We start from the raw sequence: 72,089 nt of genomic DNA, 5'->3' as shown, positions 1-72,089 counted from the left end.
CCTCTGTTGGTCAGGTAGCTGTGATCTTTCCATTGCTTTTACAGTGCTCCTTATTCAGTAAAGCAAATTAATTTTTCACACATCTAAATATTCTAAGAGTCTCACCACCAACAAGAAAGGTTAAAGTATCAATAGATACTTGGATTAAGGGTGAAATAGAGAAAAGTGAAAGCTATTTGCTTTTTAAAAATGAATAAATCCTTACTTCAATCCTTTTCCCAAAGCTAAGTGCTTAAGAGAAACATACGTGTCTTTCAGAGCTATGGACTGAAACCAGTTTCCAAGTTGGAAGGATAAGAGCTGCAAAATTCAAAAAAATGCTTTCATTTACTTATGGATAATAAGAGTCTGTAAGAAAATCTAAAACGTAATTAATCAATTATAAAAATTCAAATAGAAATACACTGTAAGAGCACGAATTATAAGTAATGTACCCATTTGTTGCTCTTTCCAGATTACTATTTTAGGTGGCTCTTGGATTACTGAAACGTTTTCCTTTTTAGTGAGAAAAACAGTGAGAAAAGCATCAAGATAGCAAATCAGAAGATCTGAATTCAAATCCCTGTTATTTCCCATCCATCTGGCAGACGGCAAGTCTCTTGACCTTCCTGAGCCTTAGTTAATATACCGATAAAATCAGAATTTTATGAGGAAGATAGAGATCATGAACCTAATGAAAATGTTATCAGTGTTTTAAAACAGCAACAAAAGTATCTGACTCAGGAAGTCTGGGCCTTGATCACAAACAAGAGTGCCTGGCACAGAGATGGAGTGAAATATATGTTCATTTGAACGTTCATCAATGCATGAATAAACAGATGAATGTATAGTAGATAAAAGACTGTGACATTTATTTCCCAGCCTGAGCAGAAAAAATAATAATAATAATAGAAGCAGGAACATCACCCTCATTTGAGATAGTGATTATACTATTTAAGTTGTCAGTTTCTCTAATGCATAAGATGCACATTGCTCAATATATGGCAAACTACAAAGGTAGAGATTCTGAATCCAGGGGCAGAGAGTGGAGATGCTCAGGCTCAGCCTAAGTATAGCTTTTGGAGCTTGAATCCTACCTCTGCACCTCAACCGCTGTGTGATATTAAGCAAGTCACTTAAATACTCTGTGCCTCAGTTTTGTCACACGTCAAATAGGAAAGATAACAGTTTTATTACAGTGTATTAAGCATCAAAAGAGATAGCTGAAGTATAGCACTTGGTACTCCCGAAAATAAACACATGTCTGGGGTAACTTCATCAGGGAGAACTGATAGAAAATACACCAAGGTGGCAACATTGCTATAATTATTTCCACCTACAACATTATCAAAATTATCGAAGTTTCTCATTCTTAGGCAAAGTTATTTGGCTTGGTTTTAGGGGACCAACATGGTCCCAGCAACATTCCACAGTTTCAGCTAGAACTTGCAAAATACATGCATTTTTAAATAGGAGGTCAGATGCTAGACAAATTATGGAAATAGTAGCAACACCAAGTCTGTGCATATACTGATCTCTTGTAAAGATCGTGTTAATGTCACTTAGGTATAACTCTGAGAGCTACTTACTAGTCTTCTCTGCCACGTAAGTATTTTAAGTTAAAAAAACAAGTCTTTCCATTATCCAAGGCATTGTCTCATTTAATTTCTAAAGCTCCAAGGCTATCACTACTGACCTTAATTTCTAAGATCTGAACTTTAGTTCTGGTTGTGACACTTATTAGTTAGACAAATTTATTATGTCACTTAAAGTCTCTGAGTTTCTGTTTCCTCACGGAGTTAATGAGATTCTCAGATTAATATAATATCTGTGGAACAAATTACAAAAAGCAAACCAAGCCAGTGCTGTCTCCCAAGGTCAGTGGATGATGTTGTTTTCGTGCCCATTCCATTTTCAGAGGAGAGAAAACTAAGTATTTTTACATTTTAATTTAATTGAAAGAAATGTTGCCGGTGACGGTATGTTATCTTAAAGAAAAAAGGGTGTTTTATCTTAGAGGTTATTGGGCAAATTTAGTGGAAGGCACACAGTGAGAAAGCAAAATTATCTGCAAAACGCCACAAAAAAAGATTTTGGCGCAATTTTGGCAACCCAAGAAGGAGGAAGAGTGAGGTTACATGAAACCAAGAAGAGAGGATTGGAGGTAAAGTCCTAGAGAAAAATGTTGAGAAGGAAAGGCCTGAGAGAAGATGGCAAAGGGGAAATTCCTAGCATATTATTGGCTAGGGAATTTTGAAGAAGAGGAATGCCGAATACTCAATTTGAAGTTGTTTGATCTGCTCGTGAAATAATCATCCTCTGTTTATCCTCAGCACTTCGGTAGAAAGATACCGCGTATAACTGTCTTGCACTGGTGTTGCTTCAGGGTCAGGGAATAAAGTTCCCTTGTGTGATGGATTGCACACACTTGAACTTACAAAATGGGATTTAGTCTTTCCTTCAGTCTTAATTTAGTTGATCCACTTGAAATAATTTACCTTAAGGCTGCAACTTGTGAATGTGATTATTCATCAGGGAAATTCTCCCATAGCAACAGATTGCCAACAGGTCATGTCACCGATGTTTGCATTCTAAACTACACGTACGAAACATATTCATAGAGGAAGCATGTGACAGACAAGGAGCCACTTAACAGAGACACCATGGACCTGGGGTTGAAGAATAGAACACAAAACCAAAATTGAGTTGAGCTCAATGGTGTGGCCAAGATATCCTAAAACATTGACGCTGTACATATCCCCATGGTGCCCCATCACACACAGCATTACTTCTAGGAGTCCCTAAATTCTGGCTTCCGTTTTCCGTGATGTATTCTTGCCTCTGAAATTAACGTCTTTAAAAAATACTTTTTAGCAACTAAATGCTCATTTTTAAGCAAAATTGTTCCCCCGTGTTGTATCCATTGTGACATGTCCTTGTAAGCTTTTGGATCCTTTGAAAGAAAGAGAAATAGGAGTAAAAGACTATGCCTGTTATGAAGGAGGAGTTTTGGAGTCGTTTATCAGAACTTAGAAAATATATTTGCTTGACGTTAAGTTTAGATCTTCTCAGAAGTATTTCATGAAAAGATGTGCTGAAAATTATATGTAAAGTAAGCAGCCAAATTTCATAATATGAAATCTCTGAAATATAAACAGACCATTAAAAAATGAACATATCATTTATTAGGCACATGCTTCCCAGCAGAGCTGAAATAAATATTTATCTCTATAATGCAGGAAATATTTTCCCAGAAATGGGTTATATTCTGTGTTTCATCAGCTCAACAAATGCCTGATGATCTCTTTTAACTTCTCTGTGTTGAATGTCAACCAAATACATCAGGTCAAAAGTCAACCACACACTCTTCAATCTTTATGGAGACCTTGTTGCTAAGGATTCTCAGAAGAAAGGGGTAAAAGAAGTGGTCAACAGCAATTACGCTGAAGAACGTTCATTCCTGACCTCCGTATACAGTGAGGAGAGAGGCAAAGATCCCTTTAGTAATTCAACCTGTACCTGTTTAGTGCCTATCTCCAGGGAACTCAGGTACCACGAAACTTTGTTTGACCCATTCCATAAGCAGAGCATGGATCTGGTCTCCACACTTGCAAAAATAGAGAACTAAGATGTAGCACAAGTAAATAGTCTTCCCCAAGGCAAAAATCTGTAATGGTATTGAAAGTTGGGCCCAGGCTTCTTAAATGTCGAGTCACCGCTATCGTTTAGCATAGTTTCTTTTAAAAATATTCAGTTTAGTCATCTTTTTTTCCTAGAGAGCATAAAGCAATTTAAAAGAGATCATGTATTTGAGCTGACTACAAAGAATAAAGATGCCTTGTCAAAAAGGAAGAAGAAGTGCATAAAGTATTAATTTCCCTTTCACACTGCCAAAAGCATTAAAGAATCTCTCAGTTATAAAATGTAAACTTTCTTCCTCTATATGGATTTGGCAAGTTACCAAACTCTATTGACTCTTCCTTTATAATACATTGGCTATCTTTTCATCTCACTTTCTATTCTTTCAAGATCTCATCCACTCTGATGGCTTTAATTACAACCTATATGTGGATGACTCTCTAATCTGTACCTCTGGCTGAGATTTTGTTGGGGCCATCAGATACCTCCCCTTGAATATTCCAGAAGGATGTTGAACTCAACATACCCAAAATTTAATTTATCATCTTTTCTCTGAAATTTGCATTTCTTTTCTCAGTAAATGGCATCACATCCAATTGTTCAAACCAGGAACCTGGGAATTTCCCTGACCCCTTCCTCTCCCTGACCCTCCATTTCCAAGCAATCAGTAAGTCTTGTTACTTCCACATTCTTTTTTTAATCCATTTGCTTCACTTGATACTCACCCTTGCTTCCAAAGCCCTGATTTACCTAATTGAACTATTTGATCTTTCAGCCTCCCTTGCTGCTAGCATAATTCTAGCCAATGAGATGTAAATGGATTTCACCCCATAAGTTTTCCAGGATGGTTCTTTGAAAAGATGACTAACTAGCTGTCCCGTTGTCTCGGCCCTTGGTCTGCAATTTTTCCCTTCATCCTGCGTAGAATGTAGGTACAATGTTTGAAGTTACAGCAGCCCTTTTGTGGCCATGAGGAGAAAAGCCACATGTAAAATATAGTGAAGGCAGAAAATAGAAGTCTTGGTGCCTGATGACAACATAGTACTACTGTGTTAGGACTCTCTGCCTTCAGATTTCTTATTATTTGAAAAAACAAACCAATAAACCACAAAATCCATCTCTTATCTCACTGAGCAAGTTACTTGCTGCGTTTCTATTACATGAAGCCAAGAAGGCCTACCTCTGACACACCTCTCATATTCTGATTTTCAGATCCAGCAGCAACATTCCCTTTTTTTTTTTTTTTTGGCCACACCCACATTGCTTACGGGATCTTAGTTCCCTGACCAGGGATTGAACCCATGTTCCCTGCGGTGGAAGCGCTGTCTTAACCACTGGACCGTCAGGGAAGTCCCAACATTCCCTTTCTTAAAATCCTTCATGCGCTTCCACTGCCCTTGGTATCTTTTTCAAACTCCTAAGCAGCACCTACAATGTCCTTCAGATCTACTCCTTACCTTCAGCTGAGCCTTATCTGCCCCATCAAGTTCCAAACGCTAGCCTCAATGAACTACTTTCAGTTCCCCACACATATCATTCTATCTCTCAACCAAGACTTTGCATATGGTACTCCTTCTATGCAGAATGTCTTCCTTTTATAACTTCTCAACTTTATTTGGCTAATTCCAATAGTTTTCCAAAACCTGCTTAGGAAACATCCCCTAAAGGAAACCTTTCCTAATCCGCCAAGCCTAAATCAGGTTCCTCTCATCTAGGTCTCCATGACAACTGGATGCCCGGTATTTATCCCTATCAGAATGGGAAAAAGATTTAAAAAGTAATGGCAACTGTTTTTAAACTTCTCTCTCTTCCCCAAAAGACAATAAATTCCTTAAGAAAAAGACTGTCTTAAGGACTATTGTAACTCCAGGTATTGTACTGCAGTATCTGATAAATCATTCATAGTTGTTGAATGAGTAGATGAATGAATGCATTTACATCACACATATCTATCATTCAAACTCAAACCCCTCTTATTATGTGCCCATGTAATTATTCATTCTAATTCATCCACTATTATTCAAGAAATTGCTGTGTATAATTAAACACAGAACAAAAATAATGAAAGTCAGGAGCTTGCCTTGAGCCACATTTTAACCAGAAGAAGGTATTGATCCCTGAGTACGTAAATGGGGATACCCGTGCTCTTTAGTGTAATTAAGCTTATACTTAGATGTATTTAAATAATAGAATTTAGTAATTTATATATATTAATATCTTTTCTTTTCTCTGGTTATTTTTTTTTTATTGATTGCTTTGATTGAAAAAGCCTCACATAAAGACACTCTTTAGGTGCACTGAATCAGTACATACTGACCTGGAAACAATCTTAAGATTGATGACTTACTGAATCTATAAGAACTGATTTCCAAAGTGGAGACAAAACCAAATTTTTCTAATTGATGATTTCCAGACTTACAAACACTTCTTGAGAATTAAAACATTCCAAGAGTTTGGAATGTAATGTTGATGTTATTTTTTTTTTACAGTTTTATGAAGGTATAAATTATATACCATACAATTAACCAATTGTAAGTGAAGAGTTGGAATTTTTAGTGTATTTATATAGTTGTGCAGCCATCACTGTAAAACAAATTTATAACACAGCTATCACTTCCCGGAGTTCCACTGTGCCCATATGAAATCAATTCCTGCTTCCGCCCCCAGCCTCAGGCAACTACTCATCTGCTTTCTATCTTGAGAGTCTTGCCTATCCTAGAAATTTCATATAAAAGGAATAATATAATACTTAGTCATTTTTGTCTGGTTTCCTCTACTTTGAATAATTTGGAGAGAAGCCATCATCTATATTGTTCCATGTATCAGTAGTTTGTTCCTTATAGTATCGATCCATTGTATGGACACACTGCTTGATGGACAAAATCCATCCACTGCTTGATGGACATTTGTGTTGTTTCCAGTTTTTGACTATTATGAATAATACTGTTATGAAAATTCATGTACAAGAATTTGTGTGGACATATGTTGTAATTTCTCTTGGATAGCTCTCAAAGAGTTGAATTGATGGCTTATATTTCAAGTTTATATTTAACCTTTAAAGAAGCTGCCAAACTGTTTTCCAAAGTGACTGTTTACATCCTTACCAATAAAGAATGAGGGAGCCAGTGTATCACATCCTAGCCAACACTTAGTACTGTCACTTTTAAAAAAATTATTATGGCTAATCTGTGTATAATGGTATCTCATTGGAATTTAATGAGTAATGGCATTGGGCTTCTTTCCATACATATATTAGCTATTCGTTGTCTTTGTAGAAATGTCTGTTCAGTTATTTAGCTCATGTTTTTTTATTCAATCGGTTGCATTTTATTACTCAGTTTTTTACAAGTCCTTTATGGAATATATGATTTGAAAATATTTTCTTCCAATCTGTGACTTGTCTATTTATTCTTAATGAGGTGTATGTGTGCTTAAGCACAAATGTTTTAAATTTGGAAGTAGTATAATTTATCAGTTTCTTTTATGGACCGTGGTTTTGGTGTAATATCTAAGAAATTTTTGCCTAACTCAAGGTCACAAAGTTCTTCTTCTATGTTTTCTTCTGTAAGTTTTATAGTTTTGTCTCTTATATTTCAGTTTTTTATCCATTTTGAGTTAATTTTTGAGTATGGTGTGAGATGTGGTTCTAAGTTCATTTCTTTTCATGTGGCAGTTCAATTTTCCATGTGGCATCATTTGTTAAAAAGTCTATCATTTTCCCCACTGAATTGCGTTGGTACCTTTGCCAACAATCAGTGTGAGGATTTATTTCCATTCGATTTTTTTAAAATGTGTTTTTATAAATATGAGGTTTAAAATGTAAAAATAAAATAATTTTGAGTGTTAGCATGTTGCTTTCTAAATATGTGTCATTTTAAAAGCCATTCTATTAATTTCCATTTTTTACAAACTGCATGCAATTAAATTAACTTATGAGAGAGAACTTTAATCGAATAAGATGCTTACATGTGAATGGACAAAGATAAAACCAAGTCCAGAGTTGAGTTATATCACCTTGCTAGGAAATCCCTTCAGGAGATGAGGTTGTCATTTTGCTGTTATCCTGTTTTAACTAGTAGAACACTTCAGCCTTGGGATATGCTTGTTTCATATTCTGTTCGTCATTTCCCTCCAGATATCACCTAAGCTGGATGAATAATAATTAAAATGCACAAGAACAGATGTTATTCGGTCTCTGTCAGGCACTGAATAAATGTCTGATGTGTCATTCCTTCCCATTAACTGTGGATGAATATCACAAGAATGGTATCTTAGTTTCCTAGGGCTGCCATAACAAAATACCACAAATTCGGTGGCTTAAAATAACAGAAACTTCTTATCTCACAGTTCTGAAGGCCAGAAGTATGAAATCGAGGTGTTGGCAGGGGAGGGTGATTCCTTGCTTCTTCTAGTTTCTGGTTGCTCCAGGTGTGCCTTAGCTAAAGGCTGCATAACCTCGACCTCAGCCTCTGTCCTCGCATGGCCTTCTCATTTTGGGTGTCTCTTATAAGGACACTTGTCATTGGATTTAAGGACCACCCAGATAACCCAGATAATTCATCTTGAGATCCTTAGCTTAATTACATGTGCAAAGACCCTTTAGCCGAATAAGATCACATATACAGGTTCCGGGCATTGGAATATGGACGTATCTTTTATGGGGCCACCATTCAACCTATGAAAAAATGGGTAGAAGACTGGGGAAGGAGGCAGAATATCACTTGTTATTCACTTCAGTGGCATGTCATTTTTGGACAAGCACAAATCTCAAACCTGGGATTTCAATGCCTTGGGAAGTGGAAGATGAAAAATTCAGGAAAATGTGGAATCACAGAGACAATTTCATAAACGAGCCACTAATTCTTATCTTTTTAGATTTACTTCTTTTTTTGAGGGTTTTTTTTAAACATCTTTATTGGAGTATAATTGCTTTACAGTGTTGTGTTAGTTTCTGCTGTATAACAAAGTGAATCAGCTATACATATACGTATGTCCCTGTATCTCCTCCCTCTTGCGTCTCCCTCCCACCCTCCCTATCCCACCCCTCTAGGTGGTCACAAAGCACTGAGCTGATCTCCTTGTGCTTTGCGGCTGCTTCCCACTAGCTATCTGTTTTACATTAACCTCTTCTAATTTTATACCAGCTGAAAACTTGATTGGCTTATTGTTTATGTCAGAATTATGTTTTAAAGAGAAAGCATAGTTGACTTGTATTTCAACGTCTGACTTAATTTTCTAGATAACTCTTAGTTAAGTCTTTAAAGTTTCAGTAGAAATCTTTCTAGTGGGTGTTAGATATTTTTCACACACTAAAAAGGATACATTTAACATCATTTGACAACTTCCTTTCATTTACTCAATCTTCTCTTCCCTTTTAAAATTTATGTCATTCATTTATTCCATATTTACTGGGTTAACAAGGAACTTGTACAAAGTTTTTAAACAATAGCAACAGGCTCACAACTTTCAACATTTCACAGACCAGGTTCCATTAATACTTTCTTTACAACATTTTTTTCTTCATCGACAAATTTCATAGTAGATTATGCTAGATTCCACTGTCTCATTTACCACACCATTCGATTTTAACTGCACTCTGGTTTAAACACTGTTTAGAACCCTTAAGAAGAAATACAGTATATTCTTAGATGCTGAGAGTAAGTAAGCAGGAGAGATAGGGGTCAATAAAGGTAAGTGATATTATTAGTTTTCATATTATTGTGACTGTTCAATAATGACTTTCCCAGTGGTTATGAGACTCCTTGTCACTCCTTTCCTCTCATCTTGATGAAATCTCTTCACTGAGTGATCTCTTTCATTCATAAGGTGGTATTTATAAATTATTGACCGCTAAATCCCATGGCGTATTCTCAACCTTCATCTTATGCTTCCATGCATTAATTGGAACCAATTATACATTTAGACTTTCTTGTTCTTTGGCTTCCATAACATTTTGCTCCCTCTGTGATCTGTTTGCTAGCCCTTCTTTTGCCTTTTGGCCCCTGAATATAGACTCTCTTGGTATTCATACTCTTGAACTTCTTTTCTCACTCAAAATTCCACTTTTATCTCTAATCTCCATACTTATGACTCTCAGATTGAAATCTCCAATTCTAGATTTCCCCCTAGAATCAAGACCCGCATTCCAAAATGCCTGCCTGTAATCTCCATCCTGTTATTTCCCTGACCCTTAAAGTCACCCAGCCTCATTATTTTCCCTTCAAAATTATTTTTTTCCACAACCAGGGTTTCTTAGTGGCAATAGTGTTTTTCCTGTCACCCAGATTGAAACTGAAAAGTGTTTTTTAAGATCACATTTCTTGGTAAATCCTAGCTAAAAGTAGAGCAGTCCTCTCTAGTCTATGAAAGTCCTCTACTTTGAATATCCACCTATTTAAAAGCGCCCATATTTATCAGTGAGGGAAAAAGGGAACTATATTTCCAAGCCAGATAAGAAAAAAATTAATCCTGGAGATCATAGTCTCCATGAGAAAGGAAAGCACTATATGATTACAATATATGTTTTTTTTTTTTAATTTCTGTTTAGCTGTTGCTCTCAACATTCAGTGACTTACCAAGCCATATACATTTGTCTTCTTCAAGATCAAAAGGACTGGGAACACAGATTGAGCTCTAAAGATGTTTATCACAGAGTTATAATATTAGAAATTTTAAATTCCCAACACTAGAGCATTGATTGACTAAATCATGTTTTACATATAGAACATGTGATACATAATCTGCACTAATTTAAATTTTGTTGTAACAGTCTATTCATTAATATAGAAAGATATTATATGCATCATTGAGTTTAAAAAAAATGTTGGAAAGAACAGGCATAGGACATCCAAGGAAAAATTACTAAAGACTGTTGCTTCAAACTGTTACCAGTGGATTTCTGCTTATAAATGTAGAGAATGTACGTTCATTGTGTGCCAGGCAATGCTTCAAAAAGAAATGGAAGAACTAGAATAGATTTAGAATAGTCTAAATAGCTTCAAGAACACCTATTTTCAAAGAATCATAGAATTCAGAAAGTACATTAAATATCAAGTCCAAACTCACTTTCTATGCCTTGTGGCAATTGAAGTTGAGTGATTTGCTCTATGTCATACAGTTAGTTATGACAAATGTGGAATTTGAGGCCTGTAACACCATCCTATTAATTCCCACCATTTTCCGATCACTGTTAACATGACAAATGCATCCACTTTTGACATTTTAAGCATGTGTGGAAATGAATGCACCTTTGAAGCTGGAGAATATTCACCTTTATGGAATCCAAAGAGCATTTTAAAGCAGGAATTTTTAGACATAATTTGTATTTGAATTTCTTTTGTCCCCTTTTCAATGGGGGACTATTAGTCAGGGTTCTCCAGAGAAACAGAACCAACAGGATATATCTCTTTCTCTATCACTATCTCTATCTCTATCTATCTGTATATATCTATTTCAGAAAGAGAAAGATTTATTATAAGGAACTGGCTTACATAATTATGGAGGATGAGAAGTCCCACAGTCTGCAAGCTGAAGGCCCAGGAAAGCTAGTGGCATAGCTTCAGTCCAATCCCAAAGACCTTGAGAATCAGGGGAGACAATGGTGTAAATCCCAGTCCCAGTACAAAGGCCTGAGAACGAGGATAGATGATGCTGTAAGTTCTGGTCCAAGTGCAGGAAAAAGCCAGTCCCAGTTCAAGTGCTCAGGCAGAGAGCAAGTTCTTTCTCTCTCTGTCTTTTTGTTGTACTCAGGCCCTCAGAGGATTGGATGAGGCCCATTCACTGTGGGGAGGCCAACCTGCTTCACTCAGTTTACCAGTCCAAATGCTAATCTCATCTGGAAACATCCTCACAGACGTGCCCAGAAATAATGTATAGCCAAGTATCTGGCACCCACGATCCAGTCAAGTTGACTAGTAAAATCAACCATCACAGTGACCTTGGCAAAACTGCTTGACTTTTCTGAGCCTCAGGTACTTTGCCTGCAAAATGAGGGCATTACTATCTATTCCACGGGCTATTTTAAGGTTTAAATAAGATAAACAAGTTAAGAGACCTATCCTTGCACATAATGACTGTTCAGTCAATACCAGTTCCTTTCCCTCCCTTTCCCTGTATTGCTTATGAAAAGATCAGTTTAGTTATACTACAAGCCTGTTGTTATGGGTTGAATTGAGTCTCCCCAGGCAAAAATAATTACATGTTGAATTTCTAACCCCCAGTACCTCATAATGTAACTCTGTTTAGACACAGGGTTATTAAACAGGTAATCAAGTTAAAATGAGATCATTAAGGTGAGTCCTAATCCATTGTAAATGGTATGTCTATAAAAAGGGAAACATTTGGACACAGAGACACACACACAGGGAGAACTCTACTTGCAGACTGGAGTTATGCTTTCACAAGGCGAGGCACTCAGAGGCTATGAGATGGGCCTGGAACAAATCCTTTCCTGGTGTCTTCAGAAGAGGCGTGGCCTTGCCAATACCTTGAGCTCAGATTTCTAGCCTCCAGAATAGTGAGACAACAAATTTTTGTTGTTTAAGCCACTTAGTTTGTGACACTTTGTTAGAGTAGCCATAAGAAACAAATCTACCTGTATTTCTTAGATTGACCATAATTTGAAATGACATCTCTTAGGGATAATTCCTTATTAGTTCTTATCAGAATATGTAAGGTTCTTTTCCAATTTCAAAGAAACTAGGTCCAAAACCCCTTGTGGCCCAACTCTTAGTTAACATGCCTCTCCAAGAACGGAGAAGGTAAGAAATCTCCCTGCTCTATGACCTGGTTCTAGTTTTTCAGAATCTTACTAAGTCTAGGCTACTCATACAGGTCATGGGGTTGATGGAACAGATAGGTAAGCTGACAGATAGATGGATAGATGATAGATAGATAGATAGGTAGATAGATAGACAGATAACAGATAAATGTAGAAAGAGAGAGAAGGAGATCTCTATTTCTATCTCTGTATATATGGCTATATTTGTAGTTACATCATCTGTATCTATATCTGGTCTGCTTTTTAACAAATGTGATACCACAAGGTTTTTTCTCCCCATTTTATCAAAAACTTGCTGAAAACACCATTTTAATAAAATTGTCATGCCGTACTCTCATGCGTTTGTACTTAACGATGACTTGCCAACCATTAACATATCATTAAGCAACTGATGTCCTTTCGCCTTTTGGTCACATCTTTTAAATAAAGCTTTGCCCACATTTCAGAATATTTTTTTCAGACAGTGTACCAGAAGGCCAATTACTAGGGCAAAGGCCATAAACATTTTTAATATTCTTGATACTTTTTGCGAAATTGCTTTGCAGTGAAGTGGTGTTCCTTCCTTTGGGGTTCAATCCCAAGACAATTCTTTGTAGCAAGAGAAGAAAGAAATAAGGTCATGAAGATCAGTTGGGAGTACTAGTGTTCAACTGCTACCAGCAGCCAGTAATGAATATTTCCTTGTGAAACAGCTCAGTGCCATGCATAACGATTACATAATATGTAGGTAATTCAAGAAATCTCTGGCTCCATCTTTCTGGAACCCCAACATTTAAGTGCAATTTGGGTATTAAATTATCCATTCATGCACTGAGTGGAAGGTATCTCTGTCCCCTCTATTCTCTGAGATGTTTCTGCTGACCCGCACACTTGAGTGTTTAGTTCAGAGATAACTTTCAATAAACTGTTGTCACTTGAAAATAAACAGTCTGGACAATGTATGGTTCATTTGGAACACTGAGAAAATAAACAACCTAGGATATGCTTCCTTCCTGTTTTTACAGCCCTTTTTGGAATGTGTGTTCCAGATATTTCTCCTTCTTCCCCAAAGAAGAAGGTTTTATTTAAAATAAAGCTGTTTATTTGGCACTTCTGGGCGGCCCTTTTTTGAAGAGCCACAGCAATGGGTGGCTTCGGAGCCCATCTTCGAAGGAATCAGTTCATCCTTCTGTTGCTCTTTCTTTTGCAAATTCAGAGTCTGGGTCTGGACATTGATAGTCGTCCTACGACTGAAGTCTGTGCCACACACATAGTTTCACCAGGACCCAAAGGTGAGGAAAGAAAAATGAGACGCTCTTATCTAGTAAGTAAGCTCTCTTACTTCATCTCTCAACCCCACTCTAGCCCCCAATGACTTTCTCTACTCCCTTCCTTAGAGTTCTCTCACTTTCCTTCTATTTTAGAAAAATCAATGTCTTGTTACTTATTTTAAGATCTCCCTTGGTGTTAGGTAAGAGAACCTGGGGAGGCGCTGGAAGGCTGGGGCAGGGCTGTGATGGAATTCACCCAGGGCAGGGGGAAGTTCCATCTTCCATGCTGCTCCAGGGGAGATACACAAGCAAGACATCAACCTTCCGGAATCCTTTCCTTAAGAGCATCCCTGTTCATGGGCTGTTTTTACTCCAACTGCTTCCTCAGACTGATTTTGGTAAAGCTACTAGACCAAAGCTCAGTAAAGTAAAAATGAATTCTTTCATGTATTTCATAAATTAAGGGGCTTCTGAAGAGGAAAATATTCATCAAGGATTGGAGGTAGCATAGAAATGAACATTTCTTTATTTGAAAGTGGAGTTTTAGGGCCAAGTGCCTTCAGCTGAAGGATGATAGAATATTGCAAACGTTGTTTTTCAAGTAGAGCCAAGGTCCAAATGCGCTTCCAGCAACTGGTTGGTAAAAAAATGCTGTTGTTTTCCCGGTTTCAGCTCTGACCCTTTTGTTCTGAAAGTGGTCACTGCAGCACAAATTGGTGCTCCCTCATTAGTAATTCATGCTATGTTTCTCCAGGCTAGATGGTGGAAGAATTGCATCTGCTTAAAATTTTAAGTAGAAAAAAAGGGTCTTTAAAAAAAAAAAGAAAAACATTGCCCCGTGCTTGTCAGTTATTTAAATTTGTATTGCTTAAAGTGCATTTTTCTTAATCAGTGAATTAATTTCCTCCTAAGATTGCAATCCAAGTTTTAACCTTTGATACCATAAAATAAATGCAGGGAAGAACGATGAGGCCTTGGGGCTTCCAAATAATTTCTTGGGTGAATAAATGAATAATGCGAGGGTAAATGTTCAGAAAACAAAGTTTCAATTAGAAATAAAGTACTTACTTAAAACCGTTACTGGACTTTTCATAGAATAGAGGAAACTTTGTATTATTCCTGGGGTTTCATGGGAAATGCTAAAAATTAAAATTAAAACTTTGTCCCTTCAAATGGGAGAACCCATTTTAGAATAGAACTGTTAAGCAGTTTTCCTTGCAGAGAAACTGCAACTTTCAAACTGGAAGAAGAATGGACAAAGAATTGTTAAAATAATGTCCAAAATATCGTCCAATTCAACAATTCTATTCATTCCAACTCAGCCAGCATATATTGAATACCTGTTAAGTGCTAAGCACTATTTTAGGCACAAGCGATGCATTAAATAATATATATTAGTGTCATGAGCAATGGGGACGTAAATAATTTAGGAGGGAGAGCAGAGGGCAATTAATATTTGCTGGATACCAGCTGGGGTCCACCATGAGTCTTCCAACCCTCATTTTTTAACATAACACAAAACTTCTCCCTTCCCTTTAGAAACTCTAAGGTTTCAAATAATGGAAACCTCTTTAACTCTCTGCCTGAGCCTGTGTAGAAATTATGAGATGATTACAAGCAAAAATGTGACAGAATGAAGAAGCAAGTGCTCCTGGGGAAGAAAGACTTGGGAAGAAGCCCTCTAGAACTCCGGGTTTCAGAGCTAAGTTATGGACTTGGTATGATTTCTTCTTCCCCTAGAACCTGGGGACTTGGCATCAAATGGGTTCTCAGTGGCTTTTTTATTAAAAAGATTCCAAGATTCTGGAACGTACTGAATACCAGCTAAGTCCCAGGCATCATGTGGGATTCTAAAGGTTTCAAGCTAAGGAAGAACTTGTCTTAGAACTTGCACCTACATTGAAAGCTGGTGTTAGAGTGCAAACCCTTGGGGTCATTTAACTCATTTTTAATTTGCAAATTGCCTGTATGTGTACCACATGCATAACATCAGAAACCTATTCATCACTGCCCTTCCTCTGCTCTATGTCCTGTGCTAGACATTGTGGATACACCAAAACACAAGGCATGTTTTTTTGGTCTTCTCTCAAGATATAAACTGCCGTCTACTTCATCCTGCCGTGAACACGGTGACAGTCCTCCCCACCCGTGAATAAGGCAGATTTGTATATTTATCTCTACAAATGACAAAAAAAAAAAAAAAAAGCTTGATGGCTAAGCAAACATTTTAAAGAACTGGATTATTGCTTTTGTTTAATATATTTTTTTAAGAGCAAGCTGGTCTGTATTTTTCTCCCTGGCTAATCGTCTCAATACCATAGTCATCAGCACTGTGCACAGACACTTCCAGATACTCTGAGAAACAAACAATAAAAGGAGTTTTCCCTAAATTCATTTGGGAGACTTGGAATTTAATAAAAATATATAGAGTTGCAAATGGAAAACCATTAATGCTACTCTGTCATATAATATATTGTGTAAGTCAGACACACCATTTTTTATTGCACTACTTCCCAAGCTTGACTTAGTGGGAAAAAAAGACATTGGATTGAATCCGCTTGATCTCCAGGATGGTATTACATCTGTTCATGCTTCAGTTTCTTTATTTGCAAAATGAGCTTCATCACAGACCTCTTTTAAGAATAACATCGGATAATCAAAGTGAACTTTAAGCTGTGTAGACATTATGAATAGATACTTAACAGATTCTATTTATCTTTCCTCTCCTTCCTATTTGTCTAAGTCTGTTGAGTAGTCATTTTGAGAATGAGTATTGCTCTAGTTATAAAAAATTATTCGTTGAAAGCCATTTTTATTTTTCTTTCTATGCCTTAAACTTATTATTTTATGCTGCTTAGTAAGAAAATGTTCCCTTCTTTTTTCCCCCACGTTGGTGGTTTCCTTAAACAATTTGTGTGAAATTCTGACCTCTAGTGGTTTTACTTGAAAGCTGCAATGACAAGAAATTTTAACAAGAACTGTTAAAAAGAAATGTAAAACCAGTAAGAAATATTTGGGTGATGCTTCACAGTTTCCAAGGAACTTTCAAATACATTATCTTGTTTAAGTTTCACAATTTTTCAACGTGGTAGCAATTACTTTAACCTTAAAGATAAGGAAACAGTCTCTATGAGGCCAAGTGGAGGTCCCAAGGTCTTCCACATAGATGTTGCACAGTCATGCAATTTGAACTTGACCCCTGGCCTTCTGGCTCTGTGTCCACTGTCATTCCATGACATCTACTAGAGTCTATTAGAATCATGTTTGAAAATACAGCCCACTGACCCCTGTTTGATAAATGGGTAGGACTCTGCCTTAGAACATGGAATTTATGCAAGCGCACAGCCCAACATTGTACTGGACCCTAAAACATGCTGAAAGTGATGACGTGCCTCCTCTTTGATAATGAACTCCATCACTTCATTCGTTTGTTTGGAAATTAATGATAATTCACCCTATTGCTTATTTTGGGTTTTGATTTAGGAGGTTTTTCTTTCAATGAAATTTGGGTGTATGTCTATGTATGTGGTCTTGAAGCTCCTTTGCGATCCATCTGGCTTCTCCCAACTTCTCCCACCTCAAACTACTTGTCCACTTGTAGTTTGCTTCAGGCATCCTTGCTTTGTCTCCCATTCCTGACCCAGGATTTTTGCACTTGATGTTCCCTCTGTCTGACCCAAACTTGCCCCAGTTCTTCCCAAGGAGAGTTCCTTCTTCTCATTCTGGTTTTAGCTCAAATGCCATTTGCACAGTGGGGCCCTGCCTGACGACCCCCTTCACTCTCTGTCATAGTTCCCAAGACATTTTGTTGTTATTTTCACAGACTTACTACTAAATGAAAATCCCTTGTGTTTTTATATATCTACAGTCAGTCCTAGAATACAAGCTTCATGAAAGCAGGGACCCTGTTCATCTTGCTGAGTGTGTTTTCCTGCTGTCTAGAAGAGTTCCTGACACAGAGATTGCTCAATAAATACTTTTGATGAAGTAAACAAACCCAAATTTTCCAAGATCCCCTGACCTTTCCTTGAAAATACTTTCCAAGGATGTCTTGCAGTTCCCCAAAATGTGTTGCAATGCTTCCAAGAAAACAACTGGTCTTGGGAGACACTGTCATTGTACCACTTCAGTGGTCAAAGAACTTTCCCACCAGCGGCCACTGGTTTTCTGTAAGCACAGCCGTACCACCACTTCCCTGGTGCCCCTGTCTCAACCTGGCCTGGCCACTAACTCAGTGCCACTTCACTCAGTAAGGAAGGCTTTCCTTTGCTTCTGAGGGCACTGCAACTCCTACAAGTAACCATCTTGACTCCACGCAACTGGCCTGTGATGAACTCATGGGGCCAAGAAAGGCTCTCTCCCCTTCAGCATGACTCTAATGACAACCTCAATCATGGTGGTGGCAGCAGTAATACTAACACACATTGAATAGATGCCATTGACCCGGTACTGCGTGAGTGCTATCCAGCCATTTTTAAGTTGAACTATCTCAATAGTCTTTGAGAAAGAAGACATTTTAATTCTCATCTGACAGATGAGGAAACCGAGGTTCAGAACTATTAAGTCACTAGCCTAAGGCCACACAGCTGGAAGGTGGCGGGTTGGAACCTGATTCAATTCTAGTTGGACTTCATGCTCCATTCAGAATGCTAAACCGTCTAATCAGCTGGAGGGACCCCTAAGCAGTGTTGACTGCATCACAGGATTGTACAGGGCAGGACGAAACAGCTACTTTAGTTTTTGCTTAAAGCTCCTATTGGTCCCTATGGCCCACATCTGAGTGCCAGACGCTACGAGGTACATGTGGCTTTGCCAGGACATAAACCTCTGTCTTATGGGACAGTTTCTTTCCCAGAAAACCCCTTACCTCTAGGAAATGGACTTCAATCTGGCCAGTATTTTTGCTGAACATGGCTCTGGATCCCAGCAATTGACACACTTGAGTTATTTCCCAGAAGTGTTCCCAAGCCTCCAAACAGATGGCTAGTATGCCCAGCAATATCTGGGTCACTTTCACACTCCAATGAGAAGTCTCACTATGTATAAAGTAACTTCAGAGCTTATTTGGTTTAACATCAGTTATCTTTACATTTGTGAAAACTGAAGCCCAGAGAGGTAAAATCCCGTGTTCTAGTTCACACAGCTGTTCATTGGCGGCAGGGCTAAAACTCCTCTTCCAGGTTCCCAAGCCAGTCATTGTTCCATCCCGCCGTGTTCTACCATTGTCCTCGGGTTTTATCATTCTCATTAGGCATGAAATGATACTTCCTTAGGTTTTATAAATTAACATTAGAAAAGGAGGTCAATGTATAAACATGGTACAGAACGGTTTTAGCTGGGTCACCTTGGTACAAATTAAGTTGCTGATTTCTTTCTGGTGACTTTATCAGAGAGGTTAAGCAAGTAGGTATTTTCCCAAAACCTTTTTTTTTTTTTTTTTTTTTTTGCGGTACGCGGGCCTCTCACTGTTGTGGCCTCTCCGGCTGCGGAGCACAGGCTCTGGACGCGCAGGCTCAGCGGCCATGGCTCACGGGCCCAGCCGCTCCGCGGCATGTGGGATCTTCCCAGACCGGGGCACGAACCCGTGTCCCCTGCATCGGCAGGCGGACTCTCAACCACTGCGCCACCAGGGAAGCCCCCCCCAAAACCTTTTTTTTAAATTGTATTAATTCACCGGATTCTTTCATTAAGAGTTTTAATATGTATGTTATGCATAAGGTCAGACCAAAATTTTAAGAGACTTGGCTTTTTCAACTTTATATTCCAATGGATGGATGTTCTGAACCCATTTTTCTCCTCTTTTTCCCTTTGAATAAGATGCCAAGAAAACATTTCAAGGTTAGGTCAGGAGGGGAGGAATAAAAGTCCAGGCAATCCAAGTGTGGGCAAAGATGAGTGAGGATGTAACAACCAAAAAAAAAAAAAAAAAATTAGCTTGTTTCATTTAAGAAAGTTGTATCCTTTACCTATACCATTTCTCCCCCCAACTCACTTACATAATAATTTGGCTATATATCAGTCGTTACGAGGGACTGTAGTAATAGGTGCTTGCATGTTGGTAAAGATCATGGGCTTTGGAGACAGAATATATGGTTTTGAATTTGAGCTCTGCCACTTACCTACCGATGTGATCTTAAGTCTCAGTGTCCTCATTTTTTAAATGGAGACAATTTTATGGCCAATCTCAAAAGCTTAACTTGAAAATTAAGACACGTGTAGCGTAGAGCTCAGCTATCGTTGTTTTTCATTAGCTTCCATTGCTGTTACTAGTCACCATAAGTCTTCTCTCCCACATCCCTAAACAAAGGCTCATAGGTTGAAACCTTGGTTCTACAAACAGAAATCTACCAGGGAAATGCACCACCTTCTGCTCCTTGCTGCCATTTCCTACCTATTTTAGTCTCACTGCAAGGTCAACTTTTACTCATCAGACGCTCACAAACTTGAGACCACCCTTTCTCTTCACTAATGGTGCTTTCTTTCTGTAGTTCTCCAGCTGAGCCTGGGGCTTCTTATCAATTAAATAGAATAATAATAGTGTAAATACACTCAGTAGGATTAAATGAATTAAGACAGAAAAAACCAAGCCTCAGTCCTTTTATCTGTAACATGGGTTAGTAATGGTATGACTACTTCATAGGATTGTGAGGAGGAAAACTCAGCCAAGCCGCATAAAGCATTTAGCACCATCTCTGACACATCGTTAAGGACTCTTTAAATATTAGAAAACCACGGATTAGCAAAACCCAAGGGAGAATGAGAATTATTTTTCCATGTTTCCTTCTTCTTCTTTTTTTCCTTTAAGGAATATTTTCCTTTAGCCACTGTCTGTACCCTAGGTAGGCAGTTCTGTTGGTCTTAGGTCATTAGCCGTATGTGTAGGCCATATACAACCTAGGTGTCTCTTTTTATTTGTGTTTATGAAATACTACTTCTGGAAACTTTCTAATTCTGTTAGAAACAGTTTTATTTGTCCTCTCCACATCTTTTCAGGGTTCCAACTGATAACCAGTCTGTCGGGTTTCACACTGCTATAGGATCTGCTATAGGATCTGCTATAGGATCTGCTATATGATCTGCAATATTCTATAATTTTCCAAAATTCTTTCAGTTATATTTTACAGCTTCCTCTGCTCTTTGATAAAAGAATTATAAATATATGCAGTTACAATCTGACACTCAGAGACTCAAGTCAAGTAGCATCTGAATAATTTAATTGTTTTCAAATTGTTTATCGTGACTGTTCTTGCTTTGAAAACTCTGGAAGCATCCTATCAGGTCTCTTGACAATACTTGTATCTGTGAAATCGATCATATAAATACGAGTCTTTAAAATTTACAAAGGGTTTATCCATTATTTCGCTTTAGCTCCACTGACGTAGTATAGGAATCATTATCCCTATTTAAAGAGAAGGAAACTAAAGCACAGTACTCTTGTTTGTGACCCCTCTGAAGGCCATTTATGTAACATATCACCCAGGGATGGGTGTATGTGTAAGACATTACAATACTGGTTGCAGTCAAAAATGCTTTACATGGTGTTGTTCTGCCTGGCCTGAGATAAACAAATATTTAGAAAAAGATTTTGATATTCAGAGCCAGTAGCTATGACAATGTCATCTCTCTCTCATCAGACCACATGCTGAGTGACCAAATGACAGGACAACCAAAAGGAAGAGGCCCGTATGTCCAATGGGAAGTTGGCAGCAGGTGTGACAATGTGCTCCAGACCAAAATGAAAGTCCCCAAAGAGACTGGGAGACTTCGATATACCACAAGGGAGCGTCTCTGGAACTGTTTTATCAGTGTTGCCCTAGCACTTGCAGAGCAAGGCTGGACAATGCCACCAATGATCTTGGGGAAAAGCCAGTACTAGCCCATAGGCACAGACCAAATACACTGAAATAAGGCTCACCTAGAGTGTACAAAGGCAAGGGCTATGACCTGCCTTCCTAGATTAGAGTACTCCTAAGGGGACATTATATTTTTATTAAAACGGGCAATTTTTGATTAACATATACGTAGGTATCTATATCTATATTGAGAAATAAAATATTGCCTGTCATATCAGTAAACAAAGGATGTCACAGTTATCAGCGATTACAGATTGCAGCCACCTCCAAAGGCCAGCTGGTGAGCCCTGAGGGAACACAGGAAGGAAAGAATACCTGCCATTCAGCAATCATCAGACTGCAGCCACTCCCATCGGTGAGCCCTGAGGAAACTCAAGTGTGAAAACACAGGATACTGGCCCCAGAGAGCTGAGGTGCATATCAAAGGAATGATTTCTGTGAGCCCAGACTCTTGCATCTTCCCATACATAGAAAAGCACTAAATTCCTAAACTTGAGATATCTAGTTTTCTTTCATAAATAGTAATCTTTTGTTCCAACTACCTGCCCTTTGTTGCAAAACTCCTCTATATCCTAGCTCCCCCTTCGCCTCCCGGGAACAGTTTTCTCAGGGTTACCTGAGATGCTGCCTCCAGGGCTTGAAGTCCTCAGTTTGTCTGCCAAATAAAACCTAACTCTCAACTTTTAGGTTGTACATATTTTTTAATCAACAATATCTGTATCTATATCTATATCTATCATCTCCTGTTGATCAAGGAAAGCAATACCACGTTGGTATTATTTTAATGTTGCCCAACAATACTAACATGGAACTTTTTCCTGCTTCCTCTTTCTGATTGACTAACATTTTAACTCTGAACAAATGAGCGTATGCAAAACTAAAACCTCCAGCATTCACAGCTCCCAAGGTGTTCCTGTGCCTTCCTAAAAAGTTTTATTACTGGGAACTGAAACTACCAAAATGCATCATTCCACTGCCTGTCCTCCTATATCCCTCTCTGTCTTACCTTTTGGAATGAGGTTAGGGCGCAGTACTCTGCCATGTCAAAAAACATCACTCATGTAACAAAGTTACTGACTCAACTTTCTTGTCAGTAGAGACCTCGTCTTGGAGCAGGGGTGTCCAGGGGAAGAGGAACTAAGTTTCGTTCTACCTCCTTTTAGCTAAGTAGGATGGATCTTTTAATAAGGTAGAAGACAGAATTATTTTCCCTATCCCAGCTCCAGTGGCTTCTATGTAAATATTCATATGCTTCCTTATGCTTTGTTAACCTAATCTTCATTGTACCTTGGGTTTTCTTTTTTCTTCTTTCTCTCTTTTTTTTTTTCCAGGTTTCATAGCTGTTCTGTAGAAGTTGTATTTATCAGGTCTGAGCAGCCAAATGATCGTTTAAACCAGAGTAGCCAATGGAAGTTTTTGAGTAGGAGAATGATGTAATTAAATTTGTTTTTCAGGCAGATAAATCTCTTGGAAGGGGTGATGATAGACTGAAGGATGTGAGAAGCTCTTGGTGGAACATGAATTAAAAACAAGGGATGCATTAAGGCTGTCGGGAGAGGGTGTATTAGAGAGATTTCAGAAGCAAAATGGCAGATTATAATGAGTTCCAAACTGTGTTTGAGCCACCTATGAACGTCCAGATGGAAAAGTCCAATAGGCAGTTGAAAATAGACACATCCTAAATACTTTTTAGGCATTTTTCCTTAATAAAAACTAATCACATGACCTGTAGCCTCGACTCTTAGTTTTTATATTTTGTCTTATTTAGTGATAACAGGGAGGACTGCCTTTCTCACAGATAGTTGGGATATACATGGACCAGGATATTCGTTTATATAATAGCAGTTACGACTTACGCTTAATAACAACACTACTCTTTTTCTTTAAATTTGTTTCTGCCCCGCTTTGTACTGAAAGAAAATTTAGACAGAATATTATATGTCACATCTATAGAGTATTGTAAACATTTCAATGCCAGAAGCACAAATCTCTGGAAGCAAAAATATATATCGGCCAGGGCGTGGGAGACCCGCACAGCCAAGGTGTGAGCTAAAAGCTGCATCGCTTCCCCTTGGCCTCTTCTTCTTATCCCTCTAATTTCTTTTTCTTTTTCTTTCTTTCTTTCTTTCTTTTTTTTTTAGGGGGGTTTCTCTTTATTTTATTGATTTTTTAATTGAAGTATAGTTCATTTACAATGTTGTGTTAGTTTCAGGTATACATATATATGCATATATATGTGTGTATATATATCCAAGATATACATCTATATTTTTTTCATATTCTTTTCCCTTATAGGTTATTACAAAATATGTATCCCTCTAATTTCTAGTGGCTAGAAGCTCTGGGGGCCGATTGGGTGATACTGTCATAATGTCATATGTGCTGAGCGATCACTGCATTCCAGGCACCGTTCGGCCCTTCACAGGTATCATCACATTTACTCCTCCCCACGGCACCCTGGGGAAGATGTTTCACTCTTCTGAGTTACTAATGAGGAAACTGAGGCTGAAAGAATTGAAGTAGTTGCAAAATCTCACAGCCAGTGAGCGCCTGATCCCAGATGCCCTGTTCTTAACCACTGCATTGCATCGCAGCAACACAGCACTCAGTCCTAGATGGATGGGATCCCTCCTCTTTGCATTTGTTTCTGCTCACTTGGCTGTGAATGCTTTGAATAATGAATGATATGTTCAGGCAGAAGAAAACCTGCCCCACAAAACTTAATGTTGTATTTTTCATTAAGGATAATGTTAGTTGTGTTTTATTTTTTGTTTTTTTCCTCCCTGTTACTCGGACATGCAGTGACTGCAAAAGACTTGCAGGTTCCAAGTAGGAATTCTTTTTAAACAAAATAAGCCTGAAAACAAAGAGTGGGTGCTTTGTAATTCAAGTAGGAAGGATTGCAGGATTCTTGAAATTCTCACTTTTCTTTGCTAGGTTACACAGGAGTGAGGTGAAGGGGGAATGAAGTTTATGGGTCCCTGGAATGGATGGGGCACAGTAAAGGGATTGGCTGACAACATGCCATGCATATTAACAGCCCAGCTAGGGCCATATTAAGCACCCGATAAACATTAGATGTTATCATTATTGACGTTGATATTATTATTATTGTGATAAATTAGTCACAATATACATATCTCCTTACATTTTGTATTTCCTTGCATTTGTTTAGCATATTAATATTGAAAAAGCACTTCCATTTTATTTTCTTATTTGATATGTAATCTTGTCATCTGAGGAGACAGCAGTAGAGATGAGTAAAAGCCTAGTCTCCTTACCCCTACATCATTGATCTTTCCAAAGGCTCACCTTGTTAGAAGCCAACAAAACAGGCAGTAACTTCCCTTTCAGAACATTCATGACATTTACAAGACCTTGCTTGGTGCCTCCTTCCCACCAAACTTTTCGGCTTAGGTCATGTCTTGTCCAAGCTAATGTTGTATCCCTAGGGTCCAGCACAGAACTTGGTAGCTGGTAGAAATTCAGTAAATATTTGTCCAAGGAATGAATGAGTGAGCACATTGTGAAGTTTGAACAGCTCTTGAGAACAAAGTGTAGAATGTCTGCCCTTATCACAAGGAACTTACATTCTGAAGTTAAGTAACAATGCATTTTTAAATAATACTTCAAGGCAGCAATTAGAAAGTAGTAACAAGGAGCCAGATGGTGAATTACCAAGGAAATAATTCTACCAGTAAATTCAGATAATTTAGAATTTAATTTGAGACACGACTCATTGGTACGATTTATAAAAGGAGGAAAGGGCCACAGTTCTTTTATATTATTTATGATTTATTTTTTAAATCATAAAAGTAATTCAGGCTTGTCGTAACACATAGCATGTATAAATGTGTACAAAATAAGGATATATAAAGAAAAAGCTAATGATCTCTCTTTTCACTGTGACGCTGCCCTTTACAGATCCAAATCTCTCCTGTAACCATCATTAATAGCTTGTTATTAACACTTTTCTCTATATTTGTTCTGTTCATTTGTTCTTTCTTCTAAATGGGATCATATGCATATGACTCTCTAAGAGGCATTCTTTACATAATAGAACCTGGAGCTCACTCCTTATTCAGAGATCTTTCTCATTATTTTTAGTAGTTGCACAATATTCCTCATATTTTCATCAGTCTCAGGATGATAAACTTTCAGATTGTTTATGTTTTTGGTTTTTTTTTGTCACTACAAGCAAACATTCTCATGTATACATTTGTTCTTACAGTTAAATCCCATAAAATAGGTTTGCTAAGGTAAAGTAGAGTATGTGGGTTTTTTATTTTAATGATGATTGACAGATTATTTTGTAGAAATGTTGTAGCAGTTTATGTTGCCAAAAGCAATGACTGAGTGCTTTCTGTAGCTATGGCAACTTCAGATGCCATTAATCTTTTATAATTATTACTAAATATGATGGAAAAATATGACATTGACATTTACACATATATCTTTTTGTGACTAATAGTGAGTCTGGGCATCTTATCCATCATTTACTGTTTATATTTTTAGATTACCTTTTAATTTCATTTGTTGTCTTTTCTAGCAAAGCAGTTTGCAAAAACTTTTTGTACATTAAAAATATTAATCATTTTTTTTAAGTCAGTGTTTGACTTTTTCCTTGTCTCTCATATTTTTGTTGATAAACTTTATATATTTATGTGGCATCTTTCGTCATATAAAGACCTTTAATTTCTCATATGGTCATATATGTCTTTTATTTTATAAGTTTTTCCCCTGAGGAGATGAATTTCAAACAGAGAGAAAACCACGTGCCTTTCAATGGGAGCAGACATTGAAAGACATTTTAATGAACAATGAATAGACAAGTCGGGCAGGAATAGAAAGTTATGCAGGTCAATGTCAGAAAATAATGCCAGAAAGTTCCATTGATACCAGTCTGTGAAAGCCCAAACACTAGACTAATTAGTTTGGACTTGGCCTAGAAACACAGAGGAACTGCTGAAATGTTTTGAATGGGGCAGTTTTATAATGAAAATGTGATTTTATACAGATTAGTTTGCAAGGTGGTTTGAAAAAGTGAAGTTCAGATCCAAAGAAACCAGGATTTCAACAACTATGTATACAACAGACACGATTCTAGGCCCTTGGAACCACCAGTGAATAAAAACACCATGAAGACCATTTAGGGCTCACCTGCAAGGAACACGGGTTAGTGTATAAGGACAGGAAGAGGTAAAACAATGGCAGTAGAGATGGAAGGAAAAAGAAAGGATGGACGTGAGAAAAAATAAGAATCAAGGTGGGAGTTAGGAAGGAGGAAAGGGTCAAAGCCAGTTTGGGTGTTGAGCCTGGGGGATTGGAGCCTGGGGCATTGGAGCCTGGGGGATTGGAGCCTGGGAGATTGGAGCATGGCAGTGATACTGGAAGATGGGTAAATCAGAAGAGGAAACAAAAATATGAAATGGAGGGAACAGTAGAGACAGATATTGGTGTACAGATCTTACTCAACTTACAATGCAGTTGCATCCTGATAAACGCTTCCTAAGTGGAAAATATCATAGTTGAAAGTGCATTTAATACACCTAACCTAGGGAACACCGTAGCTTAGCCTAGCCTGCCTTAGACGTGCTCAGAACACTTACATTAGCCTACAGTTGGGCAAAATTATCTTTTTAAAAATAAAGTGTTGGATATCTCATGTAATTTATTAACTACTGTACTGAAAGTGAAAAACAGAACGGTTGTCTGGGTACAGATGGTTGTCATATTGGTTGTTTACCCTCGTGATTGCATGACTGACTGGGAACTGCAGCTCACTGCCACCGCCCAGCATCAAGAGAAAGTATCATATTGCAGATCGCTAGCCTAGGAAAAGAGCAAAACTCCAAAGTTGAAGTACAGTTTCTACTGAATGCATATCACTTTTGCATCACTGTAAAGTCAAAAAATTGGTACGTCAGACCATCATAAATCAGGGACTGTCTGTACTTGCCTGGGCTGCCTTACTAGATTATAAGCCTTTCCCATAGACTCCCCCCCAGCAAGCTGAAGTCAATTCATTAATCAGCCATTATTAAGACTGACATTTCAATCAATTAGTAATTAATTTGACTGTATTTTCATTAACCTCACATTCATCCATCTTGTTTTTAAGAATGTTATTCCTTTTACTTTGAAACCTTTATTGAGAAAGCACCTATTGCATCTGAGACCCTGTGCCAAGTACTAGGGATACAAAGAAAACAATATATCATCGCCAACGCGTCCCATCATCTATGACACAATGTGGTGGATGCTATGAAATCTGAGGGGAATTACCTTCAGAGAATGAGATTAATCCAGACTGCTAAAGAGGGAGATGGGGGCAGATGCTGAGAAGACTCTTGGGTAGAGGAGGTGACACATTAGCTGGACCTACAGGGTGCATGGAATTGGACAAAAGATAAAAATCCACATGAATTTTATTGACGAGAACGTTTTAGTATCAACCTGCCCTAATATATTGACAAATTTGTATTTTAGGTTATTTTCTTCTGCACTTACCTTGAGATATAGTTTATTCTGGTGGAGCCCAATGAAAGGGATCTCGTTTACTTCTTCTGGAGAAAGAATAGAGGAGAGTTTTAGGTGTGAGCAGGCAGAGTTAGATGTTTTCTCCTTTATGTTCCCATAACTGCTACTCTTCCAGCATCTATCACAGTAATTATGTTTACTTGCCCATTGTCTCCTGAAGTTTTGATCTCCTCATGAGAAGATCCTGATCAGTGTCTAGTAGTTATAATAGTAAGGAAACTTGTGTTTGCAAGTGAAAGAAACAAAACCAAATCCAACTTAAACTGGTTAATCATACAAACAAACAAAAGAGAGAAGAGGAATTTATAGACTCATGTAACAGGGAGGGTTTCAGGCAGAGCTATATCCAGGCTCAAGTGATGTGTTCAGAATCAAAAACACCTTGGTTCTCTTTTCCCCTATAATGACTTCATTTTAAAGAAGGGTCTTATTTTGTGGTGCTAAAATAGATTCAGATACTTCAGTAATAGTCTATCCTCTCTGCAACCCCTGCAGAAAGAGCAAGTCTCTGTCTTGAAATTCATAACTGTCTGAGTTATTGAGGAGACTTATCTACCAATTGAAATTTGTTGGCTCTCATTGGGCCACATATCCACTGCTGAACCAGTTACTGTGGAGAAGGTTCAAACTACGTGGATTGAGAATAAGCTAGTATTGTTTCCTATGGCAAGCTGTGGGGCCGTTACCAGAAGCACAGGTAGAAGCACAGGTAGGTGAAAGTTACAGATTTTGTGGATTAATGAGTCCCCTCAGTGCAAGGGACTCTTCTATAAATTTTGCCATCCATAGTATTATTTAATATTACAGTAACTCCATGAGACACCTGTAACTATCTTAATTTTCCAGGGTAGAAAATTGAAGCAGAGGGGATAATTATTTAGGATAAGATTAAAGAGCTGTTAAGTGGAGATTTAGGATTTGCACCTAGATCTCTGTGACTATGATTCCGTCTGCTAGGGCTGCCATAACAAAATATCACAAACTGGGGGGCTTAAACAACAGAAGTTTATTGTGTTACAGTTCTGGAGACTGGAAGTCCAAGGTCAAAGAGTTGGCAGATTTGGTCTCTCTTAGCCAAGACCTCTCTCCTTGGCTTGCAGTTGGCTGTCTTCTCACTGTGTCCTTACATGGCCTTTTCAGGGATGTGTGCACGCATCCCTCATGTTCCTTTGTGTGTCCAAACTTCCTCTTCACGTAAGGACACCGGTCAGATTGGATTAAAACTGCCCTAAAAGCCACAATTTAACTTAACCACCTATTTAAAGGCCTTATCTCCAAATATAGTTCCATTCTGAAGTGCTGGGGTAGGGCTTCAACATATGGATTTTGGGGAGAATATACAATTCAGCCCATAACAGACTATAAAACTCCAGTTCACTGCACCAAGCTTCTGGAGGAAACTTGAATGACAGTCCTGTCACTCATTCAGTTTGAATAGACTTAATGGTTCTGAAGGCTGAGCCCCTTGAAAATTTCACCTTGGTTAAAAACTGTCACCTTCCATGTAAGATTCTCCCTGGGACAGCTTTCCTCCTTAAAGACATGAAGTTTGCTATGGACTAAGATGAACGTGGTTCTTTGGTAAACATATCCCTACTGTGAACAGGAATAAACAGTGTTTTGCGAACACGTTAAATGTGGAAAAGGTACGAAAAGCGTTAACTGTTTAGAATGGTCTTATTTCACGCACATTCATCATAACCAGGTGAGGTAATGTTAGGAAAGAATCTCAGAAAAATCTCTTAGAGGACCTATGTGCTACCACCGTATTTTTACTAATCATGGAGAAACATACTGTTGTTTATTTATTTATTTATTTTTGCGGTACGTGGGCCTCTCATTGTTGTGGCCTCTCCCATTGCGGAGCACAGGCTCTTGGCGCGCAGGCTCAGCGGCCATGGCTCATGGGCCCAGCCGCTCCGCGGCATGTGGGATCTTCCCGGACCGGGGCACGAACCCGTGTCCCCTGCATCGGCAGGCAGACTCTCAACCACTGCACCACCAGGGAAGCCTTACTGTTGTTTATTGTTCTTAAGCAAGGTTGACCAAGGTCAGGGTCTCCCCTATCAACAGATAAGCTACCTCACGGCCATGAAGATGCCAAACACAATGTTTACAAGCAATTTTTCACTTAGAAATCATGCTTGCTTGCTCAATTTTTATGTTTTCATTAAAAGAAATATGAAGAAAATTGCCCCTCAGAGTCTCAAAGAAAGAAAGATGCTGTGATAAAATGTCACTATGCATCTGTAGTCTCTCGACACTGTGTACCCAGTGCTATCTTTGGGGGATCAGTAAGCCATACCTGGTTTTAAATTAAAGATAATCTTCTCCTTAAAAAAATTTAAAATATATATCTAAATATAATATTTTCCTATTGGCTCCCAATAACCAAGTGATGGGTGCCAATTCTAGGGTACAGGACTATTTAGACAGTTAAAGAATCCCACTTTCAGGCAATGAACAGGAGCTGTACAAGTAAGACTAGACAGGGAATAAAGGAAGTGAGAAACCTTATTAGTGATGTTTTCCTCTTCCCGCAATTACCATCCCAAAGCTATTAAAATGAATCAAAGTACCATGTGTCTCAGAGTAAGGAAACAACCCTCAATATGGGAGACTAAACATGTAGGTACTCTAGTCATTTCCAATTACAGATAAAACAGAAACTTTGGAAGGTTAAATATTACCCCTAAGTTCACAAAGCTGGAAAGTGATATAATTAGGACTTGAACTCAGGATATGTAAGAGTGGAACCTGTGGGCTTCATCAATATATCACCCCAGCTTCCCAGGAACTGCTGTCTTCTGTGAAAGACCAGTGGAAATTTGTCTTCTTCCAATCACTCTGGTCATGGCAGTTTCTTACTAGTCCTTTCAGAAGAGAAAATGAAATTATTTGTCATGATTTGTCTTCAAAGAACTTCGGTTTACTCCTCTGAATGTCTTCTCCTCTTCCTAAGTGCTTGCCTGTTTTTCATTAGATTATATGCAGCACAGCAGTATGGGCTCCAGATAAATGAAATCACAAAACACAAATCCCCGCAGCCCACTAAAAAGTAGGATCGATATAATGATATTTCGTTTACATGGGAGAATGTTCTTACCTTTTAGAGACATTTGCTGAAGTCTTTGAGAAATATTGGTTATAATTTACTTTAAAAAAATCGGTAAAAATAAAGAGATGAAGCAATGACAACTTGTTAATTGTTAAAGATACCTCAGTATCTTTAATGGGTGTATATTTACTTAGCTATCTTTGCGTGAAAATCTTCATAGTAATGAGTAAAAAAAATGCCTAGTCAAATAAAAAAGTAAGTAATGATTTTAAAATAAGGATTGAGATAGATTCAAAAGAGATGACCTTTCATCGTAATCATCATCATCATTTTTGTACCTCCATTCTGTTCTCATTAAAACAAGAATAGATGAGTTAAACACCAGACACTGTGCTGAACACCTCTCACGCATTGTCTCCTTTAGTCCCTGACAATCCCTTGACGTAAGGAATTTTTCCTCCATTTTACGGATGAAACTGAGACTCAGAGAAATGAAATGACTTTCTCCAGAGCTCTTTTCTCCAGTGCAGTGCACTCCTTTTCCCTTAGGGTGAGCCTTGTGAGTGTGACTGAGTTGAAGGGATCCAGGGCATATGGGCAGGTAGGTAGAGGCACAGAGGGACTGGTAAGCTGGGTGAATAGAGGAAAGGCAAACAATAGCAGGTCCCAGTAAGGCCTTAAAAGTTTTCTTTTTCTTTTTTAAAACAAATTTGTATTGGAGTAGAGTTGATTTACAATGTTGTGTTACTTTCAGGTGTACAGCAAAGTGAATCAGTTATACATATATATCCTCTCTTTTTTAAGATTCTTTTCCCATATAGGCCATTACAGAGAATTGAGTAGAGTTCCCTGTGCTCTACAGTAGGTCCTTATTAGTTATCTATTTTATATACAGTAGCGTGTACCTGTCAATCCCATCTCCCAATTTATCCCTCCCCCTCTTCTCCCCCGGTAACCATAAGTTTGTTTTCTACATCTGTGACTCTATTGCTGTTTTGTAAATAAGTTCATTTGTACCATTTTCTTTTAGATTTCACATATAAGCGCTATCATAAGATATTTGTCTTTGTCTGACTTACTTCACTCAGTATAACAATTTCTAGGTCCATCCATCTTGCTGCAAATAGCATTATTTTGTTCTTTTTTATGTTTCTGGGGAATAATGAGGTCGTGATTGCGGAAGGAAAAGTACTGGGATGTGGTCCACTTTATGACCTTACTAGTGTATCTCATATATATGAGAGGTCCAGACGATAATTGATACAACTATGAAAATTTCCAAAAATGAAGATGCAATCAGCATACGTGGGAAAAGGGCGTAAGTAGGGTTGGGGAGGACATATTTTAGGTAGGAACCTGGCCTCACTGATAAAGCACACCATAACACCTGTATCACTCAGTTCCAAGGCTGACCAGGAGAAGGATTGTTAACAACTTGCCCCCAGTCCATAGATTATTCTGGCAGTGGGAAAAGTCCAGCTTCCAGTGAATTTTTTTTAGCATTTCCAAAACCAATTCACTAAGTTTTCATAATTACTTCCTTTGAGCAGGGATAATGACCTAGGTTCGGCTATTTCATTTCAAACTAGAATTTCCTTTTAAAAGAGTTTTTGCTTTTTGGGGAAAAAAAATTGTACCTAAGAAAAATTGGTCAGCTGTGTGCTCTGCTGGAATTCTGCTGGAGAGATTATCACAACAAGCTGGTGGCCTGGCAGGGGCTGAAACAAATAATTTTGTAAAACTGAAATTAGTTCATCACAGTTTATAGTTTTTCATTTAATTTTAAAATGGAAGTGGCTATTTTTAAAAGAAGGAAAGTAAGTCTAAATTGCCCTACTAATCCAATGAAATATCGCCAAGAGGGTAACAGACAACTGAGCTCCATGTGGGAGATCCTTTCCAAAGCCTGCTTCTACGCCTCTCTTCTGTTCTCATTAAAACAAGTCCCAAAGATCAAATGAAACTGGGACCCAAGCTGAAGGCAAGGGTACACGTTGTTTACTTCATTGCTGCCAGCAGCCCTCTCACCACCAGGCTGGGATTCAGGCACACAGGTCAGAAGAAGAAGAATCCTGCTTTCACCCTCCCAGGTCTCCATCAGGAACCACCAGGGAGCAGCAGATGACTAAGTCACTCACCTGGCTACCTCCAGTTAGATACTTGCTTGAAAATGAATGGGAAAGCTCCTAAGAAGGGGGAGAGAAGAAATAATAATGGCACCAATAATTCACATTAGTGTGGTTTTATGATTCACCAAACCACGTACATGCCTGCATTTGATTTTGCCCTTTGGTGAGCAGGGCACGCATCTTTGGTCCCGTTGTGCAGAACAGCAATCCCCAAACCCAGAAATGTTAAAACAGAAATTTGTTCCCAATCATACACCTTGTTCAGAACAAAAGCTTTGAAGGCATTTTCCCTGGTTTGAATTCTGGCTTTATTACTTACGAGCTGTGTGACCTTGGGAAGCTATTGAACCTCTCTTTGACCTCATTTTCTCATCTGTAAAATGGAGCTAAGGGGCTTCCCTGGTGGCGCAGTGGTTGAGGGTCCGCCTGCCGATGCAGGGGACACGGGTTCGTGCCCCGGTCCGGGAAGATCCCACATGCCGCGGAGCAGCTGGGCCCGTGAGCCATGGCCGCTGAGCCTGCGCTTCCGGAGCCTGTGCTCCGCAACGGGAGAGGCCACAGCAGTGAGAGGCCCGCGTACCGCAAAAAAAAAAACAAAAACAAAAACAAAAAACTCTCTGAAAAAAGTATTATTTTGTCCATTGTACAAACGGGTGAAATAAGGCCCAAGGTCAAGGACCTCCCAAGGTCCCTCAGCTCATGAGTGGCAAAGCCAGGTCTGACTTATACTAAATTACCGCAAGGATACAGTCCCTATGAATTAAGTCACTGAGACCTTGAGCTGGTTTCATCCTCCCCACTATCCATCTTATTTAAAAAGGAACAAGACTCACTTTCTGTATCTCCACTTTTCTCCCTGAAAAATGTGGCACAGTGCCAAGTTCTGTAAAATCCACAGTCTGCTGAGAGTCACAGAATCCTAGACTAGAAGGAACAATTACCTGCTAGTAGGGATCTGGAGAGGCAGAGACACACATATTGTTGAATCCTAGTTGTATCACTCACAAGCTCTATGACAACAGGGTAACAACTTAACCTCGGTGGGTCTCAGTTTTTCCATTCAGAAAATGGAGCAGTCATTGTTTCCACCTCCTAGAATTGCTGTGATGATCACATTAGCACAGTGCTGGCACCCAGGATAACTGCTTGATAAACATGTACTAATAACTTTAGCTAGAGAAACACCATCTAGTTCATCCAGTTCACCCCACTGGTTTGATCACACAAATCATCTGTGCATCTTTTTTGAAATCCTTCCCCAGAAGGAGATACTAGAGCTTCGAGTGTGAAGGGTTCCAATGCCTGACCAATCTCACAACCTGGAAATCTAACTGCTCCATTTAAAATATTATTTCATTTAAAATATTAACATTCTAAAAAAAATAAAAAATTAACATTCATTCTCCAAAAAAAGTAGAGAATGACTTGTTATGCTTTTTCTGGATAAATGAACAAACATCTCAACATTCTCTCTCCCAAGCTAATCTAATCTAATCCCAGGAATTTCATTTTTGTCTTACGAAGTCTGTTATCTACCACTTTCCACTGGTGATGACAAAGATGCCTTCCTGTCCTGAGATTGCTGTGGTGATAAGGCAGGTAGCTCGTCTTGATAATATTGTGTGTTGTGCTCTTTATTTTCAAAGCACATTCACATGGTTATCTTTTTTTTTTTTTTTTTTTTTTGCGGTACGCGGGCCTCTCACTGCCGTGGCCTCTCCCGTTGCGGAGCACAGGCTCCGGACGCGCAGGCTCAGCGGCCATGGCTCACGGGCCCAGCTGCTCCACGGCATGTGGGATCTTCCCGGACCGGGGCATGAACCCGTGTCCCCTGCATCGGCAGGCGGACTCTCAACCGCTGCGCCACCAGGGAAGCCCCACATGTTTATCTTGTTGATCGTAATACAACTGGGAGAGTTAGGGAGGGTGGGGGTTATCTCTACATTAAGGATGAGGAAACTGAAGTATAAAGGAAAGAACAACGATAGCCACCATGGCTAACCAGTTATATTCCAGGTCTTTTTTTGTTAATTTTTATTTTATATTGGAATATAGTTGATTAACAATGTTGTGTAAGTCTCAGGTGTACAGCAACGTTCCAGGTCTTTCACACATAATATCTTATTTAAACTTCTCAAGAGCCTTCTTTAGTAGGTGTTATTAGCTCAGTTTAGAGGAAAGGAAAATGAGGCTCATAAAGGGAGGTGACATAGCCGACTTTCTCCAGACACTGAACGGTAGAGCTGAGAAGCTCCAGATCTACCTCACTCCAAAGCCAGTAAGCTCAGTCACTGACTTTTGAAAATTTGCTTAACCCATCAGTGACTAAAATGGCATTAAAATCCAGGATTCCTGATTCACAGTTTGGGACACCTTTCATCAAACCACTAATTCAGTTCTTCCTGACTGGGTACGTTGCTAAAGCTAGACCCACCTATGACTAGAATAGCCACTGCTCACACAGAACTGCCTTGCAGCAGTTCCCCATTCCTAGCTAGTCTTCTGCTCTTATCTTCCAGGTCCATGCCTATGATTTGGGGGTTCTCAAGCATGCAGTCAGAGGGTTATAAATTTATATATATGGTTACATATCTATCTATTATATATGTATACAATGTATATATATTTACATAATATATAAATATATATTTGTATTATATATTTATACATATTGTGCATAGATATTCATGTACATGGATATATATATATATATATATATATATATACACGCACAGGCTTCCAGAATTTGCCAGATTCTCCAGCAAGAATAAAGATTTGCCAGGCCAAACAAACTTCTCAGGGATTTGCCAATAAGTGTAATTCTTTAAATACAGATTTGGATGTGTGTTGGTTCGCAATTTTGGGAATTTCCTCGGTGAAATCTGAAACTGACCCCATACACAGAGGGCAAGGGGAGGTGAAGAAAGAGACAGGCCACTCCAGATTGGTAGGTGAGAGGTTTAATAAGCAAGGGGAGTTACAAGGCTCGTCTTGAGTGGCCTTAAGACTAGTCGATCTCTGCACTCACCCACCAGAATCTTAAAGGTTTATATAGATGCCTTAACTGGGTTCGGGCATGTATTCAGTCCAGGTGGTCTCAAGGCTGCATCCTTGAAATGGCTTGGGCTATGGGAACTGGGTGGAACATACATTCCAAGGACAGGGGAGAGGGTAAGGAGCCGCTGATTGCCAGGGTCTAGCTTGCTGGTCAACCAATGGTCACATCCTCTTGATTACCTCTTCTAACAACACGGAAGAAGTGAAAGAAAAGTGTTAACTCTTTCCCTGAGTGTCCCGTTCACATGGGCCTATAGACGTAATCAAATCGAAGTTGTAAGGCCAGCACTGAGCTGAGGGATGGATTCTAACCATGTTCAGCTTTTCCTGGGGCGTCTGTGCTTATGTTACTATTTGAGCTGCTCCACTCATTCATTTTCCATTTCTAAAGGAGATGAGGGTGAAAAAGGAGATCCAGGAGAGGAGGGAAAGCATGGCAAAGTGGGACGCATGGGGCCGAAAGGTAGGTAACATGATATGACTGACACTTTGCTCTCTCTCTACTGGACTTGCCTTGGAAGTTACAGCTTTCATAACACCCTCCGCTCCAGAGATTCATGAGATGTGTTTCCTAGATGAATTTACTTGCCACCAGAGAGTTCCTATGAGATTGCCTGTCGACAAGACTCGAACACATTTCTCAAGCTTCATCCTTAGGGCTGGTGGGAGAGGAACACCCTGGGAGCCCTGGAGAATTGCAGTCTCTGGGAATATCTAAGAAACTCTGAGTTTTAGAAACACAGCCATGTTCACCGCTGTGTCTCCCCTCAGATGCCGTGCTGAGCACCTCTGGCTGGCTGGCTTAGTGTGTGAGGGGGAAGAAAAGCAAGAGCAGAAACAGCTGTCTGATCCATTGATTTACTCACTTTTCTCCAAGATCTCTTGGCAAATGGTGGGGTATATACGGGAAGAACAGGAGAAAAGAAAATGAGAATATAACACACAGGCTCTTAGGGAATGGTTTTACTCACAAGCCGAGACTCAGTCTCGCCAGAATACAGCTTCTGGATTGTGACGTGTCAGCGCGTGTCTTCCAAGCACTAGAACTATTCCTTGCCACCTGCTGCAAGGTGGTGGCCCTAGACCACTGATTTTAAAATCTTCAGTAAGCTAAAGAGAGAAAAAGACTCATAGGATTTTGAGACTTCAATTTGAGAAATGCTGATTTAAACTCTTCTTATTGTATAAATATGTACAATCAACTGCAAAATTATTCTCACAACTAGATAGCTTTACAACTGGTAAATATTTTTTAGATAATCATGGATTAAAAATGCAAATTAGTAACAATTTTGTAGGCACTCAGGAACCCCTGATTACATTTTTTTGGATGAAAACTTGGTGGGACAATCTCTGATGTCTCTTTAATCACTAGGTTTTATGATTGTATGTTCCCTCCCCTTTGAAAAAATGGCTAAGCTAGTCCAATTTGTTTTAAAGTAGCGAGGAAATAGAATCCCAGACTGAAGCTAAAGTGGATCTCAGGAGGAACAGAATTAGAAAAAACTGCAAGAATTTTTTCACTCAGCTCCTTACCTGACCTTTAGATTAAACATCCTCTGCTGTAGTTCTTTAGAAATATTGCATTTTAATATCATCAGGCCCAGGACTGTCACACTCACCCACATTTTAATTTTAATACGTACATTATAATGCTATTAAAATAGTTAATATAGCACAGGATGTATATAATATACCACAGATAGAAGAATGCACTTTTCAGTATTTCCTTCAAGTGAATATCATATACTAGGCACATCATTAAAGGGAAGATAAACATCTTAGGATATAAAGATGACATGCTTTGCTTTTCAGGAATTAAAGGAGAACTGGGTGATGTAGGAGACCAAGGCAATATTGGCAAGACCGGGCCCATTGGCAAGAAGGGTAAGCTATATTTTACTATTCTCCAGTAGCAATTTAAAGCCAATTGAACCTACCCTCGATATATGTTGAAATGTTCTGTACCATGAAAAATGAGCCCTTTCCTTTCTTTTAAAACACGAGTTTTCTCTTCCCTCCTATCTTGGCAGTTTCTTCCCTACGTAAGCAATGTGTCTTTGAAAAAAGGCCTTGAGCAAACTTCAACTGAAATTCAGGGACAGATTCAAACATAAAGTTCAGTTAGTCTCTCCCCAGAACTCTCTCCTGGGATCTACTGGTTATAATCCTTTATGCAATTAAAATGGGTGTCATGACCATGAAGCGCACTCAGTTGCAGAAAACAATTATTCATAAAACTCAATGTAGCTGAGGACAGTATAATATTCCTTTTTAATCTGAGTGGAATAATAATAAGTCTGTGTCTGAGATCTACTAACAGGATAGGAATTTGAGGTGCGTGTATATACATCCTTTTGTTTTCAGTCATATCCTGATCCTGCATGTTCCTGCTTCCATGTTATAAAACACAGGTAACCTCCCCTTTATTACCTAAGCACCCTATCCCATCGTCTTCTCCAAAAGCACCACAACGGTAGCAGGTTCTTTTTTTTAATAGATCTTTACTGGAGTGTAATTGCTTCACAATACTGTGTTAGTTTCTGTTGTACACCAAAGTGAATCAGCCATATGCATACATATGTCCCCATATCCCCTCCCTCTTGAGCCTCCCTCCCACCCTCCCTTATTGCTTCTGATAGTCAGCAGTTCATACAGACATCGTTCTGTTGGTTTGAAGTTACAAAGCGATCTCCTTTAACCTGGATACACAATTGATTTGAGCATAGGAGAACGGGCTCAAGTGTGGATGATTTGCATCACAGGGGCATTTTAAGCAGATACTTGCTGCGCTGGAGCTCACCACAGAAGTAGTGGGAGGTGGCTACGAAATTATGACCTAAGTACAGTATTTACTCCAGTTAATTTTGTGCAGTTATGATCTAATACTACATCTTTACATTTGCTTACATTTCTCGCAACTGGGAATGGCACCATGTATGGTCTGTAGTCACGTCTGTAAGTTTTGATAAATTTTAACGTTTTATAATCAGTTTGTGTATATTTTATGGTGTAAATGACAAAATAGACTAGTATCTACATATATTTTATACATTCATGACATACCTAAATTTTTCTTAATTTTTTTCAGTACTTCTAGGCTACGTGGTTTATCTGTGAGTTTTTTCAAATTGTTGAAAATCTCCCAAAACTCCCCCAATATATTTATCTTAAAACTTTGCACATAAGTGAACCTGCACATTTCAAACCCGTGTTGTTCAAGGGTCAACTGTATAACGCTGAATGACCACAGGACTACTATAGGAGCCATGTCAGAGAGTAAAGCCAGATTGGTATGAAAAAGAACTGACCGGGCTTCCCTGGTGGCGCAGTGGTTGAGAGTCCACCTGCCGATGCAGGGGACACGGGTTCGCGCCCCGGTCCGGGAAGATCCCACATGCAGCGGAGCGGCTGGGCCCGTGAGCCATTGCCGCTGAGCCTGCGCGTCCGGAGCCTGTGCTCCGCAACAGGAGAGGCCACAACAGTGAGAGGCCCGTGTACAGCAAAAAAAAAAAAAAAAAAAAAAAGAGAAAAAGAACTGACCGAGATCTTGAAGAATAGTAACATGTTTATGGAAACGGGGATAAAGCATTTGAGGAAGATGCAAGAGATTCTTGTGCAAAGGTGCAGAGTGGGGAAACTCAGTGCTATGGGTAATAGAATTCCGCAGCCTTGATGTCCCCTCCAGCCTTCCATATGTGCTTTAGCAGCTGCGTAATTAAGCCAGCAGTGGCCAGCAGTGTGTTCTCCTGGGCAGGTTGATGGATGGCAGGCTGAGCTGAGGCTGTGGCCCCTCTCCTCTCATTCTGTGGCTTGGAACACCCTCCAGCTCATTCCTTTGAGAAACTTCCTTCGACCTGCATTTGAGGGCAGAAATAGAAGGCAGTACCACTGAAAAGAAGTTATTATGGTTCCTTTTGATCCAGTGGCTTATATCCACCGTATAGTGTATATTCACGTGAAGTTGAAGACCTCGTAGCTGAAGAAGAGCTACATGGACCCCTCATGGTTCATGGTCCTGCTGTAGGATGTACCTGTGGTGGTGCTGATGAAGTTTTGGCTGCAGAGCCCCGCACTTGTTTGGGTTTTTCCCAAGCCGCCAAGAGGAGCCTCAGCGATGGGTTCACGTGGCCACAAGTCTTGGTGGAATTTGTAAAGTAAACTTAACTCATCAAAATGGTGCCTCTCAACATTTTAAAAAACCAATGCCTTGCCAGCAAGCCTTTTGAGACATATTGCCCCCTTAATGAGCTGTTCAGACATATTTTTCCTTCTTGCCCACCCCTCCGTGAAATTTTAACACCATCCATGGACTATATATTATGTAGTTTGTGTGTATTTATATTTTATATATTAAAAAAGAGTAAGATTTTTTCACCCCCCCACTGCACTGACTTTTGCATCCATGAGGTGGTACTGTCCCCACTGGAATGCATGGATTAAGGGTACTGTCTCCTTTTGCTGTTTCCCAAACACGCCAAGGTGCCTTCTTCTGCCCTCTGCCTTTGCTCAGACAGTTTCCTACCCCTACACACCTCTTCGTCCATCACTGTGTGTCAAAATGCCACTTATTCTTCAAGACCATGAAGACTAGGCTTCTTTATAAAGCTTTTCCTGAACCCTTCCTTTGTGCTCTCAACCTGAGTTTGAACATCTATTAAGGTGTGAACATCTTCCATCATGGATTACTTGGGCTGCCATACAGCAGAATATTTGAACTCTTGAGGTTTGAAATCGGAATGATTGGGTTTCAATCCTGACTCAGTGTCTTTCTTGCCGTGTGACCTTGTATACATTTCTTAACCTATCTGTGCTTCAGTTCCCTCATGGACAAAATAAAGACAATAACAGCCTTAAAAAAAAAAGAGAGAGAGAGAGAAAGAGAGAGCACTGTCTCCTGCACCAACTTCCCTCCAACATACTTCTCCTTGTATAAGTTTTTGGAGTGGATACAAGTATTTTGGGAGCTAGCTAAGAAGAACTTGAGTGGGGGAAATATTTTGTTTGGACTTAATGAGATATATCTGTGTAGTTTGCAGTTATTTCCATGTACAGTTAAATTCTTGCTAACAGTTCCAAAGTAGGAATAACTTCCAAGAATACTCCTACCACCGACTGTGCAGATCTATCCAAAGTCATAATCAAAAAGTGCAGGGGTAGAAGTCAGATCATCATAAGAATGTGTCCGGGGCACCCAGCCCAAGAAATGTGTCGATTGTGCAAAAGAAACAAGGCTTGAAATGTACCAGGCTAGAGTTAATCTGTGGAAACATTTTTCAAATCTAACAGCTCAGATATGAACAAGACTTTACAGACGTATTCTCAAAGCTGACAATATTCTTAATTTACATAACCATCAATAACAAGTTGTGAAGGTGAAAGTAACTTCTTACGTTATTAATAATAAAAATTAAATTCAGATTTCTGCTACGGGCCATGAGAGAGTCACCTGCATTAATCCTTCTGCTAAGCATGACTAGTTGAGTCAAAAAATAAATAAAACCATGTCTGAAGGCATGAGAGGGCAACCAAACTGAAAAAGACTTTAGGGGAGCCACGCTAAGGTAAGCTCTACATCCTGTGCTAATTTTCCACATTTACCAATTCATACTTGAGGCAGCATTAAGAGACCAAGAGGCTTGAGCAGAAAGCTGCTCAAACTGAATTGGGAATTCAGGGCCTGCCAGAGATGAGTAGCCCAGGAAATGCCACTCTTTTTCTCATTTCAAAAACAAACATTTCCAGTTAGAATTCCAGGAATTCTGAAAAAACATTTCATTAAACATAGGCCCATTCGTGTTAAGAAAAATGTAACGAACTAGAAATAGAGGGAAACATTTAATATGAAAAGAATGTCAACAACAACAGAAACCTATTTAAAAATCATAGTTGGTAGCGAAATATTGAACACTTCTCTCCTGATATTGGAAATGAGATGAGCATAGCCTTCATCACCAAGTCTAATCAGCAATTATACTCGAATAAAGATGTTAGAAAAGAAAAAAAATTATATTATACAAGAGGTGCCAGCCAGAGGAAAAATGCAAGAACAAGAGATAAGAATCATAATAACTGGAAATGAAGAAGAGGGTGATTATTTCCTGACGGCATGATAACATACCCAGAAAATACAAAAGAATCTACAGATTAGCTATTTGTATTAAGTTTTTTAGACAGCTTAACTTCTAAAAATCAATTTTGTTTCTAAATACTAGAAACAATTTTAAAAACTGAAATTAAAAAGATTCCATTTATTGTAGCATCAAAATGGTCAAATATCTAGGAATAAATCCAACAAAAGGTGCATAAGCTCTCTACGACAAACACCACATGTTGATAATGAGAGAAATTAAAGAATATCTAAGGAGATGGAGGTAAAGCTACATTCATAGATTGGTTGACTCAGTATTGTTAAGATGATCAATATTAATAAGATGATCCTCAAATTGATCAATAGATTCAGTGCTATTTCAGTTAACATCCCAGAAGTAGTTCTCTTGGAATAAGATAAGCCAATTCAAAATTTATAGGGAAATGAAAAGGACCATGAATTCCCAAAGACCATCTTGAAAAATAAAAACAAAAGTGAAAGATTTAAATTACTGCATTTAAATATTTATTATAAAGTTAAACAATTAAGATAGTATTGATTTAGTGCAGAGACAAATAGACCAATGGAAATGAATACAGCATGCAGAAACAGACCCCAAACTTGAATTATGCAAAGATGATATTTTTTTTGAAATGGGAAATGATGCACCTATCAATAGGTCAATGGATGTATATGAATGCAGCCAAACATATGCAGCACATAATATATGAAAAAAAATAATTATAGAAATACAAAATTCTTTTATTAAAGTTTTATGATTTTTAGTGAATTTTGTAATGTGGTAATTGGCTACTTTTAAAATTTAGTGACTTAGTTTTCTTTTCTTATAACAAGGATTCATTTTTATAAGTACTTTGTCATTTGTAATTTAGTATTTTTTTTAAAGAAGTCTCCTCAAATTGTGTAAGCTTCAGATAAAAATACATCATGAATCTGCTTCTGGCTCTATCTGCTTCATTTAACAAATGGTTAAAGGGAAGGAGAGGTGTAGCCAGAGTGTGGGATGTTGGACTTCAAGATTTCTGAGATGCGACCAAGTTATATAAGGTTAAGATCTCAAGTATTGCCCTAGAGATGAGCAGAAGTAGAGTGGGAGGCTAAGTCATTGCCACGAACACGTCCAGAATTCAAGGCCTTCATTAATTATTCTAGATGTTGCACATTCCTAGATTTAGATGTGCCAAATCTAGATGAGGCTCCAACCAGGAGGGTTGAAGTTCATGATCTTGAGCCTGGTCTTAATCCTGTCATAGAATAAGACTAGGTAACTTTGGAAGGAAGGGTGGTAGACGACGAGTCAAGGGGTAGGATCAAAAGTTTTCGTATGATTTTCTGAGCCTTAAAATGCATGAACTTCCAAAAATTGGAGAAGTAACAGTCTGGAACGGATAGTGTTAACTAACCTTATCCTCTTCAGGCAATTCCTTATTCAAACTCAGTTGCCTATACATCTAGTGCACACCTCCATCACTTTATTGTCATCATGGCTTGTTAGGTTGTCTGTTTCATCCAATACACTGTGGATTTCTGGAGGAAACAAATGAACAAAAGCTATATCAGATCTCTTTGTTTAAAGTGTATGTGAGGATGCTGCTTTTTAACCATCTTATTCTAATGTCTACTATACAGTAGAAACTTTCTAAATGTTCGTTGCATTAAGGATGAAAAAATAAATGATATACATTATTTCCTATGATGTGACCTTCTTTTCTACTCTTTATTTCTAAGTACCACTTTCCCTTAACATCAGTTTTCACCATTGGTTAAGATTTTTTACTCCTCCAGAGCTATGTCATGTCCTGGAATTTCAAAAAAAAAAAAAAAAAATGGAGGTTCATTGCTCTGGCTCACCTGGATTAATTTCATTTTTAATCTGAACTTTGAAATTTATTGTTCTCATTTTGTCATTGGTCCTTCTAAATGACTCATTGGTCCTTTTTCACTGACTCAGATTAATCTCAGCTTTCTGGGCTGACCTTAATGTTGTCACTTGAATGGATAAGGTAGCTTTCTGGATGTCAATATTTCATTTCAGGAATAGGAAAGGATGATTTAGTATAGGTAAATTCAATCTCATGACAAAATAGATGCTTTTACTTAAGGTTAATAATCTTTTTTACAGTGAAAGTATTATGGTGCTTGTTTGTTTAAATGCAACCTCTAATTCTTCAACATTAAGACAGTTAATACAGAGGTGTTCTCACTTATGGGTCAAAAATAAATTTTTGCGTATGCTTTAAACCAGATTTCGTTTTGGGGAAGTAGACACTATGAGCTCACATTCACCATGAATTGGCTAAGTACTTGGCATGCTTTCCTTTACCATAACTCTGATTTAGGGGGCAGAAGCTAACCCTGGTTGAACATCCTCTGGGCGTCAAGCACAGACCTAATCCCATGATAACATTATCTAATTTATCCTTCTTAATGATCTTATGACTTAAGGTACCACTATTCCACTTTAAAAATGAAAGAAATGGAGGCTTAAAGGAATTAAGTAACCTGTCCATGTTTAGCTATTAAATGGCATAGTCAAGATTCAAGCCCTGGTTTTTCAGACTTCCATGGTCTTTCATTCCACCACACTCCATTGACTTTCCCATCTGTTAAAAAACAGGAAAGGAATTCATGTCAAAATACTGGAAAGTAGGGCTTCCCTGGTGGCGCAGTGGTTGAGAGTCCGCCTGCCGATGCAGGGGACACGGGTTCGTGCCCCGGTCCAGGAAGACCCCACATGCCGCGGAGCGACTGGGCCCGTGAGCCATGGCCGCTGAGCCTGCGCGTCTGGAGCCTGTGCTCCGCAACAGGAGAGGCCACAACAGTGAGAGGCTCGCGTACCGAAAAAAAAAAAAAAAAAATACTGGAAAGTAGTCACAGTGCTTACATCTTCTCAGAAAAAAAAAAAAAAATCCATGCATCAATTCAAGTATCTATTTCCCACATTAAGATCCAGTTAAAGGCTACTGCTTCAATGAATCTTGCCCTACTCTGATCCACAGCCGTCTTTACCTTCTCTGAAAACCTACCAGGCAATTCCTTTATTTCATTCTGTTTGTAGACAATGGTGCTAATGTCTCATCTCCTTGGTCTCTTATGTGCACTTTGTTTTCCTTAAAAACCTATTTTTTTGGCCGTGCTGCGCGGCTTGCAGGATCTTCGTTCCCTGACAAGGGATTGAACCCGTACCCTCGGCAGTGAAAGAGTCCCAGCCACTGGACGGCCAGGGAAGTCCCCCAAAACCTATCATTTTCTAAAGCAAATACTCTATGTATGCTTTTTTTTTTTAATATTCATTATTGGGCTTAGACCAGAACTAGGGTCATAGCAGAACTAGAATCAATTTTCAACCTATGTTGAATTGAAAGGATTCACATATAAAGAAAATAAACGATTTTTAATTAAAATATTAAGCCATATTCATATGAACCTTCAAGTCCATATTGCTTTTGGTGATGATAGGACTGATATTCCTTTCAACTTTTTGTAACGTTTTTTGAAAACTTGGCTTCCCTTCATTAAGTCATTGGTTAAGTTATTTGAAAAGCACCATGAATTGGGGAGTCAGAAGTGGTTGGGTTTCAATACCAGCACTGCTGTTGAATGGCTGGACGTCCTTGAGCAATTTATTTTGCCTCTCTGATCTTCAGTATCTTCAGTTGTAGAATAAATATAATGATAGTACCTAGCTCATTGGATTTAATATGATAATACCTAGAAAGTATCTAACTTGACAAATGATTGGCACTCAGCAAGTATATATTCCTTTTCTTCCATTAACATACTCTCAAAATCTAGTCTTATCTTTTCCAATTTACATATAAGGGAAATGAGGAGTTTGCAGGACACAGCTTAGGTGTGTCCAGATCAGTCTTCCTCATCAGGGTGCTCGGCATATGTTTATGCTTCTTTCCCAACTGTACCTCTGCTGTACCTTGTTTCCTATGTTGCTCCTACCTTCACCTGCTGAAGCTCCAATGCCATCTCTTCAGGAGAGCCTTCCTTCATTCTTCCAGCTGGGGCACTACCTCTTCCAACTCCCTTCTGCATTGGACAGAGTATGTTATCTCTGTTCATGGTCTTTCTTATAATATTTATCACATTCCATTGTCATAGATTTCCCCATTGTTTCATTTCATCCAAGTACAAGTTCTGAGGCATTCCCCAGCATACTTAAACTACATTTGGGGTTTCAAGGACTCCCCTCCTTTTGTCTGGGGAGCTCTGGCATCACTGTAAAGAAAAGTGTCCACATGGGTCAATTTGGAAAGGCTCAGCAAATCCTGGGGGCCCTGGCAGGCATGCCTTTCTGCATGATCAGTGGCCAATATGTACGGGACTCAATGCAAAGCACTCAGCAGACAGTGATGAAAGAATGGCTAGTTGGCAGGCAACATGGGGAACCTTTTGGGTTTTAGAGTGGCTCCCAGGTTTTCCCTTTTGCTGGGAAAGGAAGGGGTTAGGCAGAACCTCAATGCTGACCCCATTGCCCCTTACATTGCCCCCTCGGTCATATACCCAATTCCTGGCCACATCATTATCCTACAAGAGTAAGCCTCATATTCTTCTCTAGCCTGGATGACCTTCATCCTGTATTCATCCCCCTGAATTCTTTCTTATTCTTTTTCCAGATCACTGTTGAAGCATAAACTCTGTTTTACTTCTATCAGGGTCTTCTCTTTGGAGAAGAGTACTTCAGGGCCCAAAGCTTCAGGCAAACACTTCCTCTTATAAATCAAAAGTTTTGCTTTCAATTATTGTGCCTGATGTGGGCTTCAAGAGCTTATTCTGAAGTTGAAAAAATTCAACCTTTTTTCCTCTCTGCTTTAATAATTCTGATTCTCTGAAAACTGTTTTGTGGATGTCTCTGACTGAATAAGAAAAAGGTCAAATACAAAAAAGAGCAGAGAGGAAAATGATCAAGGTTGATATGTCAGTATAATATTTTTGACACAACTTTAAAATATGGATATTTGCATATATCACATCTCTTCCAAAAAGCATAAACTCTTTCAAGCCAGATGTTTAATCTTGTCTCTCTTTATACCCTTTCAAAGTACCAAGCAAGTCTTTTGTCTTGCATAGAGTAAGTAAATAGTATTTGTTGAATTAAATTGAAAAAGCACGATACATGTTTTTGAAAATCCAAGGGCAGAGGCACATGGAAGAACTTGGGGGCATAATAAATACACAGACACTGTGTAGTGCTAATCAGTTGATCCAGATGTGTAAAACAATGGCACTTCTTAAATTAAAAACATGCAGAATATTGTCTTAGCTTTGCCCAGAAGGCCACATTATAAAAACATGTTAGTAAGATCAGTGACACAAACTTAAACGTTTATACATCCAACTGGAATTCTACATTCCATCTAATTAAATTATGACTTTTTTGATTTGTTGTACCTGTAGAGCCAACTCAAAATCAAATTATTTTTATAAAACCAAGGAATATTTGTTGGAGATATTGCAATGAATTTTAAAACCTCTTTCCTGTTGTTTTAGGTGTATAAGATATTGTCTGCCTGAAATAATTCTATTTCATTAGATTTTATGCGTTCTATTCTATTCATCAATAACACTGTTTTATTTAGTTGTTCTTTTCATGGCTATTGTTTTTCTTCAGGTGACAAAGGGGAAAAGGGTTTGCCTGGGATACCTGGAGGAAAAGGCAAAGCAGGTATAATATACTTAGTTTTTCTTCTTAATTTTTAGCATCATTCCAAATCTATTCATCTTAAAAATGAATATAGTTTATAGAAAAACAATAGTCTTTTCAGTGGGATTAACCTCATTTTCCTTGGGCCAGAAGCAAGAGAAGAATGAAAATTTCCTCTGTATCTGCTGGTGACTTTCCAAGCCTCTGGGGAAGGGGAGGATGGTGATTCCACCCCTCCCATGCTTACCATGAGGCAGCAAACCCAGCACATCAGGAAGCAGCCCTCATTCTCCGAGACCAGGAGGAAAATCCACGAGGGCCACAACAATTGGACCAGCACGTCTTACATTCCACCAACATCTCAGCCAAATACTGGCCAAGCAGTTTGCCAGCAGCAGACTGGCCTGATCCAGTGAGGCCCTGTGGTTACAGGACATGCCTCAGTGGCCGGGGAGTTTCTCCCTGATACTGAAAGAGAGGTCTATTTCCAGCGCTTGATGCAAGGAAAAAAGTAGCTTGTTCTTGGTGAGCTTCAATTATTTCTCTCCGTAAAGGTGTAGTGTGGACTAATTCTAAGAGCTCTTTTAACGTCCTTATATTTAACTGTGAATGTGGATAAATAAAGCCACAGATATTTTTTTTTCCTTTGGCTAATAGAATTCATTTTGCTTTTCAACAACCAAAGAAACAAAGCAAATGGAAATGTTGACATGAAGCAGCCATTAAATAGGAAAAGGGAATCATTTGAATTTTTTTTAACTTTTTATTTTATATTGGAATATAGTTGATTAACAATGCGTTAGTTTCAGGTGTGCAGCAGAGTGATTCAGTTATACATATACACGTGTCTATTCTTTTTCACATTCTTTTCCCATTTAGTTGTTACATAATATTGAGCAGAGTTCCCTGTGCTATACAGCAGGCCCTTATTGGTTATCTGGGAATCATTTGAATTTTACATCGTTTTCCTTACAATTCTTTCTCTGCCACATTACCAGTAGGTAATTGAAAAGGTAAATGAGCAAAGGGGAATTAATGGCAGAAGTTAAAATCATAGTTAATCCACAAATGGAACAACTGACTCTTGAAATTGTAAGATAGATCTATTCACAAGATTTAAACTTAGTCCTTGAAACATTAAGCTATACTCCAAATGGATAATCAGAATTAACATTTATTTCATCGTGAAAGTTTCCTCCTGTCTTGGCAGAGTTGTGTGAGCCAGTGAACAATGCAGTAACAGAAGAGAAGACTGGCTAGAAATATGTATTTTAAAAGCTGTAAAGATTTTATTCTGAGACTGGTATGTTCTGTGTTCAACAAAATGCCAAATGGTCCACAATATGTGTACAGTGCTTAGTCATATTGACAGTTCTTTTAAAAAATCTCGTTTAGAACTGTGTTTTAAGTAATTTAAAATATTTAAAAAGATATTTTCTGAGTTCCTAAAGACAAGGTATATCAGAAACCCTGTATTAAATAAAAGACGAAAAGCATAGCCGTTCACAGAGAGACGTAGCCAGACCTGAAGAAGACAGTAAATATTGGGAAGAGAGCAATTGCTCTTTTCAACCAGTCTGCTTGTGCTTCAACATGAATTCACAGCTTTGTCATTTAAAAGGGACTGTCTGTGATTGCGGAAGATACCGAAAAGTTGTTGGACAACTGGATATCAGTGTGGCTCGCCTCAAGACATCGATGAAGTTTGTCAAGAATGGTGAGTCTCTTCTATTGCTTTGTACTATTTATCCGTGGATTTATCTCTTTCAACACTGCAATTCCAACATCCCTAGCAGGAAATAACTTTGGGCAAAGGCCTACTGAGATAGTGTCAACAGTTTAAAGGTCTCTCAAAATCCTAATTATCCACTCACTCTAGGACATTTCAGGTCCACTTCCTGTGGACATACATATGTGCGTTCCTATGGGTAGAAACGGGTGCTTTAGTGAGAGAGGGGAATGAAGAAGAGGCAGAGTTTGGCTAGCTGGGCCTTAAGAAAAAAAAGGCCCAGCTTTCAAACAGCCAGCATCTCAGAAGATAAAAGTAATAATAAAAACAACAGCTACTTTCTTGAGTACTTGGAATAATAATAATTTTTATGATTAGACTGAAGCTTAGAGAGATTACCTTACCCATAGATACAAGCTAAATGAACAGTGGAGCACGGATCTGAACACAGGTTTCATGACTCCTCTACCCTCAGTGCAAATCAATAGGAACATTATGCATTTCTCTAAATTGTGCAATTTTCCATATCAGTCATTTTTTTTTCCCTTGTATTTCCCTATTAAAGTTCTCAATAAAGCCCTTAAAGTGGGGCTTATGTGCCCTCTCCTGAGACAGTATGAACGAGGGAACTCATTCATACTGTCTCATTCATACTGTTACAGTTGGTTTCACTTTGTTGTACTTTTATTTATTATAATCCAGCCATATTTATTGTACAATACTGGAGGCACACAGTTGCCATCTTGTGTCCATTCTCGTCTTGTAATACTAAAGGCATAGGAAATGTTTGATATGAACTAACCCTCAGTTATAACTCTGGTTATAACCTATTCAGAAGATGCCGCATCTGACATGACTTGGACGTTAATGAATAAACCAGACCCCAGAGGTTCAACATAGCGCAATAGTCCTTAACATTTGAGTGCTCATAGATTTATTTGTAAATTTTAACTTATAGACCCTAAAAAGATGTATGTAGATGCCCCCATAGGCCAAAACGTACATAGCATATTATGAGCTTGGGATGATTCTGAGTCCCCAGTTCTGTCCTGAATCTTACTCAGAAGCTCAGTCTACTTATGTACCTGGAGTGAAGTATAGACCATCTATCTCAATTGATGTATATGTTCACAATCTAGGAATCTGGCCCATAGGGACAAACTTCTGTATTATTTCCATATCAGTCCAATAGGCCTTTACCACCCCCTAATGCTGTTCCAGGCACTGAGGCTACAGAGTGGCAAAGACATGGTCACTGGCCTCAAGATGCTCACAGTTCAGTAGAAGAGACACACAAACAATTAGACTAGAATGTGTCAAGTGCTGTGAAGTGAAAGGGACAATGGAAACATAGGGGAGAATGCACAGGAGTGCTCACGTCTGTCCAGGAGCATTGAAAAGGCTCTTATAGGAGAGAACACTTCCACTAAGATCTAAAGGATGGGTAGGAATTTGCCGGATAAAGCAGTAAGAAGACCTTCCAGGCATGAAAGGTACGGAAGTGGAAGAGAGAAGGTCATGTTCACGGAACGGTAAGTGTGGCAAAAGCATAAACTAGGAGGGGAAAAATTGTCTGAGATGAGCTGAGTGACAGTTCATATAACACATCTTTGTCAAAATAGCTCTCTGCTTCACATTGTGAGGGAAGTGAAGGAGAAAAAGACAAGGGAGGACCAATGACAGGAGTTTTTTCCCCATTTGACAGCTAGAAAGGTGGAGAAAATATTGAACCAGTGCCCACCTCATGATAGGGTCTTGGAAAAGAATTTTAAACGTTGAATAAATGAATTTAAGTTAGCAATATTTTATACTTAGCGTTTCTCTTTTTGACACATATAATCACATTCTTCTTTTCCTTGCTGCAAAGTCATAGCAGGGATTAGGGAAACCGAAGAGAAATTCTACTACATCGTTCAGGAGGAGAAGAACTACAGGGAATCCCTGTCCCACTGCCGGATCCGGGGTGGAATGCTCGCCATGCCAAAGGATGAAGCTGCCAACATGCTTCTGGCAGACTACGTCTCCAAGAGTGGCTTCTTCCGGGTGTTCATTGGGGTGAATGACCTTGAGAGAGAGGGCCAGTATGTGTTCACCGACAACACTCCACTGCAGAACTACAGCAACTGGAAGGAGGGTGAGCCCAGCGACCCCTACGGCCACGAGGACTGTGTGGAAATGCTGAGTTCAGGCAGGTGGAATGACACAGAGTGCCATCTTACCATGTACTTTGTCTGTGAGTTTGTCAAGAAGAAAAAGTAACTTCCCTCCTGCTGCACATTTGTCATTTCCCTGTGACTACCATGGCAGTTATTTTTATCCATCTTTCCTGTCTAATTACACTAAATTCATTCTGACTCAAGGCAAGTGAGAAATGCTAGACTGAGGTTTGGAATCTCCATCGCCATGCTCGTCCATGACGATTTTGAACATTTTCATACACGGTATGTTACTGAGCCATAAGCTCACCAGGTTATGGGTCCCAAGAGAGAGCTTGAATTACTAGTTGTGCAGGAGGTGGCTGTCTATGTCTCCAATGAAGTTCTCACTTGGCATTTGCTCTGCCGTCTCTCCCTAGAGCCGTAAACCACTGTCTATCTGGCCCAGTGGATCATCGGATAGTTGGTTGGGGATGATTAGGCGCCAAGCCAGACATATGAGAGGCTCTTCTCTTAGGAATGTCAAGGTATTATCTGTCTTTGAACCCAAGATCCCCAATTCTTTGACCAGTCACCCACCATGGCCATAGCCACCCATGCAAGGTCCTCTTCTTTGCATACCCTCAGAAATACTTCAACTCTAAGCCTTTATATGAGGAACTTCTAGCCTAGTGCCCTGTTCCAGACCATATGGAATCATCCAGATAACTTCTGTTCTTCTGGTTGACGGCCTTCACTGAAGTATACCCAGCCTTGGCCCCCTTTCTGTAGGCCCACAGGTAAATTCCAGGCCTCCATATATTAACCCTGTGATCTGAGGGAAAGGGAGGTCTAGAAATTGAAAAGAAAAAAAAGAAAAGGCTAGCTCCCACACAATGTTATTTAGAATCCTCCTGCTAAATTGCCCCCTTTATTAATATGGCTCCATGTTTCCTCATCTTATGTTTATCCATAGCAACTTTTCTCCCTTTTGGCATGGAGAATGAAGGAAAGGGTTTGTGAAGCCTTCAGAAAACTCTAGAAGCTTCAGGGTGCTACCAACACCAAGTCTCTAAGACCCTTGTCTGCCTCTACTAATATATCATGCATGGTGACATTTTGTGGGAGGCCCTTTATTCTCTGCAACTGTATGTTGTAAAAATCTCACATCAGTGATGCCTTCAAGTACTTTCAAGTACATCACAAGAATGTGTCAAGTGTGGAGCTTGGAACGTGCCTGAGGCTCACATTTACTAAGCTGGTAAAATTCTACTTTGAACTGCAGATCAAACCTCAAAGCAGCTCTAAATTGAAATTTTAAAATAAAAGTTCAACAAAACCCTAGATTATCCCCTTATAAACTGATGCTCCAGTTATAGTTTGTGACATATAATTAGACGTTTAAAATGCTGGCAAAACAGTTAATGAGGGGCTTCCCTGGTGGCGCAGTGGTTGAGAATCTGCCTGCTAATGCAGGGGACACGGGTTCGAGCCCTAGTCTGGGAAGATCCCACATGCCTCGGAGTGGCTGGGCCCGTGAGCCATGGCCGCTGAGCCTGCGCGTCCGGAGCCTATGCTCCGCAACGGGAGAGGCCACAACAGTCAGAGGCCCACGTACCGCAAAAAAAAAAAAAAAATTACAAAGCAGGACACCATATCAAATCCAGTATCCTGGGGTAGAATGCCAGCCAAGAGCTTGAGGAACAAGAATCTAGAAGCACTTAGAGGAAAAGAAAGGGATTAGAAAAGAGGAGAGAGGGAGCAGACAGTAAACATTGCCTATGGGCAGCTCACACCGGGATCCATGTTCTGATTTGTTCTAAGCCCCCCAAGTATGAATATTAACTGTGTGTACCGTCCATACTATTCTAATTTCTATTATGATTATTATAATAATAACAACATTTCTCTCAATGACTCATCGTTGCTGCCAGTGCTTCCAAGAGAAGATGACAGAATTTCAAAGATAGGATTCATCCTGAGACCTTGCCTGGGAGAAATTTTGAAGGCACTACGCACTTAATTAGATTTGCTATAAAACTTACTTTGTGCTTTACAAAATAAATGTCTTCACATAACATTTTCCATGTGATCCTGATAAACTCTGTGAAGTACGAAGGGCAGACGTTTTTACTGCCATCTTTCCAATGAGAATACTGAGGTCCAAGGAAGCTAAGCAGTTTACCAAAATCAACTCATTTGAAAGAAAAGCAGGATTTCACTCTGCTGATTGAAACTGTCAATCCAGTGTTCCCTCCAGCCTATGTTTTTTGCTCTTATGTTGAATGGAATTTCATCCACGATTCTCTTGTGATAACAGGGGCTCAAATAATCTCTCTTGATTACTTTCCAAAGGTAAAGATTAGGGTTAATTAATAGAAATGCTGGGGATTCAGAAACTTGCCTTACAAATATGGTACTCACTGGTTTCTTTTAAAATTCAGGAATGTCTACACATGTCATTAATGTTGAGGAGGTGATTTAGTTCAGTGTCACTACAGTTTTGCAAATAACTACAGATTTAGGGAAAGCAAGGCAGATGTATTAAAATTAAGATTTGCCAAAACTAAAAATGAGCAAGTAATTATTTGCCCCATAAGAGAATAAAGTAGATAATTCCCTTCAATAATTAGCATTTAAAATCAATTTCATTCTTAAAAGTTAAATGTATATTCAACTTTTCAGGAACATATCTGGGCACTTCCCAAGGATGACATAAACGTTCCAGGGGAAGAAAATTAAAAATGTATTCACAGTTGCACAATGCTGCCTTTTCAAAGCAACACACTCTATAGCCAGACAAGAAGAACTATCTTATGTCCAGAGTCATTGCCCAAACACTGTAGAAGGGTATACATCCTGTGTTGAGAGAAATATAACAAGCATTGATTACACTTTGGACAACTCACCCATAAAAACTACTGACATTAAAGAAGATGTATTTTTTCCTGCTTAGATGTATGAGCTCCTTTGATTGTTATTAACCAGTTAATTTCCAGCTCTCTGGATTGCATACCTGGAGACCATAAGATGTCTGTGGAATAGGACAGGTTAACTAAACAGCAGCACACACTGCATTTGCCACAGATGTGGTATACATACGTACATTGTCTTTCAATATAGGGCTTTCTTTTACTGCACTCCTAACAGGTGGTCACACAGTCCATATTTGAAGGTTTTGGCTAATTTTCTAACTCCATTAGAAAGTTTTTCCTTACAGTGAAATAAAATATGCTGTCTCTAATTTCCATCTACGTCCTTGTTCTCCCTTCTGCTGTTCCTAACTCTGAGAGGTCTGACCCTGAGACCAGCTGGATCAGCCTCTAAATGAAAGTACAAGTCAGGGCAGGGAGAACTGTGCTCACTGCGGCACTGGTTACTAAGGTGGATACCCAGTGTTTTTTTTGTTTGTTTTGTTTTGTTTTGTTTTGGGTTCGCGGGCCTCCCACTGTTGTGGCCTCTCCCGTTGCGGAGCACAGGCTCCGGACGCGCAGGCTCAGCGGCCATGGCTCACGGGCCCAGCCGCTCCGCGGCACGTGGGATCTTCCCGGACCAGGGCACGAACCCGTGTCCCCTGCATCGGCAGGCGGACTCTCAACGACTGCGCCACCAGGGAAGCCCGATACCCAGTTTTGTACATTTCTCTAACCCTATATGGTATGCCCCACTCCCAGTGAATTCAAATTTTGTTGGTGAGGCATTAGAGGCACAGATATAGAGTAGAACTGGGATTGAAAGTCATGTGGGGCATCTCAATTATAAATAATCTATTCATCAGGAGAGGGTATTCAGTGGAGAGGGTTCAACCCTAAGGGAGGAGGCTGTTAAGAGGTTGATGGTTTGGTAAGACCTGATTGAGAGGGTTCAGGGCAGGTGTCCAGTGCCAGTGGGATGAAGTCCAAGGCAGAGACCAGGTTCATGAAACTGACATGGCGAACAATTGGCTTAGGTGCCCAGTAGAGCTCACTAACTCATTAATTCATCAAATGTACTTATGGAGCATTACCATGTGATGAGGGCTGGAGACACAATGGAAAAGAAGACGGATCAGACTTCTAGCCTCATGAACAGAACTCTCCTTTGGCTCGTTGAACATCGAGGTTACCACACTGAAGCCCAAGAGTTAATCCACTGTCATGGATGGAATATATAAACCTATTCTATTTTTACTCCTACTTCCTCTTCAACATAACGCCTCTTCAAAATTATACTGAAATAGGTTGGACAAAGAGAATTTTTTTTTTGTAAAAGTACAACGTTACCATTTCTTGAAGAGCAACATTGACACATCTCTTCAAATACATTTATAAATTCCTGTAGGCTGGCTAATTTTGATGTGAACAAGAAGTTCTCATGTCGTTGTGTATGCTCACCCACACCACTACCTCACAAGGCAGAATATATCCTTGTGATTGTGCATGGATGAGCGGTAACACTTGGTAAATATTCCTCCACATTATTTTTTTCTGGTGACCTACAGCTGATATTCAGTGAAACACAGATTTCCCACAGACTGTCACTTTCATACGAAAATAAAGACAGGTAGGGAGAAGGGGGAAGGGAATCAGAATTTTACAATTTATTAAAATGTGAGCACAGAAACCTTAAATTAATCACCATGTTGGCATCTGCAGCTGGGAAATAATGCAGATTCATGTGTGTCCACACAATTTTAAAGGTATGTAATGCTTTGGCCTATGTGTTTTTCACTTTAGAACCCTTAAACAGATGAATTTATCAAGAGGTAAGTGTTATCCTTTGGACAAACTGTGTTAGTGGGCTTCTGGGGGAGGTGATAGAGATGAGGATTGTCTACAACCCACCCCTTGATATATTGATAGAACGTCAGTCGGGAAGAATACTCAGAATCTCCACCATGATATGTGAAAAAACAAGGCAGGCACAGAAATTTCCTAAGTCTTGAGAAAATGAGGTAAGTGGAGACATAATTGCAAAACACATTCAATTTACATCCAATAAAGTCTAGGTGAATATTTTTACTAAGTGTAGTGCACATAATAGACAACTGCGGAAGACTCTTTCCTAGGAGATTACAATTTCATATGTATATTTCCTGAATCAACTCAGAAAAAATGATTCTGGAGAAAGCTTACTGGGAGAAACATATGTGTTTTACAAATAGATGCTTTTTGGAAATGTTTATGTTTAAAATAATAATGTTTCAAAATACGTTTCCCCAAACTCCCTGGTTTGTCTGACCTTATCTTTGATTCTGCTGATGTTGGTACTTTTCAGGGACTCAGTCTCCAGGAAGGATGAAGGATTTATGTGCAGGCACAAAATTACAATCACCACAGTTCTCTCTTCCACAGAATAGGGATATTATCTTTGCCCTAAAGGACCTTAGGGCTTAAAGAATAGAGTGAACAAACATAGGAAGCTATTTCCAAGAGTCCAAAATTTTGATCTCTACATTTGAGAAAAAGAAGATCCAAAAATACATTTTGAGACACTGGAATGAAATATCAAAAAGCACAGTTTTTAAAGAAGCTTGAAAATATTTCTTCTGGGGTTTCTAACCTTAAACACCCTTGCATGGAGATATTTTATAAAAAGTGCAGGGCAGGGGGTAAATATATGTTTGTGTCTCCATCTTTGAAAGTGTAAAAGAAAAAATACCTAAGCTCTTCTTTCCTCAGATAATCTATGTTACTGGGGACGGGATGAGCATTACACTACTGCTCCTTTTAAAAAGTTTTGTTGTAAGTTTTCCTCATTCTTACATTTTCAAAAATTCAGTAGCTCCGTATGCACTAATGTCCAGGCCTCATTGATTCATGCCTGTATGAATTATGAAGATAGTATTTGGAGGGTGAAATTATACATGAAAAAAGGATGTGTTCCTTTGATCACCACAAACAATCCCTCAGTTCCATATGGAGAGGAATAATGTGATATCTGGGCCCTGGTACGTAAACACCTTACACTGGAAATCTTTACTGTCAGACTGTCTGTAATCACTCCAAAGTGAATCAGCTATACGTATACATATATCCCCATATCCCCTCCCTCTTGCATCTCCCTCCCACCCTCCCTATCCCACCCCTCTAGGTGGTCACAAAGCACCAAGCTGATCTTCCTGTGCTATGCAGCTACTTCCCCTTAGCTATCTATTTTACATTTGGTAGTGTATATCCGTCCATGCCACTCTCTCACTTTGTCCCAGCTTACCCTTTCCCCTCCCTGTGTCCTCAAGTCCATTCTCTGTGTCTGCGTCTTTATTCCTGTCCTGCCCCTAAGTTCATCAGAACCAATTTTTTTTAGGTTCCATATATATGTGTTAGCATACGGTATTTGTTTTTCTTTTTCTGACTTACTTCACTCTGTATGACAGACTCTAGGTCCATCCCCCTGACTACAAATAACTCAATTTCGTTTCTTTTTATGGCTGAGTAATATCCATTGCATATATGTGCCACATCTTCTTTATCCATTCATCTGTCGATGGACACTTAGGTTGCTTCCATGTCCTGGCTATTGTAAATAGTGCTGCAATGAATATTGTGGTACATGACTCTTTTTGAAGTATGGTTTTTTCAGGGTATATGCCCAGTAGTGGGATTGCTGGGTCATATGGTAGTTCTATTTTCAGTTTTTTAAGGAACCTCCATACTGTTCTCCATAGTGGCTATATCAATTTACATTCCCACCAACAGTGCAAGAGGGTTCCCTTTTCTCCACACCCTCTCCACCATTTATTGTTTCTAGATTTTTTGATGATGGCCATTCTGACTGGTGTGAGGTGATACCTCATTGTAGTTTTGATTTGCATTTCTCTAATGATTAGTGATGTTGAGCATCCTTTCATGTGTTTGTTGGCCATCTGTATATCTTCTTTGGAGAAATGTCTATTCAGGTCTTCTGCCCAGTTTTGGATTGGGTTGTTTGTTTTTTTTAATATTGAGCTGCATGAGCTGCTTGTAAATTTTGGAGATTTAATACTTTGTCAGTTGCTTCATTTGCAAATATTTTCTCCCATTCTGAGGGTTGTCTTTTCATCTTCTTTCTGGTTTCCTTTGCTGTGCAAAAGCTTTTAAGCTTCATTAGGCCCCATTTGTTTATTTTTGTTTTTATTTCCATTCCTCTAGGAGGTGGGTCAAAAAGGATCTTGCTGTGATTTATGTCATAGAGTGTTCTGCCTGTATTTTCCTCTAAGAGTTTGATAGTGTCTGGCCTTACATTTAGGTCTTTAATCTATTTTGAGTTTATTTTTGTGTACGGTGTTAGGGAGTGTTCTAATTTCATTCTTTTACATATAGCTGTCCAATTTTCCCAGCACCACTTATTGAAGAGGCTGTCTTTTCTCCATTGTATATTCTTGCCTCATTTATCAAAAATAAAGGACCATATGTGCGTGGGTTTATCTCTGGGCTTTCTATCCTGTTCCATTGATCTATATTTCTATTTTTGTGCCAGTACCATACTGCTTAGATTACTGTAACTTTGTAGTAGAGTCTGAAGTCAGGGAGCCTGATTCCTCCAGCTCCATTTTTCTTTCTCAAGCTCGCTTTGGCTATTTGGGGTCTTTTGTATTTCCATACAAATTGTGAAATTTTTTGTTCTAGTTCTTTGAAAAATGCCATTGGTAGTTTGATAGGGATTGCATTGAATCTGTAGATTGCTTTAGGTAGTATCATCATTTTCACAATGTTGATCCTTCCAATCCAAGAACATGGTATATCTCTTCACCTGTTTGTATCATCTTTAATTTCTTTCATCAGTGACTTATAGTTTTCTGCATACAGGTCTTTCCTCTCCTTAGGTAGGTTTATTCCTAGGTATTTTATTCTTTTTGTTGCAGTGGTAAATGGCAGTGTTTCCTTAATTTCCCTTTCAGATTTTTCATCATTAATGTATAGGAATGCAAGAGATTTCTGTGCATTAATTTTGTTTCCTGCTACTTTACCAAATTCATTGGTTAGCTCTAGTAGTTTTCTGGTAGCATCTTTAGGATTCTCTGTGTATAGTGTCATGTCATCTGCAAACAGTGACAGTTTTACTTCTTCTTTTCCAATTTGGATTCCTATTATTTCTTTTTCTTCTCTGATTGCTGTGGCTAAAACTTCCAAAGCTATGTTGTATAATAGCAGTGAGAATGGGCAATGTTGTCTTGTTCCTGATCTTAGTGGAAAATGGTTTCTGGTTTTTCACCGTTGAGAACGATGTTGCCTGTGGGTTTGTCATATATGGCCTTTATTATGTTGAGGTAAGTTCCCTCTATGCCTACTCTCTGGAGGGTTTTTTATGATAAATGGGTGTTGAATTTTGTCAAAAACTTTTTCTGCATGTATTGATATTATTGTATGGTTTTTATCCTTCATTTTGTTAATTTGGTGTATCACATTGATTGATTTGCATATATTGAAGAATCCTTGCATTCCTGGGATAAACCCCACTTGATCATAGTGTATGATCTTTTTAATGTGCTGTTGGATTCTGTTTGCTAGTATTTTGTTGAGGATTTCTGCATCTATGTTCATCAGTGATATTGGCCTGTAGTTTTCTTTTTTGTGACATCTTTGGTTAGTTCCTTTACTCTTAACATGACTTCTTCCACTGACATCCAATGGTGAAGAGTAAAATGCAATTCTACTTTATTTTGTGCAAAGATCACTGAAAGTAACCCCACCCTCATTTAGGCTTATGTGCTCAATGCCCATAAAGGACTTTTTGTTAAGCCTTTGATCTAGAGAATCTCCTTCCCATCAAGTTCAATAAAGTCCACTTTAACTCACCAAAACCAACCAAATTGGTTATCTAACTGGTATCCCGGCTTCAGGAAATATTTTTCCTAGAAGAATGCCATTTTTACCGTTATACTTCTAGCTTGGGTCTCAAACACTTCTCACCATACTCCTACTAGATGATCTCAGCTGAAGCTGCTGGTTGTGGTAAAGGATAATGTGGAAAATACTCTGTTCAGTGGCAAGCAGAAGAAGAACCTGGGATACCCAATGGACTTTAGAAATCTCAAGGAATTAAAGCTTTGAGACTTCATCATATTTGATCATTTTCTGTACCCCAGCTCTTCCAGGGCTTTCCTCAGAAATCTCATGTTTAATGAATTCCCTCTAACTTAAAGATTCCTGGTGGGCATTGAGGTTTCTGGCCATGGCCCCATCACCTGCGTGATCAGCAACTCCATGTACTGCCTTTTTGATTACTATGTGATCTGGAGAGGTGGAGGTTTCTGCTCTCTGCTTCCCTGTTCTATTCTCAGCGTCCTACCTTTCTGCTAAACTTGATCTCTCTAGCTATCCTAGAGTTAGTCTCTAATAAAGAAGGGTTAATCTCTAATAAAGAAGAGTTAGTCTCTAATCTATCTCCTTTTGAATCCATCAGCATAAATTCCTCTTTTTTCTCATCAAAGGAATGTGCCCAATAAGACTTTTATTCTTTTACCACCAGGTACCAGGCTTAGCATTAGCCTACTCTGACATGAGGAGAGTGCTGTATTATCCTTGTTTCCTTTCCTCCCATATAAGTTATTAGATCATTTTTACCATCTAGCTCGTGATGCTAAACGTCTTAAACCTAGATCAGAGAAATCAAGGATGAACCCAAAGACTGAAGAAATAAAACTCATTGATACTTTATTAATTAGGAAGAGTGATATCCACCAAATTACACATCTGAGCAAGTTTCCATTCTATTTCTCACTAAGAATCACTCAAAACAGTGGTAATACTCAGCACCCCACATGAGGAGAGTAATGCAGTATGTCTGAGAAGTCCTGAGCAATCAAGCTTCTTTGTCTTCAAAAGACCTTGTCAGGGCTTCCCTGGTGGCACAGTGGTTGAGAGTCCACCTGCCGATGCAGGGAATGCGGGTTCGTCTCCCGATCCGGGAGGATCCCACATGGCGCGGAGCGGCTGGGCCCGTGAGCCATGGTCGCTGAGCCTGCACGTCCGGAGCCTATGCTCCGCAACAGGAGAGGCCACAACAGTGAGAGGCCCGCGTACCGCAAAAAAAAAAAAAAAAAAAAAAAAAAAAAAGACCTTGTCAGAAACAACATATGCTATTATATAACAATAATTCTGCAAATCAGCAAGCCATGTCATATATGCCTAAAGACCAGGTTCTAGACCTTGAAATTCTCTGCTAGCAATTTAAATTTTTCAGTTTACTTGAGTCTGTATCATAACACATAGACATGTCCCATTCATCTTATTTTAGAGACTTTCCATGGGCAGTCCTGGCCAGAGTCCCCCACAGAAATCCTGGGTGTAGAGCTGAGATTTGAAGGTACAGAAATGGGAGAGGTTGCTTTGGGTAAGAATGTTGAGTGAGGAGAGCAGATATCCGAGGCCTGAGATCTAAGTTATTCTAATATTTAAAGGTTAGGAAGAAGGATAAGGGTAGGTTTCTTAAGGTTCATTGATAAAGGGTGGGCAGAGAGTAGTAGTAGAATCAGGAACATTTCAGGAAAGGAGCATCAAATTTATTGAATGTCTCTGAGAGTTCAAGTACAAACAGTTAAAAAGCACCTATTGGATTTGTCAACATGAAATCCTAAAGGAACTTAGCAAAAGTCTCAATAGTATGGGGGAGGCAAGAGACAAACTAGAGCTGGGTTGATGGGGAAATGGGCTGCAAAGAAGTAGAGATAGTGTATACAGGTAATATTTTCCAGAAGCTTTTCAGTAAAGGAGAGTTGAAGCAATCCAATCAAGAATGGAAGTTGGACATTGTCAATCAAAATAATAGTAATAACTAATATAATTTGAGTGCTATGTTAAGCATTTTTTTTTTATGTTAAGCATTTTATATGTGGTTTCAATTTAATCCACAAATCAACCCTATGTAGTACATACTATTACTACCTCCATTTACCTATGAATAAATAGAAACACAGAGATTAAGTAGCATCTCTAAGGTCCATTGCTGGGCCTTAGAGCTGGGATTTCATTGCAGGCAGTTCAGTTCAGTGCTTTCATTGTTAAATCACTACACTATTCCATCTTACCATATGATAATGGGCATATTTCGAAAGTCCAGAGTTTCTGCTATGGCTTTGCTACCTAGGTTCTAGATGAATTTCACAACTCACTCAGTTTTTCTGGGCATGTTGTCAGCATGTACAACACACTTATTGATGGATGTATGGAGAAGAGGAAAAACTGTACAAACACATTCCTGTTTCACAACACCTCCATCAGTCCTGAATAGGTTTGAAACTTAAGAACATATTGTCCATGCCTCAAAAGGAACAAACAGATATTTCAAGAATTCTGAAGACTACTCTTTTTTCTGTCCCTCAGAAGGCAAGGAAAATTACAGCTTCACATAAAGGAAGTGACTAATAGAGACAGAGCGTTCCAAGGGGATCTGGCGGAAAGCACTTAAAGTCAGACATGAGGAAGTTCCTGAAAAGAACCTTGAGAAGCAACTGCTCTGATCAAGAGGAGGAAAAATGACATAATTGGGGTCCCGTGGGCTGAAGTGATGTGATACTGGAATGCAGTGTGGCAGGAAGATGGAGAGCTCAGGGGTCTTCTTAAAGGACACTGTGAGTGCCTCTGGGGGGAAGTGTGGCCGTGTGGGTCCCCCTTAGTGAGGACATTGGGTCCTCTGTTTGGGATTCTGAAAGCATTCAGGTCCCGCTGCTGTAGAGAGTATTCTAGCCTGGAAAAACTACTCCCTATCTTCCTCTTTTATTTCTGTGATGTATATAGTGGGATATGCTGTTTTTATTTAATTTTAAGAATGAAATATCACTTGTTCCATGATGGCAATAATATTCTAGCCTTTGCAGTTCTACATCACAGAAATCTTGCCTCCAATCCTGTCCTGTACTCTTGTAGTCCTATGGGATAAAGTCAAGAATTCATAATATAACATGCTATGAAACTTAGATACTTGATGAACGAATATGCAATCTTTGTAATATGGCTTCTGCCTACATTTTCAGCCCCTCCATTCACCACCCCTTCTAAGTACACACCTCCAAATCTGCACATGGACTAGAAGTTTCCACAGCATTTTCATCTCTCTGATTTGTGTATGTTGCCTTTGAGTATTTTTCCCTATTGTCTGCTTAGCAACTTTTCACTCATCCAATGAAACGCAACTTATACATCTCAGCTTTCTAAGAGACCCTCAGGGGTTTCTTCCACTGTTCTCTCTCCACACAATTCTATATGTTCCTGTCAGGACATTTCTGTTGAGGCCAGGGATTATACCACATTCATCTTTGTAGCACAATGGCTGAGGAAAATATCTAGGATATAATGAGTAACCAGTATATGTTGGCTCAATAACTACCTTATAAAGGGTGAATCCAGGAACAGAGTTCAAAGTCTCTTGGTGTACCTTGGTCCTATTATGTTCAGAGCAGCACTTTAGGACCAAGGGGTGTTTTATTCAGGGTCCTTATGGGAAAGAGATGGCACATGCAAATGAGGTGATTGAGAAGCCTTGAAAAGGGAAATTTTACAAAGGTGTAGACAGAGTTAAAGGAAACCACCAAGAGGTGATGAAACATGTAGGGTAGTAACAACAGGACCTGTAGGACCAATGTGAGGAATGGGTTACCAGACCTGGAGAGAGCTCATGGGAGAGCTACCCAAGAGGACCTGTGGCCTTAGAGGTAGGAAAGCAACCTGCTGCCAGGTAGGGAGAGAAACCAACAGATCATTAGCTGACTAGCATCTCCTACTGCTTCCTGTTAACCAACAAGTACTTCCCATTGGCCAATCCCAACCAGAAACCAGAGAGTAAAGGATCCAGTTGTTGTAGGCTAAAAGATTCAACCTCCCCAGTCTCTAAACGTGGTGGAGCCAGGTAAAGATGTAGTTGAAGGGCGAACAAAAATATCTAGCACAGAGACCGGAGTCCAAGCTTTCTTCTTCAGCAAGCAGAGGCTGACAATGCCTATTAGGGATTTTAGGAACTAAGATAAGATAAGGAAGTTGGAAGATCATTGGAATTAGAAAGGCAGCAAGCAGTGGACAGCCAGGATTAATACAGACAGTTCTACTAAAGCATCAGAATAAAGAGATAGGCAGAATGGTGGATACAATTTGTGAGGCAATGGGACATGAACCCAGGATTGAACAGGAAATTTTCAATGAAAATTAGAAGGCGGGGCCAGGAGACACTCTCTAAAATAAAAGAGTGCATTGTAGGGACTTTCACAAAATGTTTACAGATTTATTCACAGGAGAAGAAGGAGCCACTAAGTCTACAGAGCTGAGTTTGGCATATGCAAAGGGGACTAATGTATGAGTCCTAACTTTAGGAGCTTTCTAAATTGCCAACGCAAAAGGTCAGATGGAATTCAAGTGTGCCGTCCACCCCTTGGCATATCCTGGCTTCTCAGGTCTTGGAGGACACTCCTATGATCCCCAATCCTTGAGCACTATTTTTTAAAAATTCCACAAGACCCTGAAACTCTTTGCTGTCATGGCCATCGTGCTTATAGAATGGAAATGTCTATATACAGTTATATGTTTAAATTCTTCAAAAAGTTACCAATAAGTTCGTTATCATGAGTCTATTTTAATTCTAATTAAAACTCAACACACAGGTCAACTCAAAACTTTATTCTCAATCACAATCAGCTCAATCAAGCAAACGTCATTTGTGCAAGTAGTATGGTTACTCTAGAAATGTGTTTCCCCATTCCCTCTGCACCACCACTTCTGGGCTTATAGCTCTCCCTTTGTACTTCTTTGGGCCAGAATATTTTAATAGCAAGAAAGAGAAACTCAACTCAAACTAACTGAAGTAGGGAAGGAAAGTGGGAAACATAGGGCTATAGCTGGATTGTGCTACAGCTGCCTTCTCTGGGTTCTCCTTGTCTTTGTCTCCTTACAGACTCTCATCCCATGATGCAATGCTGGTCACTTGTAAGCCTCATGTTGATTCTCATTCTTCCTTTTCACTGACCTCAAGGAAAATACAGTGTGTCTTCCTGACTGGGACACAATGTCCTGTTGTTGTCCCCAAGTAGCTCGGTTTGGCCTTATGCCCTCCACTATGGCAGAAGAATAGGTGGGATGGGGCAGGAGTAAGTAACAATTCCATTAACTCATGGAATCTCTTTCTGTGTGTCTCTCTTTTTTTCTTTCTATATTTTGATTTATCTATCTATCTATCTATCTTGAAATACATCTGTCTTTGTATGGAGTAATACTATTTTGAATTATGTTGATTTGAATTGGACTGAGGGGCTGAATAACAGAAAGGAAAAGAAATGAAAAGGGATAAAGGACATAGCTGTGCTATTACTCCACCTTCATTTCACCTGGGAGACATCATACATCACAATAAACCCCAATTCCTTGTAAGGAACATTCATCCTTAAAAGTCCTAGACCTGAATTTTGTTCTTCTACCCAGTGACTTAAGACCAGTGGGATTTTAGATATAAATATCTAAAGGAGGCACCAATATCCATCCTGCTAAATTGTAAAATGCCTCCTACACCCTTTCTCTCCTTCTGTTCCCTCTCACCTCCCAGTTTCTCAGTTAACTAAGGCAGGCAGAATTGTCTCTGCCAAGTGATTCAGCCCAGGGAAGCTGAAGTTTGCCAATGCCGCAAAAATACATTTATTTGCAGTTCTATAGCTCATCTCAAAAATTCATCTAAATGTCGCAATCTCATCTACAATATAGTGTGTTTATTTTAATATAAAATAATGTGCCTACCGGCTGTTTCAGGAAAACTGGCGGCAGAGAAAAGCAGACCGCATTTCTCCTTTCCACCGTACCTTTGTGGCATACTGCTTGGAATACATCAGTCCAATAAGCAAGACTGTGCTACTGTCTCACATGGAAACCAAAGTTGGGTAAGACCACGGGGATATGATTGCCAGCTGGAAATCCATCCGATTGTGCAGTATCACTTGCACATTTACTGAAATTTTAGTTGCTCTGAGTGTTTTGACAATTACTAGACATTTCCCAGATGAGGAACTAGCAATTATTGCAACGGCCATGAGGTATTTCAAGTTGTTTTAATGTTCATGGTGATCTTATTATCTATTTATTTTTTTATCAAGTTGACATTTTTGAGGTGAAAAAGGCTCTTTCTATGATTTAAAGCAGCGTATGGCTATTAAATTGACACATTATACCTGGCAATTTGACAGGGCCATCAGCCAATTCAAGAATCTAAAATTGTTCAGGCTGCAAGAATAAATGCATGTGTGCCCTTTTATTCTGCTGACCTACCACTCTCATTCTGCTCCTGGGGGGAATGCATTTGACCATTGTACCTTACCACCCCTGGTTCTATCTGCAAGGAAGTTCCTCCTGGTTATTATTCTCCTTGGCCATATCTGATGTGGGTCTTAGAGACCACGCCTTCTTTGGGGGTTAAATAGCCTTTGAAGCTTGACTCTTTTCCTCAAAACTTTGGGACCTGTGGGTTGTTTTAGGTCTCATCCAGTCAAAGGATTTTTTTTAAGCCAGAGTTGTGTTTTCTTTAACAATGCAATTCCTTAAAAAATTAGTAGACTTCTGATCTTGCTTTAGGTTCCATCAGCAACCACATACAAAATTCTTTATAGGAAGAATTTTCAAGCCTGATGTATTTCTCTGCTTCCTTGCTCTGTGCCTGTCCCATCCCCTCTCTCTGAGGCTCTCTGGAACTGTGTTTGGGAAGTCTACAGTCTTCATCTGTCTTTGCTCAGATTAATTTATTCATCTCAGAAATTTTATTAGACCTTTTCCTTGAATGTCTTCTGACATCTCATCTTCTTTAATTATTTGGCATCTTCTGACATAGCAAGACCCCAATTTCTGCACTCTACTTTCTTTCAATTCTATTTATTACTGACCAGTTTTTTTCCCAATTTTTTTTGGTAATAACCTTGCCAAAGGCAGCCAATAATAGCCGATAGACACTAGTGGTCTTTTATTCATCCATTTCTCCTAAAACTACAAGTTAAATGTTCCTATTCTGTCTCCCGAGTTACTAAAAGCAACAGTTATTTCCAGTTGCTCTTCCACAGTATTAAAAGAATAGCTAGTTTCTCATATATCCTAGCCTTTGATATGGACCTTCTTGATGCCTAACAATGAAGCCAATGTCATATAATTGATTTTAAAGCAATCTGATTCAAAATACCAATTTCTTTATTAATCAGGATACATCAAGATACGTGCAAGTAAATGTACTCTCAAATCATGGTGGTTTGATGTAATAAATGTTTCTTTCTCATTCATATTATCATTGAAAACAGATTGGGGAGTCCGTCTCCATCTCTTGGTGGTCCCATGTGGAACCCCTGGCTTCCTAGTTGCCAAAAGAGAGAGATCTGGAGGATCTCAAAGGATGATCTTAAAGGCCAAGCCTGGAAGGAAGTTTACATCATTATTGCCTACATTCTTCTGGCCAGAGCTCAGTCATTGGGACTTATCTAGTTTCAGGGCAATCGAGGAAATGTAGCCTTTCTGTGTGATCTGGAAGAGGAAAATGTAGTAAACACATAGCATTTTCTCTGCTACCTGCGACTACAAACTTGTAGTTAAGTGTAATGATTCTGATCTTACCATATAATGGCCATGGGACATTGAGCAAGTTACTTAACCTCTGTGTGTTTCAGTTTCTTCCCCTGTAAAGTGGGATTCATGAAAGGGTAACTACATCAGACGGTCATAGGTTTATATATATATATGTAAAGTAATTAGAAAAAGCCTGGCATACAGTAAGTGCTATGTAAGGTTATATAGCAAGTTGTTGAAATGCCAGTAGAGAGCACACCAGGATAATTAGCAAATGAGCCATTTTATTTAATTTATATTTTTAATACATTTATTTATTTATTTATCTTTGGCTGTGTTGGGTCTTCGTTGCTGTGTGCAGGCATTCTCTAGTTGCGGCGAGCAGGGGCTACTCTTCATTGCGGTGGCTTATTTTGTTGCAGAGCACGGGCTCTAGGCGGGGGCTTCAGTAGTTGTGGCTCACAGGCTGTAGAGCACAAGCGCAGTAGTTGTGGCGCACAGGCTTAGTTGCTCCATGGCATGTGGGATCTTCCAGGATGAGGGATCGAACCTGTGTCTCCTGCATTGGCAGGAGGATTCTTAACCACTGTGCCACCAGGGAAGTCCCCGCAAATGAGCCATTTTATAATAAGTCTATTTGACTGGAAAGACAGATATTTAAAAACCCCAGCCCAAGCTGAGGCTCCGCCTTTGGTCGGATCGGAGGGAGAGGACTGGGGTTGGCAGCGTGAACACAGCCTGAAGGGGGCTAGTGCGCCACAGCTAGCCGGGAGGGAGTCCGGGAAAAGGCCTGGAACTGCCGAAGAGGCAAGAGACTTTTTCTTGCCTCTGTTCCCTGGTGCGTGAGGAGAGGGGATTAACAGCGCCTTTTAAAGGAGCTCCAGAGACGGGCGCAAGCCGCGGCTATCAGCGCGGACCCCAGAGTCGGGCCTGGGATGCTAAGGCTGCTGCTGCTGCCACCAAGAAGCCTGTGTGCAAGCACAGGTCACTATCCACACATCCCTGGGAGCCTGTGCAGCCCGCCACTGCCAGGTTCCCGTGATCCAGGGACAACTTCCCCGGGAGAACGCACGGCGCGCCTCAGGCTGGTGCAACGTCACGCGGGCCTCTGACGCCGCAGGCTCGCCCCGCATCCGTACCCCTCCCTCCCCACGGCCTGAGTGAGCCGGAGCCCCCGAATCAGCTGCTCCTTTAACCCAGTCCTGTCAGATCGTGAACAGACGCCCTCAGGCGACCTACACGCAGAGGCGGGGCCAAATCCAAAGCTGAACCCCAGGAGCTGTGCGAGCAAAGAAGAGAAAGGGAAATCTCTCCCAGCAGCCTCAGAAGCAGCGGATTAAAGCTCCACAATCAACTTGAGGTACCCTGCATCTGTGGAATATCTGAATAGACAACGAATCATCCCAAAATTGAGGAGGTGGACTTTGGGAGCAAAGATATATATTTTTTTCCCTTTTTCTCTTTCTGTGAGTGTGTATGTGTATGCTTCTGTGTGTGATTTTGTCTGTATAGCTTTGCTTGCTTTTACTATTTGTCCTAGAGTCCTGTCTGTTCATTCTTTTTTTTTTTTTTAGTATAGTTTTCAGTGCTTGTTATCATTGGCAGATTTGTTTTTTGGTTTGGTTGTTCTTTCTTTATTTCTTTTTTTTAATTAAAAATTTCTTAAATAATTTTTGTTTTTTATTTTAATAACTTTTTAATTTTATATTATTTTATCTTTTTCTTTTTTTTTTCTTTTTTTTTTTTTTTCAGTACACGGGCCTCTCACTGTTGTGGCCTCTCCCGTTGCGGAGCACAGGCTCTAGACGCACAGGCTCAGCGGCCATGGCTCACAGGCCCAGCCGCTCCGCGGCATGTGGGATCTTCCTGGACTGGGGCACGAACCCTCATCCCCTGCATCGGCAGGTGGACTCTCAAACACTGTGCCACCAGGGAAGCCCATCTTTTTCTTTCTTTCTCCCTTTTTTTCTCCCTTTTATTCTGAGCTGTGTGGAGGACAGGCTCTTGGTGCTCCAGCCAGGTGTCAGGGCTGTGGCTCTGAGGTGGAAGAGCCAAGTCCAGGACATTGGTCCACCAGAGACCTCCCAGCTCCAGGTAATATCAAACGGCAAAAATCGCCCAGAGATCTCCATCTCAATGCCAAGACCCAGCTCCACTCAACAACCAGCAAGCTACAGTGCTGGACACCCCATGCCAAACAACTAGCAAGACAGGAACACAATCCCACCCATTAGCAGAGAGGCTGCCTAAAATCATAATAAGGTCACAGACACCCCAAAACACACCACAAGACGTGGACCTGCCCACCAGAAAGACAAGATCCAGCCTCATCCACCACAACACAGGCACTTGTCTCCTCCACCAGGAAGCCTACACAACCCACTGAACCAACCTTAGCCACTGGGGACACACACCAAAAACAACAGGAACTACGAACCTGCAGCCTGCAAAAAGGAGACCCCAAACACAGTAAGTTAAGCAAAATGAGAGGACAGAGAAACACACAGCAGATGAAGGAGCAAGGTAAAAACCCACCAGACCTAACAAATGAAGAGGAGATAGGCAGTCTACCTGAAAAAGAATACAGACTAATGATAGTAAAGATGATCCAAAATCTTGGAAATAGAATGGAGAAAATAAAATAAACGTTTAACAAGGACTTAGAAGAACTAAAGAGCAAACAAACAATCATGAACAAGACAATAAAGGAAATTAAAAATTCTCTAGAAGGGATCAACAGCAGAATAACTGAGGCAGAAGAACGGATAAGTGACCTGGAAGATAAAATAGTGGAAATAGCTACTGCAGAGCAGAATAAAGAAAAAAGAATGAAAAGAATTGAGGACAGTCTCAGAGACCTCTGGGACAATATTAAATGTACCAACATTCGAATTATAGGGGTCCAGGAAGAAGAAGAGAAAAAGAAAGGGACTGAGAAAATATTGGAAGAGATTATAGTTGAAAACTTCCCTAATGGGAAAGGAAATAGTTAATCAAGTCCAGGAAGCACAGAGATTCCCATATAGGATAAATCCAAGGAGAAACACGCCAAGACACATATTAATCAAACTATCAAAAATTAAATACGAAGAAAAAATATTAAAAGCAGCAAGGGAAAAACAACAAATAACATACAAGGGAATCCCCATAAGGTTAACAGCTGATCTTTCAGCAGAAACTCTGCAAGCCAGAAGGGAGTGGCAGGACATATTTAAAGTGATGAAAGCAAAAAACCTACAGCCAAGATGACTCTACCCAGCAAGGATCTCATTCACATTTGATGGAGAAATTAAAACCTTTACAGACAAGCAAAAGCTAAGAGAATTCAGCACCACCAAACCAGCTTCACAACAAATACTAAAGGAACTTCTCTAGGCAGGAAACACAGAGAAGGAAAAGACCTACAATAACAAACTGAAAACAATTAAGAAAATGGTAACAGAAACATATATATCGATAATTACCTTAAATGTAAATTGATTAAATACTCCAACCAAAAGACATAGACTGGCTGAATGGATACAAAAACAAGACCTGTATAAATGCTGTCTACAAGAGACCCACTTCAGACCTAGGGACACATACAGAATTAAAGTGAGGGGATGGATAAAGATATTCCATGCAAATGGAGATCAAAAGAAAGCTGGAGTAGCAATTCTCATATCAGACAAAATAGACTTTAAAATAAAGACTATTACACT

General features: G+C 39.4%; 1 protein-coding gene across 2 annotated transcripts; it reads left to right on the top strand.

The window, feature by feature from the left end:
* Positions 1–13,462: 13,462 nt before the first annotated feature.
* Positions 13,463–55,124, top strand: COLEC10 (collectin subfamily member 10). Of its 2 annotated transcripts, none has more exons than XM_082674551.1 (6): positions 13,463–13,668; positions 36,676–36,747; positions 38,100–38,171; positions 48,020–48,073; positions 49,674–49,769; positions 51,649–55,124. In XM_082674551.1, the coding sequence occupies exons 1-6, from the start codon at positions 13,521–13,523 to the stop codon at positions 52,038–52,040; spliced, it is 834 nt and encodes a 277-aa protein (XP_082530677.1). In that variant the 5' UTR covers positions 13,463–13,520; the 3' UTR covers positions 52,041–55,124. The 2 variants fall into 2 exon arrangements, with proteins under 2 accessions (XP_082530677.1, XP_082530678.1); XM_082674552.1 differs by having other exon boundaries at positions 13,664–13,700.
* Positions 55,125–72,089: the final 16,965 nt, after the last annotated feature.

The sequence above is a fragment of the Grampus griseus genome (genome assembly GCF_964374135.1).
Source record: "Grampus griseus genome assembly, chromosome: 17".
NCBI lineage: Eukaryota > Metazoa > Chordata > Mammalia > Artiodactyla > Delphinidae > Grampus > Grampus griseus.
This window is presented reverse-complemented; position numbering and strand designations above follow the sequence as displayed.

Bases quoted from the DNA above. Each gene is read 5' to 3' on its own strand.
- COLEC10 (XM_082674551.1), top strand. From the start codon at position 13,521: ATGGGTGGCTTCGGAGCCCATCTTCGAAGGAATCAGTTCATCCTTCTG. The intron at 13,669-36,675 runs GTGAGGAAAGAA...CCATTTCTAAAG, and splicing joins AGTTTCACCAGGACCCAAAG to GAGATGAGGGTGAAAAAGGA. The intron at 49,770-51,648 runs GTGAGTCTCTTC...CTTGCTGCAAAG, and splicing joins GATGAAGTTTGTCAAGAATG to TCATAGCAGGGATTAGGGAA.